Genomic DNA, 69649 nt, shown 5'->3' on the forward strand with positions numbered 1-69649 from the left:
ATATTTTGATTTGTTTAACACTTTTTTGGTTACTAGATGATTCCATATGTGTTATTTCATAGTTTTGATGTCTTCACTATTATTCTACAATGTAGAAAATAGTAAAAATAAAGAAAAACCCTTGAATGAGTAGGTGTGTCCAAACTTTTGACTGGTCAAAAGTTTGGACCAACATATAAACTACTAGTCAAAAGTTTGGACGCATCTACTCATTCCAGGGTTTTTCTTTATTCTTACTATATAGAATAATAGAGATTCATCAAAGTAGCCACTCTTTGCCTTGATGACAGCTTTGCACACTCTTTTCAAGGTAGGCTATAAAGTACCACAGTATGTGACATAATACCCATAAAAACAGGGAAATAGTTATAATTGTTTTTCCACCATTCATTTTTCCTATAGGGGATTTTAGAAAATAAGGGCTGTGTTTGATGTAGGCTTACCCTTGCGTGATGTTTTGATAACCGTGTAAATCTCTCTTGGACAAGGTGACTTTTATCAACACTCATTTTTTACTGTAGAGCCAGCCTGTCAAACTAACAATTACTTTACCATCTATGTAGAGCTCTCTTTCTAGACTGTAAGAGAGACCTTATCCATTACAAGTTCAAGTTAAACAATAGCTGCAGGAACCAGAGTCATCAGGTTTGTCATTCCAGTTAATATTGTCTGCAGGTGTGTTATCTTGCATCTCCCAATATCAGGTTACACACCGTAACCCCAGAGCACAATGATAACAAAGTAGAAGAAATGGCAAGATAACACACCTGCAACTCAATAGCAGCTATAGGTAATAAGACATCTACTGTCATTATGAGCATTGCAAGAGATATACACTGAACAAAAATATAAACGCAACATTTAAAGTGTTGATCCCATGTTTCATGAGCTGAAGTAAAAGATCCCAGAGTGTTCTATATGCACAAAGCTTCTTTCTCTCAAATTTTGTGCACAAATTTGTTTACATACCTGTTAGTGAGCATTTCTCCTTTGCCAAGATAATCCATCCACCTGACAAGTGTGGCATGTCAAGAAGCTGATTAAACAGCATGATCATTACAGAGGTGCACCGTGTACTGGGGACAATAAAAGGCCACTCTAAAATGTGCAGTTTTGTCACACAACACAATGCCACAGATGTCTCAAGTTTTGAGAGCGCGTGCAATTGGCATGCTGACTCCAGGAATGTCCACCAGAGCTGTTGCCAGAAAATTGAATGTTAATTTCTCTCCCATAAGCTGCCTCTAACGTCGTTTTAGAGAATTTGGCAGTACGTCCAACCGGCCTCACAACCGCAGACCACGTGTAACCATGCCAGCCCAGGACCTCCACATCCAGCTTCTTCACCTGCGGGATCATCTGAGACAAGCCACCCGGACAGCTGATGAAACTGGGGAGTATTTCTGTCTGTAATAAAGCCCCTTTGTGGGGAAAAACCCAGTCTGATTGGCTGGGCCTGGCTCCCCAGTCCAAACGGCCTCACAACCGCAGACCACATGTATGGCGTCGTGTTGGCGAGCGGTTTGCTGATGTCAACGTTGTGAACAGAGTGCCCCATGGTGGCATTGGGCTTATGGTATAAGCTACGGACAATGAACACAATTGCATTTTATCAATGGCAATTTGAATGCACAGAGATACCATGACGAGATCCTGAGGCCCATTGTCGCGCCATTCATCTGCCGCCATAACCTCATGTTTCAGCATGATAATGCACAGCCCCATGTCGCAAGGATCTGTACACAATTCCTGGAAGCTGAAAATGTCCCAGTTCTTCCATGGCCTTCATACTCTCCAGACATGTCACCCATTGAGCATGTTTGGGATGCTCTGGATCGACATGTATGACAACGTGTTCCAGTTTCCACCAATATCCAGGAACTTCGCACAGCCATTGAAGTGTGACAACATTCCACAGGCCACAATCAACAGCCTGATCAACTTTATGCAAAGGAGATGTGATTTGCTGCATGAGGCGAATGGTGGTCACAGCAGATACTGACTGGTTTTCTGATACACGCCTGATCCCTTACCTTGTTTTTAAGGTATCTGTGACCAACAGATGCATATTTGTATTCCCAGTCATGTGAAACCCATAGATTAGAACCTAATGAATGTATTTCAGTTGACTGATTTCCTTATATGAACTGTAACTCAGTAAAATCTTTGAAATAGTTGCATGTTGTGTTTATATTTTTGTTCAGTGTAATAATGAGTAGGATACCTTGATATTCCAAGGGACAACTCTGCTGGTACCTCTGAGAGGCTCGCGTTACAATAATAGCACTCTATCACTGTGTGTGTGTGTGTGTGTGTGTTTTGAGTGTTTGAGAGAGGGAGTGGGTGTGACAGACAGAGAGAGAGAGAGAGAGAGAGAGAGAGAGAGAGAGAGAGAGAGAGAGAGAGAGAGAGAGAGAGAGCGAGCGAGCACGCACACAACACACCATATGCACCTGCTGTGACGCTCTGACTCTCACATTATTATTGTTGAGAGATTGTACTAGTAAAGAGTGCGTCTTTAACGAGAGGCGTAGCTATTCTCTTGTGCTCCCTGGAGGGCAAGTTCCGCTTCCTGCTATTAAAAACATCGCACTTGAGAGCGTATCACATCAACTGTGGGCTGCAGAACAGAAAAGCATAAATACAAGCAAGAAGGCATGGAATTCTGTGGATATGAAAGCGCAATTTGAAGCTTCAGGGTGTGATGAAAATATCCGCATGCACAAGTCAGGAAGCTGAATGACAGAAGGTATTTTTCTTCCACACCCAAAACACCTACAGTATGTCGGAGAGAGGGGGTCTCCCGCGGACTGGGGGCACACCATCTCCACAAATGCAGCCGTCCAAGACCGTCACCATCGTCCCGAACCGTCCGGTTCAAATGAACCTGTATGCGACCTGGGAAATTGATCGCTCATCTCCAAGCTGTGTGCCCAGGTATGGCCGCCTAAACACCATGGCTAGTTCTGACAGTCGAGGTTTCCAGTCGGGATCAGATCACATTATTATTACGTTTCTACATATAGGCTATCGGCTTCTGCGGTCAGATGTAGGCTTAGGTATGCTATTGAATCAGGGTGAAGAAGTCACCTGTTTTCCCCTCAAGATAAGTTATGTAGGAAGTTAGAATAAAAGGTACAATAAAAGTTCTAAAAATGTATGCGTTAATGAAAAGAACATTCAATAATATGATTAAAGTTGAAATAAATAGCATACTTCTGTATTTGCCTTTGAATAATGCACATTTTGCACTGCTGCAATTTACTGTAAATATGACAGCTATTTTTGTTTTAAAACATCAGGTCAGGTGATTGCAACTGTAAATTACGGTGTGCTAGTCACATAGATAGACTTAGACTGTAGTGATAGATTAGTGCTGATGGTAGTGAATATTAGGGAGTGTCTTTAAAGGGGCAATCTGTAGTTCAAACAATAAGATTTCCCTTTTAAAAGGAAGAGATCATTCAACTCTACAATTAAAAACAATATTTGGAGGACCATGGTTATGAAGAAGGAGCATCATGAAGTGCAAGATCATGACTGACCAGGATGTAAAGGTTCCAAATCAACATATCCCTGAGCAGTTGGGGAAACAGGCAGGGTGCCATAGACAGCTGCTCCTAAACCCCACAGGAAAACAACATGCTGTCAGAATAAATAATGATACAGCGCAGTATATACTTAGAAGCAAGAGATTTGCTAATACTTATATGCCGGTATACATACGCCTACGGACTGTTGCTAATCAGGGCCTACTCCTCCATTATGACTTTTAACAGATTATAGCAATGTTACATTTTTTAATATTGTTCAAATGTAGCTGATACTGCTTTTTGTCTTCCTCTGAATTGTTAGGTGTTCGATGTAGGCTAGCAATAGAAAAGAGGGGGCAGGAGTGGGGGTGGGGGTGGATTCTAGAAGGACCCCTGTAAAGGCTGCCTGCGGGGGTGCTCTCTCTGGCAGGGAAAAGGGAGAGAGGACGTGGGTGGATTTGAAGAAGAGCTGGTTGAAAATGATTTGATCCTCTTAAAGTGGTCCACACACTGTGGTGAGCTCTGAAAATAGTATGTTGACAACTTTTTCTTTCTTTCATGTATGGAAACCATGAAGCTGGGCTTTTGGCCTTGACGGTGGGGGATCTCTTGTTTCCTCCCTCTGATTATAATAATGATTTGGTGGGTGCTTAAATTTTTTCTATTTCACACGTTTTTCACCTTGTCAGCGCAGGGATTCAAACTAGCAACCTTTCAATTACTGGCCCAACGATCTAACCGCTAGGCTACCTGCCACCCATTTTTAATTCTCAGAAAAGTCCTTATTTAAAGGAGAATGCACCTCATCATATGTTATCTATTTGTACAAATGCAATTAAAAAGGAGCCTGGTTGGCTTATAATCCCTTTAGATACACTCTATACAGTGCATTCGGAAAGTATTCAGACCCCTTGACTTTGTCCACATTTTGTTACATTACAGCCTTATTCTAAAATTGATTAAATAAAAAATTGTCCTCATCAATCTACACACAATACCCCATAATTACAAAGTGAAAACAGGTTTTTATTATTAGCACATAAATAAAAAATACATTATTTACATAAGTATTCAGACCCTTTGCTATTAGTCGCAAAATTGAGCTCAGGTGCATCCTGTTTCCATTGATCATCCTTGAGATGTTTCTACAACTTGATTGGAGTCCACCTGTGGTAAATCCAAATCATGTCCAATCAATTGAAAAGGCACACACCTGTCTATATAAGGTCCCACAGTTGACGGTGCATGTCAGAGCAAAAACCAAACCATGAGGTCGAAGGAATTGTCCGTAGAGCTCCGAGACAAGATTGTGTCGAGGCACAGATCTGGGGAAGGGTACCAAAAAATGTCTGCAGCATTGAAGGTCCCCAAGAACAGAGTGACCTCCATCATTCTTAAATGGAAGAAGTTTGGAACCACCAAGACTCTTCCTAGAGCTGGCCGCCCGGCCAAACTGAGTAATCGGGGGAGAAGGGCCTTGGTCAGGGAGGTGACCAAGAACCCGATGGTCTCTGACAGAAATCTAGAGTTCCTCTGTGGAGATGGGAGAACCTTCCAGAAGGACAACCATCTCTGCAGCACTCCACCAATCAGGGCTTTATGGTAGAGTGGCCAGACGGAAGCCACTCCTCAGTAAAAGGCACATGACAGCCCGCTTGGAGTTTGCCAAAAGGCACTTAAAGACTCTCAGACCATGATAAATAAGATTCTCTGGTCTGATGAAACCAAGATTGAACTCTTTGGCCTGAATGCCAAGTGTCACGTCTGGAGGAAACCTGGCACCATCCCTACGGGGAAGCATGGTGGTGGCAGCATCATGCTGTGGGGATGTTTTTCAGTGGCAGGGACTGGGAGACTAGTCAGGATCAAGGGAAAGATGAACGGAGCAAAGTACAGAGAGATCCTTGATGAAAACCTGCTCCAGAGCGCTCAGGACCTCAGACTGGGTCGAAGGTTCACCTTCCAACAGGACAACGACCCTAAGCACACAGCCAAGACAACACAGGAGTGGCTTCGGGACAAGTCTCTGAATGTCCTTGAATGGCCCAGCCAGAGCCCGGATTTGAACCCGATCTAACATCTCTGGAGAGACCTGAAAATATCTGTGCAACCTGACAGAGGTTGAGAGGATCTGCAGAGAAGAATGGGAGAAACTCTTGTACTTACAGGTGTGCCAAGCTTGTAGCGTCATACTCAAGAAGACTCGAGGCTGTAATCGCTGCCAAAGGTGCTTCAACAAAGTACTCAGTAAAGGGTCTGAATACCTATGTAAATGTGTAAAAACCTGTTTTTGCTTTGTCATTATTGTGTGTAGATTGATGAGGAGAAAGAAAAAAGTTTTGTCCATTTCAGAATAACAACATGTGGAAAAGGTTAAGGGGTCTGAATACTTTCTGAATGCACTGTTTATATACAAAAGTATGTGGACATATCTTCAAATTAGTGAATTTGGCTATTTCAGCCAAACCTGTTGCTGACAGATGTATAAAATCAAGCACACAGCCATGCAATCTCCATAGACAAACATTGGCAGTAGAATGGCCTTACTGAATAGCTCAGTGACTTTCAACGTGGCACTGTTATAAGATGCCACCTTTCCAACAAGTCAGTTCGTCAAATTTCTGCCCTACTAGAGCTGCCCAGGTCAACTGTAAGTGCTGTTATTGTGAAGTGGAAACGTCTAGGAGCAACAACGGCTCAGCCACGAAGTGGTAGGTCACACAAGCTCACAGAACGGGACCGCCGAGTGCTGAAGCGCGTAGCTCATAATAATTGTCTGTCCTCACTACCGAGTTCCAAACTGCCTCTTGAAGCAATGTCAGCACAATAACTGTTAGTCGGGAGCTTCATGAAATGGGTTTCCATGGCCGAGCAGCCGCACGCAAGCCTAAGATCACCAGGTGCAATGCCAAGCATCGGCTGGAGTGGTGTAAAGCTCACCGCCATTGAACTCTGGAGCAACTGTAAAGTTTGGTGGAGGAGGAATAATGGTTCCAGTGAAGGGAAATCTTAACACTGCAGCATACAATTTACATTCTAGACGATTCTGTGCTTCCAACTTTGTGGCAACAGTTTGGGGAAGGCCCTTTCCTGTTTCAGCCTGACAATGCCCCCGTGCACAAAGCGAGGTCCATACAGAAATGGTTTGTCGAGATCGGTGTGGAAGAACTTGACTGGCATGCACAGAGCCCTGACCTCAACCCCATCGAACACCTTTGGGATGAATTGTGACGCCGACTGCGAGCCAGGCCTAATTGCCTAACATCAGTGCCCGACCACACTAATGCTCTTGTGGCTGAATGGAAGCAAGTCCCCGCAGCAATGTTCCAACATCTAGTGGAAAGCCTTCCCAGAAGACTGGAGGCTGTTATAGCAGCAAAGGGGGGACCAACTCCATATTAACGCCCATGATTTTGGATGAGCAGGTGTCTACATACTTTTGGTAAATGTAGTGTATTTCTATTTAGCCTATAGTGCCATATCTGTTTGGCATTTGGCTTTTAGTGAGTATATACATTATTACCCAGAAATCTCCTAACCCAATCAGCTGTTCTCTGGTAGCCCTCTCCAGTCCCTCTCTCTCACTAATGGTGTAGTGAGTAGAGAGGCCAAGGTTTGTAGGGAACTTTATATTTAATTAGGGAGGAACAGCAGATAAGGCTTTTGATGAAGGGTCAAAGCGTAGTATATTTTTAACACAAGTCACCCTCTCCTATTACCCAATATTTGTGACTTGAGGCTAAGAATCAACAATGAGGCTGTAGACCTAGTTGTGTGTTTGGAGGCCATAGTGGCTTCTACCTTGAGAGGACGACAATCTTTAGTTTCTCCTTGAATGTTCTGTCTGACTGGCTCTCATCTACACAGATGAATCCCAGCCAGCCAATCTGTCTCTGCTCTGTCCAAAAAGAAGTACTTCGAACCACTAACGGCCCGTAGGAATACATTGATCTGTGATTTATGTCCAGAGCCTAATATTCCTAAAGTGCTTTTGTTGGCCACAAACCTCACCGAACGATTCCCGCTTACAATTTGCAATACAAATCTAGGGTGATACCCTACCAGTCTCAGCCAACATTTGTAAAAGATTTGTCATTGTCAAGGACTAGACTGATACTTTCTCCGCTCATGTTGTTGGTTCCTATTCACTGAATTCACAGACTAAACAGAGAAATATGAATATCCCCTTTTCTCCCCTTAAACCCAGGCTCTTCACAGTTACTCTGAAGAAGCTGGTGATGCTTCAGGAGCTGGACAGAGACCTAACCTCTGTTGTCATCGCAGTCAAACTCCAGGTGACGCTCTTCACACACACCCTTCCCTCTTCACAAAGTATACATAGATATAGCTAGCTACAGTAGTAGGACGTTTTGCAGAAGTACATTCTTTAGTTTTTATCACTCATTATAAACTGGGTGGTTTGAGCCCTGAATGCTGATTGGCTGAAATGGGTATGACAAAACATTTATTTTTACTGCTCTAATTACGTTGATAACCAGTTTATAATAGCAATAAGGCACCTTGGGGGTTTATGGAATATGGCCAATATACCACGGCTAAGGGCTGTGTCCAGGCACTTCGCGTTGCGTCGTGCATAAGAACAGCCCTTAGCCGTGGTATATTGGCCATATACCACACCCCCTCAGGCCTTATTGCTTAAATACACTAGTGACTAATCAGAACCTTTTTATCTGTAATCCATGGATAATATATGCAGGATATAGATGTATAACGTGTGTGGAATATCCTCTTAGGGATCAAAGCGCATTTTACGGTCCAATGAAATCCTGTTGTCATCGCCTGGACTTACTGAGACTGATCTTCAGCTAACGTTCTCCTTGCAAGTGAGTTACCATGGGGAGTTTGCACAGACAGTTATGTGTATGCAAATGGCCAGTGGATGAGAGGCAGACGCTTTTTAAAAATGTTCTAGAGATTCTATTTTTAGTGCATGATTTAAGTGCCTTTCTGATTCTGTCAACCTCGCCATCTCTCATCTTTACTTCCTCCAGTATCCACATTTTTTGAAGCGAGATGCCAACAGACTGCAGATCATGCTGCAGAGGAGGAAGAGGTACAAGAACCGTACCATCCTGGGCTATAAGACCCTGGCACTGGGCCTCATCAACATGGCAGAGGTAAGGCCGTCATTGTAGGCTGTCATTGTAAATAAGAATTTGTTCTTAACTGACTTGCCTAGTTAAATAAAAAATCAAAGTAAGTGGGCGACACCTCACCGCAGCTGTTAACTGCAATGATTACGATCATTCAGGCTTTTGTTTGTATAACACGCCATCCAGCATCTGTACTCCTGTCTCTCTTTCGTCTCCTGTCCTTTCCCTCTCTCTCTCTCTCTCTCGCTTGCAATTGTCGCCCCCAATCTCTCTCGCTCCCTTTCTCTCTCTGACCCCCCTGCCTCGCTCTCCTCCCCAGGTGATGCAGCACCCCAGTGAGGGAGCCCGTGTGTTGGGTCTCCACACCACTGTGAAGGACACGGCTGTGCCTGTGGCTGAGATGAGGGTCTACTCGCTCTCCAGCCAGCCCATCGACCACGAGGTGTCCAAGGCCAAGATGTCTGGTAAGTGAGACACAGAGTGAGAGACAAGGGGACAGGCTCGAGGAAGATAAGGCCTTGAACAGGGAATCAGAACAGTTTTTTAAATATTGGGGAATGTGCTTATATGGAATTGTCTGTAAATATCCAGAATATCAGTGTATTGAACAGTTCAACATGTACATGCCACACCATGGTCGGTCAGTGGAATCATCCATGTTTTGAGGGAGTCATCCACTGCCTTGCCCATATGACACAAGGTTTAAATAGTCTTCTCATCATACTGTATCTTCCCCCATTCCACACCAATACATAACACATCTCCTCTCTGGCTCCCTGGAACTCACAGACCGCTCCCCTGACATTGACAACTACTCGGAGGAAGACGAGGAGAGCTATTCATCAGAGCAGGACGGGAGTGATGACCCTGCTCACAGCCAGGTATGGAGGAGGAGGAGAGGGGGAGCGACGCTCAGAAAGATACCACACTGCTTCAATACAAGCATTTGAGCCGGTTTACAGTAGAGTGGATGGAGAGTTTGTCCGGTTTGAGCACGAAGTTGATCCACTCTCTGTTTTCAGTATCTGTTCGACGAAGAGGATGACATGAGGAAGAAGAAGCACAGACACAAACTCACCTCTGCAGCCTCCATCACCAGAGCTCATGTAAGCATTCAGTCTACTGATCTGTCTGTCTCTGTGCCGTTGGGACTACCTGCCTCTCTCCTAGTCAACCGGTTTTATATGTGTGTGTTCCTTTAACTCAGCAGCCCAACATCAAGCAGAAGTTTGTGGCCTTGTTGAAGAGGTTTAAGGTGTCTGATGAGGTGGACTTTGGCCTGGAGCACGTGTCCCAGGAGCACATCCGGGATGTGGAGGAGGATCTGGATGAGCTCTATGACAGTCTGGAGCTGTACAACCCCAATGACAGCGGACCAGAGATGGAGGAGACGGACAGCATCCTCAGCACACCCAAACCCAAACTCAGGTCATGAGAAGTCGGACTTATCTGTAGGTAACAGAAATGTATGTTCTGACAAACATCCACTTAACAGAACTCTGGGCAATCTCTCCTCTCTCTGAATGTTCAGGCCCTTCTTTGAGGGCATGTCCCAGTCCAGCTCGCAGACCGAGTTTGGCAGTCTGAACAGCAGGTGCAGTCTGCCCAGAGACACCCTGAGCCCAGTGAGTAGAGTACAGTACAGGAGGATGGCTGGGCTTCTAAGTCCAGATGTCCCCCTGCACTCCCTCTGACCACTGTTTTCCTGCTGTCTGACTTGTAGCAAGGAGAGCAGCCCCCATCAGGCAAGATGAAACGCACTCGCTCTCGCAACGTGGACGACTCTGAGACAGACACCCTGGTGAGACCCTCTAACTCCCCCCACACACACACACACGTGTATTTCAGTGTTTTGAGGCCTGTACAGTGTTAGGATGTGTTTCTGTCTGGCTGTCTGTTGGTGTGTTTAGGAGCTGACTGATCCGGAGATGTTTCTGGACACGACCCCCTGCATCACAGTCTCTGTCCCAGAGCAGCTACCCAGGACCCCAATGAGAGAACTAAGGAGTAGTAAGAGTGAGAGCCACACCAGCATGCCCCACACCACCATGCCCTCCCCCAGGTCAGTCGAACACACACACACACACCTTAAAACACACACACACAAAACCGTGACAAGGCAAAAATCTGTTGTTCTGCCCCTGAGCAAGGCAGTTAACCCACTGTTCTCCGGGTACCGATGACGTGGATGTGGAGTAAGGCAGCCCCCTGCACCTCTCTGATTCAGAGGGGTTGGGTTAAATGCGGAAGACACATTTCAGTTGAATGTATTCAGTTGTATCCCCCTTTCCCGTCCCCTTTCAGTGCTACACATGCACTCCCCCACTTTCTGCCATAGTCATATTTTCTGTGTGGGCACTGACTCAGTCAGTGAGTAGGTGTGTGTGTTTTTTCCAGGTTGGATGGTGGGCACACACCCAGGCAGAGACGTGGGACACCAATGAAGGAGAGGCGAGCGCTGTCCAAACCACTAAGCGAACGCACCAACAGCTCTGACAGTGAAAGGTCACCAGAGCTCAGCCACACCCCACAGGTGACCCCTCACCCTAACCAGAGCTAGTCCGTACCCATACTAACCATGTAGCTGAGACTGGTCTTTAAATGTGGATGCTTTGTTTGCTGAGTGGTGGTGATCCTGTTGCAGGTGCCCCCCCCCCATCCCCTCCAGCTTGCGGGCAAAACATTTAGTCGACCCCCTCTTGGCAGTGGAGAAATGAATGTGCAGCTTTAAAGCTAACACACATTTTGCCATGGGGCGAAGAGAAAATGTTGCGGTTTTAAAATACATTTTCTGCAATTTACACATTTTGCCATACGACAGAGAGAAGATTTAGCAGTTTTAAAGCTAATTCCCTGCAATTCTACACATTCAGTCATGGGGGTGGAGATTTCTTTTGCAGTTTTAAAGCTAATTTCCAGCAATTCTACACATTCTGCCATTACATGACAGGTTTATATGATCTCTGAGTGAGACTGACTAACAAAATCAATGGGGGACCTCAGGAGGTCAGGGCCACTGGCCTCGTGCCTTGCGTGCCCGGTCAGTAATTCAGCCATGACATACTACATACTAACGTTTATATAGCTGGCTAGACTAACTTACCTAGCAATCTTTAAAATGTGAGCTGACATGGGCTAATGGTGTGACTCAGTGACTGACATTACAAGAGGAAAACTATTCTTACTCTCAACAGGAAGTTAAGACCCCCAATTGACTCCTCGCTACAGCTGCGTACAGGCACAGCACTCTCCTGTTGTGTTGATCTATTTCATTGAAGCATGTGTGTGTCCAGTTTGTGACTATGTATGCCAATATTTGACTTGTGTTCGACGCGTGTGTCTGTGTGTGTGCGGGCGTGTTGGTAGGTGCCCAGGAAGGCTGTATATGACCAGCTGAATCAGATCTTCTCCTCAGACACTACCCTCCCAGACAGCCTGGTCCTGGTCAACACCAGCGACTGGCAGGGACAGGTAATCTTCACACCTCCTTCCTTTCTATCTTCACCACCATTATCTCACTCCTCCACTCCCTGTGTACATATTTACTTGCGTATGTGTGTTAATCTGTGTCTATATGTTTGTGGTAAACATGTGCGTAGTATGTGTCCGAGGTGCTGCTGTCCCAGAAGCAGCCAGTAGTGTGTACCTGCTGTGGGGTGGAGATTCAGGCTGTCCTCACCACCCTCCTCACGCGCATCCAAAAGTTGTGAGTAGCCAAAGACTCAATACTCGCTGGTTGAAGTTATTGTGTAGTAATGAAGGTGACCTATGATGAGCCTGTTCTATTGTGCTCCACTAACCTGCCCTCCCCTCCCCTCAGCTGTAACTGTAACTCGTCCACTCCGCGGCCGGTCAAGGTGGTGGTGGCAGGGGGACAGAGCTACCTGGGTGCCATCCTGCACTTCTTTGTCACTCAGCTGGCCAACAAAACATCTGATTGGCTCAGCCTAATCCGCTTCCTGGTGGTCCCCCTGGGTGAGAGAGAGACAGGTTCAGGTTCCTAGAGCAGTAATATATGCCATTTTACTAGAAGATAAGTATTATACAATGTGACTGCTGTAAGATGCATCCCACTGGGCACACCACGTCATTTCAACGTGGATAATTGGGTAATATTTGGTTGAGATGTTGATCAATGAGATTACAACCTACAGTATATTCACCCACTCAAAATTACAGCCAAAAAGTTAGTTCAATTTCCAATGTGTTATCACTATGATTTCAACCATCTAAAAGCACAACCACATTCCAATGGATAAACAATGTCAGATTTTTGGTTTAGTTGTCACCCAAAGGTCTATCACTTCGCTTTCAACCATTTAAAAGCACAGCAAAGTTCAAATGGGAATACAATGTCAGATATTTTGTTTATTTATACAACAGATTAATGTGTTATCACTGTGCTTCATACAATAGCCGAACCAAATGACCAGGATTGCAGTTGAGATTACATTAAAAGTACATGATGCAAGTGATCAATGCCGTTTGAGATTCTGCACAGATTATTACAGCAATTGTGAAGATCTCCACCGACTGTGATGACCTATATGCATGCTATCTTGGAACATGCACACTATAGGATTACATAAGAAGACATTTATTTTTACAGTCATCTCAGGCCATGGATGTGTTACTCATTTTAAGGTTGAACATTACATTAGTTTGTAAAATAGCCTTAACTTTAGGCTATTTACTGGATTACAAAAGTAATATTGAATTGTGTTTGGTTGTCAACGCAACCAAATATCAACATTTTAAACTGATGTATCTTCTGCTTGGATAGTTCAATCTGTGCCACTGACTTAGTCTGGCATTAATTCCATTTTGTCTACAAATTAATAATTGATATGTTGTATTCACGTCTCCATCTCAACCAAAAATCACGTAGATTCCACATTCCAATATGTTGACAAATTACGTTGAAACAACCTTGATTCAACCAGTTTGTGCCCAGTGGGATATTATGGGACATATCTAGCATGGTTATGTAATGCTTATATATAAGCCTCTTCAGCTGAAGCATAAACAAAGATTTACAAAAACACCCACTCTCATGTTCTGTTACCTCCTCCTGACAATGAGTTGCTCCAGTCATTACGTCACATGCAGCTGAAGTGAAGTACAGTAGAGCTGCTCTGCTCAGAGCTGCTGTACTGAGTGGGTTGGGTGTGTGTGATCCGTGACTCACTGTGGCTTCCTCTACTCTGCCTCCAGGCTGTCACCCCGTAGCTAAGCACCTGGCCTCCCTGGACCCTCGCTACAGCGCCGTGTTCCTGGACAATGCCTGGAGAGACCTGTTCAGCCGCCTGGAGCCCCCTCACTCAAGTAAACACCACACTGCTCTCTCTCTCTTTTTCTCTCTCGCTCTCTCTCTCTCTCTCTCTCTCTCTGTGACCATGCGAGCTCTCTACTGCTCTCTCGTCACATCAACCTACCCTTCTCCATTTCCCATGAGCACCAAGTACAAACATTTCCATTTAAACTTATGAGTGCGCAATTCGTTTGTGCTATTAGCGGCAACACAGACTGAAGGACTATTTCATTTCAGTTATTAAAAACAATATTTATTTATTATTTTATTTCACCTTTATTTAACCAGGTAGGCCAGTCGAGAACAAGTTCTCATTTACAACTGCGACCTGGCCAAGATAAAGCAAAGCAGTGCGATAAAAACAACAACACAGAGTTACATATGGGGTAAAACAAAACATAAAGTCAAAAATACAACAGAAAATATATATACAGTGTGTGCAAATGTAGCAAGTTATGGAGGTAAGGCAATAAATAGGCCATAGTGCAAAATAATTACAATTAGTATTAACACTGGAATGATAGATGTGCAAGAGATGATGTGCAAATAGAGATACTGGGGTGCAAATGAGCAAAATAAATAACAATATAGGGATGAGGTAGTTGGGTGGGCTAATTTCAGATGGGCTGTGTACAGTTGCAGTGATCGGTAAGCTGCTCTGACAACTGATGCTTAAAGTTAGTGAGGGAGATAAGAGTCTCCAACTTCAGAGATTTTTGCAGTTCGTTCCAGTCATTGGCAGCAGAGAACTGGAAGGAATGGCGGCCAAAGGAGGTGTTGGCTTTGGGGATGACCAGTGAGATATACCTGCTGGAGCGCATACTACGAGTGGGTGTTGCTATGGTGACCAATGAGCTAAGATAAGGCAGGGATTTGCCTAGCAGTGATCTATAGATGGCCTGGAGCCAGTGGGTTTGGCGACGAATATGTAGTGAGGACCAGCCAACAAGAGCGTACAGGTTACAGTGGTGGGTAGTATATGGGGCTTTGGAGACAAAACGGATGGCACTGTGATAGACTACATCCAATTTGCTGAGTAGAGTGTTGGAGGCTATTTTGTAAATGACATCGCCAAAGTCAAGGATCGGTAGGATAGTCAGTTTTACGAGGGCATGTTTGGCAGCATGAGTGAAAGAGGCTTTGTTGCGAAATAGGAAACCGATTCTAGATTTAACTTTGGATTGGAGATTCTTAATGTGAGTCTGGAAGGAGAGTTTACAGTCTAACCAGACAAAATATGCTTTATTTTACAAATGTAATTAATTATACATTTCTCTCTCCCTCTCTCTACACACATTTAAAACTACACAACACTTCTACTGAGCTGGTAGCATTCGAGCATGTGTCTTTGGGAACTTGATCTGCCTTGATCAGCATATGAATGGTATTTGACTAGAACACTCTCTCTCTGCAAGCTACCCCATATCTTCTTTAGTTAGGGGGTTAGCCAGTTCAGCTCCAGTCAGCCTTGCTCTCCCTACAGATTGACTCAGGCTTAATGTCTGTTCCCCTCCCCTCCCAGCGGCTCCAGCTGTAGACGGTGTGGACGTGGCAGGGAGGATCAGCCAGTACATCAGCAGTGTCTCTGTCACACACCAGCTGCCTATCGCTGAGGCCATGCTCACCTGCAAGTACAAGACGTGAGTGGAGTGGCCTGCATGGCTAATTTACACTGAGTGTACAAAACATTATGAACATGACAGACTGACCAGGTGAATCCAGGTGAAAGATATGATCCCCTTGTTGATGTCACTTGTTAAATCCACTTCAATGGGTGTATGGGGTGCAACTCAAAATTAGGAAGGTGTTCTTAATGTTTTCTACACTCAGTTTATATGACGTTAATGTTAATCAGGTATGTTTTAGGAAGACAAACATTTTATTGGCCACCCATTATTTCCACCCTTCCAGATACGACGAAGACTCTTACCAGAAATTTGTTCCCTTTGTTGGGGTAAGTAAGTCAGTACTGATGGTTTTCATCAATACTGATGTTGAGGCAGTCAATTTGGCAAACGCCTCTATCATAATTATTGCTTCAATGTAAACCGACAGACGAGGGCTATCCAAACTATTCCCAAGTACAACCCTGGAGTGTAAGGCTGATACTGACTAACTGATCCCTGTGTGTGAAACAGGTGGTGAAAGTAGGGTTGATTGAACCGAATCTGGCGTATTCAGGTGGGTTCATATTTCTGGACTACCTATTGTCTGTTAACGTTCACCTTTCTCTCTCCAGGCTGTCCCTGGGCAGTGTTAAGGACTGTGTTGATTTGGGCCTACAGGTGGAGACACTGAGGAGCCTGTTAGTGTTAGCTTGGCTGTTCCCTCCACCTCCCCACCTGCCCATGGATCTCCCACAGGGATGACCAGAGAGGCTGTCACCCCACCCCCGTCTCCCTCCCTGAGCAGCGGTCTGGGGTAAGACAACCACAGTGTACAACAGTCTTTCATGACAAGTTCATTCCCATCCCCGCAGTTACACACATTTCTGAGTACATTGTTGAGCAATAGTTGTTTTTGGTACACTGTCTGCCACACTCTCTCTCTCTCTCTCTCTCTCTCTCTCTCTCTCTCTCTCTCTCTCTCTCTCTCTCTCTCTCTCTCTCTCTCTCTCTCTCTCTCTCTCTCTCTCTCTCTCTCTCTCTCTCTCTCTCTCTCTTTCTCACAGGAGCCCTAATATGTCCCATGGGGTGGACACCATTGGGCTGACGGTGGATTACTGGGTAGCAACATGCTCAGAGCGGAAAAAGGAGGGGGAGCGGTGTGACAAGGGCTCCAAGAACACCCTGAAGAGTGCCTTCCTCTCCTTGCAGGTCAGCAGGCTGCCAGGAGGGGGCTCCACTGAGAACCAGCCCCAGGCCAACACCATGTCCATGACCGTGGTCACCAAGGAGAAGAACAAGAAAGGTGAGGAGGGCGGCTGGACTAGGAGTGGGGAAATAGTGGACTGTCCACCACATGCAGTTTGTCCAGCAACTCATTTGGGGTAATAACTAAATAAATGTACTAACTGGAATGAGAACCATGCAATGGATGCATGCTGTTAAGTGTTTTGGTTTGAACCCTCTCTGTGTGCTCATCTGCTCCGTATCCAAAGTCTCCACCATATTCCTGGGAAAGAAGCCCAGAGAGAGGGATGTAGACTGTAAAAGCCAGGTGGTTGAGGGCATCACCAGACTCATCTGTTCTACCAAGCAGCAGCAGACCAGCCTAAAAGGTACACCCCTCTGGGCACGCCACATCATTTCAACGTGGACATTTGGGTAATATTTGGTTGAGACATTGATCAATGAGATTTCAACCTTTATTCACCCACTCAAAAAGACAGACAGAAGTTTGTTGAATTGTGTTGTCACTATTCTTTCAACAATCTAAAAGCACAAATGGGAATACAATGACAGATATTTTGTTTATTTATACAACAATGTAATGTGTTATCACTGTGCTTCATCTAATAGCACAACCAAATGACCAGGATTGCAGTTGAGTTTACATTGAAAGTACATAGTGCAAGTAATCAATGCTGTTAGAGACTCTGTGCAGATTATAATAGCAATTGTGAAGATCTCTACAGACCTGCAACCTTTGCATGCTATCTTGAACATGCACGCCTTCTATGATTACAGAATACTTTTATAGTTACAGTAACCTCAATGTGGCCATGGATTTTAAGGTTGAATAAATACTGTTACATTAGTTTCTAAGATAGCCTTAACTTGTGGGCTTTTTACAGTATTGCAAAAGTTGTATTTAATTGTTTGGTTGTCTACGCCACCAAATATCAACATTTGAAGGAGATGTATTTTTTGTGCCACTGACTTAGTCTGGCTTTAATTCCAGTTTGTCTACAAATTAATAATTAATATGTTGGCTTCACGTCTCCATCTGAACCAAAAATCTAAGTTAAAGAATAGGACTAAATCAAATCAAACTTGATTTAAAGTGCATTTAAAATTTGATTTGATTTAGTCCTATTCTTTAACTTAGATTTTTGGTTGAGATGGAGACGTGAAGCCAACATATCAATTATTAATTTGTAGACAACTTGAAGATTACATTTGAAATCAACTAAAGGTTAAAACCCTAGCCCTATATGTATTATCTATTTTAAGTTGAATCCTGGGTTGAATTGAAACAATAGCTGTTGATGACTTCGCAAATACTACATACAGTGGGGAGAACAAGTATTTGATACACTGCCGATTTTGCAGGTTTTCCTTCTTACAAAGCATGTAGAGGTCTGTAATTTTTATCATAGGTACACTTCAACTGTGAGAGACGGAATCTAAAACAAAAATCCAGAAAATCACATTGTATGATTTTTAAGTAATTAATTTGCATTTTATTGCATGACATAAGTATTTGATACATCAGAAAAGCAGAACTTAATATTTGGTACAGAAACCTTTGTTTGCAATTACAGAGATCATACGTTGGGTTCAGGTCTGGAGACTGGCTAGGCCACTCCAGCACCTTGAGATGCTTCTTACGGAGCCACTCCTTAGTTGCCCTGGCTGTGTGTTTCGGGTCGTTGTCATGCTGGAAGACCCAGCCACGACCCATCTTCAATGCTCTTACTGAGGGAAGGAGGTTGTTGGCCAAGATCTCGCGATACATGGCCCCATCCATCCTCCCCTCAATACGGTGCAGTCGTCCTGTCCCCTTTGCAGAAAAGCATCCCCAAAGAATGATGTTTCCACCTCCATACTTCACGGTTGGGAGGGTGTTCTTGGGGTTGTACTCATCCTTCTTCTTCCTCCAAACACGGCGAGTGGAGTTTAGACCAAAAAGCTATATTTTTGTCTCATCAGACCACATGACCTTCTCCCATTCCTCCTCTGGATCATCCAGATGGTCATTGGCAAACTTCAGACGGGCCTGGACATGCGCTGGCTTGAGCAGGGGGAACCTTGCGTGCGCTGCAGGATTTTAATCCATGACGGCGTAGTGTGTTACTAATGGTTTTCTTTGAGACTGTGGTCCCAGCTCTCTTCAGGTCATTGACCAGGTCCTGCCGTGTAGTTCTGGGCTGATCCCTCACCTTCCTCATGATCATTGATGCCCCACGAGGTGAGATCTTGCATGGAGCCCCAGACCGAGGGTGATTGACCGTCATCTTGAACTTCTTCCATTTTCTAATAATTGCGCCAACAGTTGTTGCCTTCTCACCAAGCTGCTTGCCTATTGTCCTGTAGCCCATCCCAGCCTTGTGCAGGTCTACAATGTTATCCCTGATGTCCTTACACAGCTCTCTGGTCTTGGCCATTGTGGAGAGGTTGGAGTCTGTTTGATTGAGTGTGTGGACAGGTGTCTTTTATACAGGTAATGAGTTCAAACAGGTGCAGTTAATACAGGTAATGAGTGGAGAACAGGAGGGCTTCTTAAAGAAAAACTAACAGGTCTGTGAGACCCAGAATTCTTACTGGTTGGTAGGTGATCAAATACTTATGTCATACAATAAAATGCAAATTAATTACTTAAAAATCATACAATGTGATTTTCTGGATTTTTTTTTTTTCCACCAACGTCATGATTTCCCACAGTTGAAGTGTACCTATCATAATAATTACAGACCTCTACATGCTTTGTAAGTAGGAAAACCTGCAAAATCGGCAGTGTATCAAATACTTGTTCTCCCCACTGTATAGGCCTAAATAGTATCATTGATGATATAGGACATAAAGTATGGTTACATTTCATTTGCTCTGTTAAACCTTCCCTTTGGAATGACTTCGATAGCAACAGTGAATCTATTTAGTTATTAAGAGATCTCTCAATAATCATTCTCACGATTGCACATTGGTAGAAGTCATTGACAAATATCAAAGCTAAGCAGTGCTGGGCACCCTTGGTGAGTAGACCAAAGTGATAGCTGTAGATAGATCAACTCTCCTGTAGGAGGTGCTGCCCAGGTTTGTCTATGTTAAATTGGTTACCATTAAATTTCCCCCTCAACTTCAAATCCAGTGTATTTCCCACGTAGATTCCACGTCACAATATGTTGACAAAATACTTTGAAACAACGTTGATTCAACCAGTTTGTGCCCAGTGGGACTGAGCCCGCCTACTGTAGGTTCAGATTTAACATGATTGGTTATTTTTAGGTGCTTGTAGATGGGAGTCATGAAACTATTGGTTATTTTTCAGTGTCTGTGGACGGCGTGGAGTGGACTGATGTGAAGTTCTTCCAGCTGGCTGCCCAGTGGCCCACCCATGTGAAGTACCTGCCAGTGGGGCTGTTTGGGTACAACAAGACCTCCACCTAGAGGCCAAACCAGACATGGTCACTCACTCTGTGCTTCCTGGGCACCAAGGTTATTATAGTTTTGTGTTTTTTATATACATTTTAATTTCTGTTCGTTTTTAGATTTTTGTTTGAAATTCAGTTTAGTTTCAGTTCGTTTTCAGACCTGATATACTAGTTTTATTTATTTATTATTTAATTTTTATATTATTTATTTTAGTGTTAGTAGCAGATTTCTTCCTTGTTAGCTAGTGATAACTAGTGATAGTGATGAACAAGCTAGGCCTATTTGAAACCTCACCATCCACTGGCAGCACTTACCTGCCATGTTCAGAAGCTTGAAAACCCCATTAGAAGAAAACATTATTTTTATTTTTTTTGCCCAAAGTTTAGAAGAAAAAAACCCTCAAACTAAACATTATTTATGATGGCTTTTATTTTATTTTAGTACATTTTGGAGTCAAAGATAATAGTTTCAGTAGTTTTAGTTTTCAAACGGGTTTGTTAATTATTTTATTTCAGTTTATGAAATAGTTTTTTCATGTTTTCGTATTTTGTTTTTACTACAATAACCTTGCTGGGCACCATATCAGCTGTCTAAAATGGAGGTCACTGGACAGAAAGCCATTGATTAAAGATGATTATTACATGACTAAGGAGAGTTGTTACATGTCTAAGGAGAGTTGTTACATGACGACATGGATTGACAGCAGTAATGGATTGGGGCCATAGATTTAATACTTGCCATGTTCCTATTTTCTAAGGTGGGTTCACCTGACAAAATAACTAGTTGCCCTCGTTTGAGATGTTTTTCCTCTTTCATATCCTTTATATGTGGCTTCCTTCAGTGGCTTGGCAAGGTTAACTCCAGCTGTTCTTGTGGCTGTGTTGTACTGTTGTACTTTTTTTTTCAAGCAGAGTGTTATGTGAAGCAAACTTCAGTGGTCATTGATATTATTGATATCATTTCCCTCAGTGGTGTTATTCTAATAAGTGCACTAAAAAAATATGCTGTTTAAAAGTCAGTTTTGTGAAAGTGATATAAATTGATTATCTTATTTACAGAAATGTATTGTGATAATTGGACCTGTTTTCGCAAAAGCCTTACTTTCTTTTCGTTTAGTATTTTTCTGGGAGGTACTGTTACTTTTGTGAGTGTGTGTGTTTGTTTGTGTGCGCACGCCTGTGTGAGAACCCCAAATGCTTGTGGATTTGTGTGTATAGCATGGGTTGTCATACTAGAAGTAAATGCTTAAAACACTACAGAAATCTAGAATATTTGCAGACTCGTCTACATCAAAGCTTGTGGTTGTCAAGCAAGTACTATAATTTGTGCACCGCAGATACACTTTTGTCCCAATGATGTGCTTGAAATGAAGCTTCAGTGTCATCCATAATTTACGGTCATCTTATTTATATTTGTTTTAAAGATTGTTAGAGGAGATTAAATACTTTATTTTCTGTTTTGTCATTAAAGCGTAAAAGACAGAAACATACAAGAAGTTCAAGACAAGGAATTTTTAAAAAATCACATCAATAAATCAAATGAAAACTCAAGTGTATCTGTAACAAAATGTATCCTTATATCAACTTGTCTGATGACAAGTGGGGTGGAGGACATGGTTAGGGTGGGACGACATCTTCAGAGCCAAATGCGTCATGCTCTTGTTTAAACCTTGCGCCAGATGACTCATGACCTTTCCACACTATCTTCAGGAGACTGAGGAGTTTTTGGGGGGCCTGTAAGCTGTTGTACCAAAGATTCAAAGAGTACCACCAAATATCAATGTCAGGTCTAACTGTTAAAGAGAAATGAAGATTGCGAAAGAGGGTAGGAGGAAAGCTGTAGAGAAGGGTATACAAGCATGGGTTGGGAAAATTGAAGTTATTGTAAAAGTGGGAGATTATGGGCAACTCACAATAAGGACATCAACTCAGAAACAGGAGAACATGAGGACAGTTGAACTCAAGCACTTTATTCAGTTGAGATGAGTGTCTGAGATGTCTTTCTACTATCCCCTCCAACCTTCTCCTCATCCTCGCAAACATCCAAATCATACATTCCACATGCTACTTGGCATGCATATGACACTAACATGTGTTCATTAACCGAGGACATTCCAATGCATATGCATTATCTCATTGTCTCTCTATACCCTGTCACTTCCTAATACAGTCATGTTCTACCGCATGCTGAACCTCAACTTAAGAAGAAATTGGATGTAGTGATTTGACCCCAACCCTGACATTGACGTCGATGACCTCCAAGCTCATTAGGACAGGAGATTTGGATGGAACTAGTGACATAAAATAGCATGCATCAGCACCATTCGCAATCAGCGACATCTGACACCAAGTTCCTTCCTTAAAGTACTTTATTTATTTCCTTCTCCAAAACAAAAGTCGCCTGAGTGAGTATGAGGGAAGCTTTGCTCCTAGTGCCCTAGTCAATGAGAATAAAAAACACTTTTTAAAGGTCCTGATACAAGTGCCTTAGTTTAACTACTCACAGTCTACAGTGGCCTTGTTGGGCCAAACATTGCAAATCATAAACTGCAGACAGTGATGACTATAAGAATCCTGATATTGTGAAAGTTCATATTTGCTCTCTCAAGGGCTGAGTTCTTGCTTGACATGACCAGACACGGTTACTAATGAAGTCCAGGGCATCGGAGCAAAGCCTCCCAGTGAGTTGGGCGGGTGATCTTGGAGTTGGGTGGGTTGGGGTTTTTGGGGGGACGTGTGTGTACAGTATGTGGGTATGGATGGGACAGGGTAAGGGGAACAGAACAGTAGGGGGTCTGGGTTGTGTTTATAAGTCGCTCTCTCCGTACAGGGCACTGGAGAAGGAGATGTAGTCCAGCGCGCCTGGGGGCACGTCGCTGCCGATGTACTTGGTCATGCGGCTGATGCAGTAGTCGGCCTGCTCTGGTGGCAGCTCCCTGCGCAGTTCTTCCACTGTGATGTATGTCTGGGAGGGGAGGACACAGGTCAACTAGGGTCATCAAGGGTCACACCACGGACATCACAACACAACCAAAATCAATGGCTCCATGTGACTGAGTTCGCAGAAGAATAGGTGCAATAAGGGTGCCGCCCAACTCACCTTGTCTGAGGCCAGGATCTTGAATGAGGCCATGACCTGATCGGCGGTGTCTGTCTCGGCCGTCTCGCGGGTCATGAAGTCTATGAAGGCCTGGAAGGTGACCACACCTGTGTTGTTGGAATCCACCAACGTCATGATGCGGGCAAACTCCACCTCACCCTGAGGGACACAGAGAGAGAAAGAGAGGGGAAGGAAGAAATTATTATTCAAGTACAACAAATAATTACTCACACAGAGAAACCAAGTGACGGGGTCCTGAACAGTGTTGCCAACAATTTCTGTGAGATCCGCTATTGACTACTTGATTTGTCTCTAGATGAATTCACAGCACCAATTTGCCTTGCAAAAGCTGTGGTCACTGACATAGTGTTTTCACCCCCTCTGCCGCTGCACACCCCCTCCCCTTGTGCTTCTCATCCTGTGTGTGTGCCGTTGCTGTGACTGCTGTTGCACAAACAGCATCTCCCACTCTCATTTGCGGCAGAATTGAGTGGGAAAAGTCACTAAATGCTATCAAAACCATAGAAACCCTCAGTGTCAAAACTCCCTAAAGGCAGCCTGAAAAGTAGCTGAATTTGACGCTAGAATCTTTTACCAATAAAAGTCACTGGAGGGGTCTGAAAAGTCACTAAGCTGTTAAAACTGTTCCTGAAGCAGTCCTACTCACCAGATCGTAGCCCATGGAGATGAGACAGGCACGGAAGTCGTCTGGGTCCATCATACCATTTCTCTTCTACATAAGGAAAAACAAAGATCACTAAGCCACATGGCCAGGAAAGAGATGTAACATTAAAAGGTAACTGATACCTAGCTCAAGCTCTGTCTTACCCTGTCAAAGTGGTTGAAGGAGGCTCTGAACTCGTTGAGCTGCTCCTGGCTGATGCCCTTGGCATCTCGGGTCAGGATCTGGTTCTCCACCTCGTTAATGGTGCGGGCGATGGTGGTGAGGAGCTGCTCCCAGCCCACACGCACATGCTGAGAGGAAGAGTGAGGAGAATACAGGATTAGAATCTGAAGACTGTACAGGGGGGTAGGGGGAGAGCGAGGGCGGGTGGGGGGGTGAGAGAGCCCAGCGGCAGTACCTCCATGGTGTAGTTGGTGTGCTTGTTGTCGAAGATGAGGGACTCCTGGCTGAGCTGGTGATCTCCCTCCAGTTTGTCAATGTTACACTTGTAGTTGATGATGTTCTGCTCGTACTGCTTCAGGTTGCTCATCTGTTCCTCCAGGGAGCCGGCGATGTCCACAGACACATGGCTGATCTCCTACAGGAGGAGAGATGGGCTGTGTTAGAGTACAGCGACAGTTCATCACCATTCATTCATCTGATTTGATTTATTCAGCCAGAATAGCCACTGTTTCCATAGAATCAAAGAAAACATTCACATCACATAAAAGTTGTGTTAATACCAGGATTCGTTGACTTTGTCTTGAGAGGATACGCTTCAACACTTATAAAACAGATTTGGAATAATCTAATGAAGATGTGAGTTTGAGTGGGAGCTGTGGGGTGTTAGTTACCTCCATCTTGGTCTGGATCCAGGGTCCAATGATGTTGGCCTGGGCAGCAAACTGGCGCCTCAGCCTCTCATTGGACTGCTGCCTGGCGACCTCCTCCTGCAGCATCTGGTCCCTGAGGGGCACCAGGTGTTTCACCTACACACAGTAGATAAAGGATAGGCAAAGTTGAAGTACAAAGTTGATGACTCGACCTGGAGCTTGATGACTCCTGATGGATCAGTGTTAAAGTTTGAATGATGACCAAAGAATCGTTGCATTGAGTTTGTTTAATGCTTGTCTTTAGAACGAGAGGGGTCATCTCACTCCCTGAGTAGACAATATCAAAGAGATGGACATGTACTCACAGCATCCCATTTGTTGGTGATGTCCTGGGGGGACAGAACGGTGTAGGGGTTGACTCCTGACAGCTTGATGCCGTAGGTCTGAGCGATCTTCACGATCTCATTCTGGATGCCCATGGTTGCAATGCGCTCCTTATCAGCCTCTGGTAGGGTGGCCTTGAACTGGTCATGGGCTGTGATCAGACTCTGAGGAGGAGGTGAAGAAGAGACGAAGAATAGGATGAGCCAGGAAAAGAGGCCTAGGCAAATGAAGAGGAGGAACACAGGGAATGATGAAGAGGAGAAAGTGAAGGAAGGAGGAATTATACATAGATGTAAAGAGGATGTCCCAAACTAGCTCCCCCCTCTCCCCCCTACCTATCATGCCCCCTCCCTCTCTCTGCCTCCTACCTGGATCTCCTCAATGCTGTGAACAATGAACATGTCCTGTAAGTCCTCCATGGCTCCATCCATCCAGTTGTTGAAGGGGGCTGCTCTCTTGGCAAACTCCAGGTACAGCTGGTCAATGGTCTCCCACAGCTTCTCCACACGCTGAAAAACACACATAAGCCAGTCTGTGTTATCACCTGGGAATTGATGTCATCCCAGACTTGTATGGAGACTGAAAAAAAAAAAATCACGTGACATCTGAAGCCTATTTACTGTAAGTAGCGTAGGTTATATAGAGGGTAGGAAGGCACAGTGTTGTGGGGGTTAGAAATAGGGTCATGTATGTCTGTCTCCAGGGTACCTCCAGTGAGTCTCTCCTCTTCTGGGTCAGAGTGCCCAGGTTGTCCCACTGGTCACAAATGCCCTGGCAGCGGGCATTGATGGTGACAGCATCATGATAGTCCAGCTCACTAGGACATGAAGAATATCAGATTGGAGCTAGCATCCCCTCTGAGTCATTTCAGACCAAAAGAGGAAGGGAGATTTTCTTCCTTTTCTCACTCTCTCATTCTCCCCATCTTTATCATTCGATCAGTCTCTCTTTCAGTCTCTGTTACTCTCTCTGCCTGTCTCTCCTTTCCCCTCTCTCTCTCCTTACTTGAGCTCCTGGGCGATGGCAGCAATCTGCTCCACTCTGTCCTGGTGGGCGGCCAGGTCGCTCTCAAACGCCTCGTGCTTCCTCATCAGGGCACGGATTTCCATCAGAGAGGCAGACTCATAGTCCTTCATGGACAGCAGCTCCACCTTACCTGAAGGCCACAGAGACACACACTGACTAAAACGCAAGTAGAAATCCATTACATCTACTACACAAAGTTCAGAGCAGGGTTTTTCCAACCTTCTTAACAAACACAAACCCTCCACTTGATTTTAGATCATTGAGAGTCTCCCTTCCGCCGTTTCTATCCCCATCTCCCATACCTGAGGTCCAGGACTCGTGCAGAGAACACTTCTGCTTGAACTTCTCAGCCAGGTGGTCCAGTCTCTCCAGGCGGCGGATCTCAGTGAGCAGCCACTCCTCATAACCCTTCTCTACCTGCTCCAGACCCTTCCAGGCATTAGCAATGTCCTGAGGGGAGACGAGTCCAAGACAAACCAGGGGCTCAGTGAATGAGAACATGACAGACTAGACCAGATGACGGTAATGAGAGTAAAAGTCAGAGTCAATGGGAGGGGTGGCTGTGGGGGACGTACCGACACCATCTTGCCCTCAGAAGGCATGAAGGCGGGCCTGTTGCTCAGCCTCAGCTTGGTCTGCAGGGTGTTGAAGTTGATCTCCAGCTGACACTTCTCCTGCACCTTGGGAGGCTTGTGGACACGACGGTAGTCACGGAAGTCCTCCAGCTTCTGCTGCATGGCGCGCATGGTCTGCTCCGCCACACGGTTCTCCAGCCAGGGGATGGTGCGACGGATCCACTCCAGCAGCTAAGGGGAGAGGGTAGTATAAAGATGTATCCACTGAAGCCATCTTAACACAGAGTATTTGGAATGGACCAAGGTCAATCTAAAGGGTGCCCACCCACCTCACTGGCCAGCTTCTCATACTCCTCCATGAGCTTCTCGTTCTCCTGGTTGACAGCCAGCACCTTGCAGATCCTATTGGCAGCTGTCTCGGCCTATGACACAAGAACAGAGGTCAGGGAGGATGTCCAGGCTGGATGTCTAAGGGGAAAGGCTATGTAGAATGGTGGTCAGTAGGGAAACCTCACCTGCTCTGCTCCAGCAAAGGCATGATAGAAGCAGGACACATAGGTCATGATGGCTTTCTCATCGGGCTTTGGGGTGTTCACAATATCTGAAATGGAAAGAAAAAGTCAAAATGATTGCCATAGATATCCAGAGAAATCATTTGTTCCTCATTTTGGTTCAGACAATATGAGCGCTTATGAAAATGTGTGCTTTTTTTTCAGTAGCTAAGCACCATCTTAATAATGCTATATCTTTGATTTTTGGAGTCCTGTAAGAAAGGTTGTTCACCTTCTGCATCCAACATCTTGGGGATGTCCAGGTACTTCTCTGCCACCTCGAAGGCCGTGTTGAGGTTACCCATGGGGTCATCCTACAGACGCACACACAAGACATGACTCGGTGAGTAAGAGGCTACAGACTAGTACCAGTTGGAGCAGACAGGATGCACTCCTAGCCATGCTGAACTATGTAGGTAGCTCTCTTTACATTCACCATGAGAGAAATATTGTTTGAACCATGGTTTGTTCAAAAGAAGACGTTGTATCATTGTACTCCCAGACGAAAGCCATGCTGCCCAAACGTGTCAGAGTTTTCACATTTCTGTTCCATTGAACATAATAATTGTAATAATAAGCTGTTTAATTATATGAATAGTGTCTTGGTCCTTGTTTTTTTTATGACATTTAAAGATAATAATAGAACTAAGATATTGAATTAGTTATCATCATAGTCCACCAAATTCACATCACTTCTGAAGCCACTCCATGCATTATTGCTATTTTAGTCATTTTATCCTTAAGAAGATGATGCTGGATCATTTTAAGGTCTTTTTTTAGTGTCAATTCATATAAAACATGCACTGTTTTCAAGAATAGAAAACTGAACCAACTCGAACAGGTATTCGATTGTTACTTCAAACCAGTGCTTTAACAGAATCGGTCTGTCAGTAATGTTAGCCACAGCACAGTTCAGTTCTCTATGCCAGTTCCTCCATCCTCACCACTGATCATTTACAGAACAAAGAGCCTTTAGAAGAATCAAAAATACCAAGAAATACATTACAAAGATTCAGAGTAGACTATGGGCGTGAACAATGGTGTGGGCTGTTTGAGTGATGTTTGTGTGGGCAAATGGAGAGACTGGCTGAGTGTGGACCAGGGAGGTGCGGACCAATCATGCTGGGATGTGGGTGGGAAGAGTGACAGCACCTTGCGCAGTTTGGAGTAGTCAATGAGGTCAGGTCTGTGTCTGTGGATGAGGGCACACAGTGCCAGGCCATCCTTCCAGCTGAGACACAGACCCAGGGAGAGAGATAGATGGAAGGAATGACATACAAATCAATCAAAGATGAAAAGGAGGAAACAAGAGATGAATGCATAGTATCTGTGAAAAAGAGGTAAACACAGGGTGTGTGAAGCAGAGAAAAGGAGAAAACGTGAAAGTGTAACAGCGAAACAATGAGATGACGAATGGGAGAATCTCCTGTAACAACTTTGCAGATTGAGATCATTCAGGATTTAAACCATGGCTAAAACACATATCAGTGACTACAGAACGTATGTGATATGTTGTGATATGTTGTGAGCCAGCTATGTGACCAGAACAGGGTAGTGGCTGCTCACCTGATGTGGAAGTTCTGCACATTGACATTCCTGTAGGGGGCAGTCTTCCTCTGGCACCACAGCAACAGACCCTCCTTAGCAGAGGTCTCTGAACACACACAATGACATTAGGTAGGAATTTGGTTTTTTAAAAGCCCTTTATAGCATAGAAATAACCCTAACCGTGAGAAATGCCTATTACATATGTTGCATATATGAATGAGGAATTGTAAGGTGCTCTGAGAGGGTTTTGCTGTGTGTCTTTGAAGAGTTCTCACCCTCTACAGAGATGTCCTGGATGGCGAAACGCAGAATGATGGTCCAGATCATCCCCAGGGTCATCTTCACATTACCATCCACAATCTCTGCCGAGGTCAAGGGTCAGTTAGATCGGAGGATAGAGACATAAGATGTGGAAATACATTTGCTGGAAGTAGATGATTACTATGAGAAGATAAGGGTTTAGAAGGGTTTCTCACCCTCAGCACCGATGGACACCAGCTTGACTCCCTTGCTGCAGATGAAATCCAGGGCCTTGTTCACGTTGGCGATTCTGTGGAAACGCATTTTGCCTTTGTCTGGCTTGGGAAGCCTTTCACCTGCACATTCACAAACACACACACCAAGGACACGCTAGTTAGCATTCATGTAAGTGAATGGAAATTGTGAAATGTAGTTAGAATTTGACCATGCAGAAAAGAGTGAAACGTCAATGTTCAACAGCATTTGAGCCCTCTGCCTGTGGTGCCCAACTACCTGAGATGACCTCCAACAGCAACATGAGTTTGAGTCCATTCCTGAAGTCCTCCTCAATGTTCTCAATCTGTGTGCCCGCTTTACGCAGGTGAGAGTTGCACCAGGCGGTGAAGGTCTAAGAGAGAGAGACAGAGAGAGTGTGTTAGAATACTGCATAAAAATGTAGCCAAAATGCATTATGAAACACCTTTAACAGGATAGCGCAATTTGTCTTTTCAGGGTTTATGGGTCAATATATCTAGGTTACTACTGATCCTACTTTGGTTACTTCAAATTCTAGAAAAATAATCAACTTGAAACCTGCAGTACACAATGATCTCATACAAATGAGACATAATCTGTCATAACCAATGTAGACTGTGTATAACAGCTTGTGCAAAAAAATATTTTAGCATCATCATGAATGTTATTACATTTACATTTACATTTACGTCATTTAGCAGACGCTCTTATCCAGAGCGACTTACAAATTGGTGCATTCACCCTATAGCCAGTGGGATAACCACTTTACAATTATTATTTTTTTTATTTTTTTTTATTTTTTTGGGGGGGGTAGAAGGATTATTATTACTATTATTATTATTACACAAAGACATAGGGTAAACTATGCTGCATAAAATTCAAATGTCCCAATACCATGGCATCAGGTTTATGAACTGATATACAAACCAGCATCAATTCGTTATTTTCAATTGAAGCTATTATATAAAATTCTCGCTATAAAAAGAATGCTCAGTATATGGGGCATTGGACCGTCAGAGCGGTGCAGACTCTGCCACGCAGAAACAGAATCAATAGAGCATCTCTTTTGGTACTGTCCATCGTTAGCTTAATAATATCAGGGTGCGGTTGGACCTGCAAACTGTATTGTTGGGGGATTTGAAGGACCACAGTCTGTCAATAGGAAATATCATTGTGCTCTTGGGTAAATGTTTTATTTTTGGGGCAATTTCGGCATAAATGTTGCAGATGGGGAGGTTAAAGTCCCTAGAGAGAGACCATGGTAGAATGGAGGGATGTATTGAAAGAGGAAATGGTAGAATGACGATTTACTGGGAAAGATGTGTTGATCTGCGGCTGTCTGAAGGTTGGAATAAATACAGTGGGGAAAAAATATTTAGTCAGCCACCAATTGTGCAAGTTCTCCCACTTAAAAAGATGAGAGAGGCCTGTAATTTTCATCATAGGTACACGTCAACTATGACAGACAAATTGAGAAAAGAAAATCCAGAAAATCACATTGTAGGATTTTTATGAATTTATTTGCAAATTTATGGTGGAAAATAAGTATTTGGTCACCTACAAACAAGCAAGATTTCTGGCTCTCACAGACCTGTAATTTCTTCTTTAAGAGGCTCCTCTGTCCTCCACTTGTTACCTGTATTAATGGCACCTGTTTGAACTTGTTATCAGTATAAAAGACACCTGTCCACAACCTCAAACAGTCACACTCCAAACTCCACTATGGCCAAGACCAAAGAGCTGTCAAAGGACACCAGAAACAAAATTGTAGACCTGCACCAGGCTGGGAAGACTGAATCTGCAATAGGTAAGCAGCTTGGTTTGAAGAAATCAACTGTGGGAGCAATTATTAGGAAATATAAGACATACAAGACCACTGATAATCTCCCTCGATCTGGGGCTCCACGCAAGATCTCACCCCGTGGGGTCAAAATGATCACAAGAACGGTGAGCAAAAATCCCAGAACCACACGGGGGGACCTAGTGAATGACCTGCAGAGAGCTGGGACCAAAGTAACAAAGCCTACCATCAGTAACACACTACGCCGCCAGGGACTCAAATCCTGCAGTGCTAGATGTGTCCCCCTGCTTAAGCCAGTACATGTCCAGGCCCGTCTGAAGTTTGCTAGAGTGCATCCAGAAGAGGATTGGGAGAATGTCATATGGTCAGATGAAACCAAAATTTAACTTTTTGGTAAAAACTCAACTCGTCGTGTTTGGAGGACAAAGAATGCTGAGTTGCATCCAAAGAACACCATACCTACTGTGAAGCATGGGAGTGAAAACATCATACTTTGGGGCTGTTTTTCTGCAAAGGGACCAGGACGACTGATCCGTGTAAAGGAAAGAATGAATGGGGCCATGTATCGTGAGATTTTGAGTGAAAACCTCCTTCCATCAGCAAGGGCATTGAAGATGAAACGTGGCTGGGTCTTTCAGCATGACAATGATCCCAAACACACCGCCCGGACAACGAAGGAGTGGCTTCGTAAGAAGCATTTCAAGGTCCTGGAGTGGCCTAGCCAGTCTCCAGATCTCAACCCCATAGAAAATCTTTGGAGGGAGTTGAAAGTCCGTGTTGCCCAGCGACAGCCCCAAAACATCACTGCTCTAGAGGAGATCTGCATGGAGGAATGGGCAAAAATACCAGCAACAGTGTGTGAAAACCTTGTGAAGACTTACAGAAAACGTTTGACCTGTGTCATTGCCAACAAAGGGTATATAACAAAGTATTGAGAAACTTTTGTTATTGACCAAATACTTATTTTCCACCATAATTTGCAAATAAATTCATAAAAAATCCTACAATGTGATTTTCTGGATTTTTTTTCCTAATTTTGTCTGTCATAGTTGACGTGTACCTATGATGAAAATTACAGGCCTCTCTCATCTTTTTAAGTGGGAGAACTTGCACAATTGGTGGCTGACTAAATACTTTTTTTCCCCACTGTACATACACACATGCACAGTATGAATGTTTGAGGTCCTCCAATCAGGTGTGAGGGGGATGTGATTATTCTATGTTTTGCGTTTAGTTATTCATGTTTCGTTTTCGCGCTGGTACTGGTGGTTATGGGTACGCTCGCTACCATACAAGTCCGGGCGTCGGGCGGGGCTTGGTCCTTCTCGCTTTTGGAAAATCAATTTGGGCCGGGGGCGGGGGCTTCGCCCTGCGGTGTCTCGGGGTTGAGCCCACCCACTGACCAGAGCACCCACTGATGGGAAAGGCCATTCGTATTGTCTTGTATTGTTGTTGAAAAATAAAAATAATTAAGTCAAAAAAGCATAGGGTAAATGATACTGTATGTCCATTCATTTATGAGTATGGTATTTACCTATTTTCTAAGACTGTGAAATAGCTTTTACACATCATTTTGAAGAGTACATAGTAATGGCTACTATTTTGAACACATGACAATGTGATGCAGAAGCTGCTGTGGCAATACAAGGCAGAGAAAGCAGAGTCTGCGGGAAGGACTGAACCTAGAGTGAAGCTGTTGGAAGTTGCGAAGATCAATTTGTTTGTATTTATCGATGGGCTTAAGAAATAGATAAAAACACAGCATGTGCTGTTTTCCATAAACTGGAGCAGAGTGAGAGATCATGAGAGGGAAAGAGAGGGCGAAATGGAGAGAGACTGAAGAATGCTCAGGCCCAATGTAATTTGATTTAAGGCTGGAAGAGGAGACTCTTCCGCAGCAGGTGTCTAAACCTCAAATCACCCCCTACTGCCATAGATGCCCAATTTTAGACCGGGTTGGGGGAGGGGGGCGAAGGAGGAGCAGGGAGGCGGAGGAGTGGGTGAAGGAGGCTATATCGGGTAGCCAGGGGACAGCTGACAGCACAGCATTCCTGCAGGAGACACTCTCAGCCAACAGTGTGGGGAAAGGGAATGCTGGGAAAAAGAGAGGGGGTGATCTTTTTGAACAACTCTCCATGTTAGCTTTTCAGTAACACCTTTATCCTGCCCACTGGTGATTTGGGATGGGATAATACAATTATTAACCATTTATCCTTTTTCATCAGTGAAAGGCAGTGACCACTCTTGCAAAACCTCTTTATTACCAGTGAATTAATGAAAATGAAATACCTTAATGTGTTAAACTGATACTTAAGGATGATAGACCAATTCATAATGATCATCATAATGTTTAATTGACTTGTAAAATGAATATCAAAATGCCCAAGAACTCTGGAAAGAATGATAACATGGAATGGATCTCTTGTGTATGACACAGGTAAAGAAAACATCAGCAAGAATTGAGGAAATGAACAAGAAACAGACTTGGACAAAAGAGGCATTCATACTGATATAACAATGACCTATCCCTACCTACTAGACTAATGCATAACCAGTGTTGAACTACAACTTTACTGAGTAGTGTTCTGAGCTAGCTGGGGGTAATTCATGTCCAAATATCTATTGCACATAAAACCAGAATAACAAACAAGGCCTTACTACAACATTAATGTCTCAATGACCTGTTTCTAAAGCTGAACCAATAACATTACATTAACTCACATAACACAAATTCCCATACCGGCATACCACACCACACCATTCAGTAATTGAGCAACTCTTTCTCTAGCTGAGAATTACTGTACCAAGCCATGATTATATTACTATCACTTGTATTAATGCTAAGGTGTTAATCCAACTTCCAGGCTAAACCAGCCTTCAGAAAAATGCTAAACTGAGCATTGAAGCAAAGAAACTCCACCTGAAACGATGCTTGTTGCCGTCACTGAGGGCAATAGCTTCTCCAACGTATTACCTCAAACCAGAGTGAACTATGGGAAAAATACAGTGGCTATCATTGTGGAGCCCTGTTGGTAATATAGCAGGTCTGGGGCTATAGTCCTGCCATGTCTTCCTTCCAAGTCTCGTTCATCACTTGAATGTGAGGAAGCCTGGGAAACGAGGCTAGGTTTAAGGCCAGTGAGAGACTGTGGCCCTTAGCCTGGCACTCCCAGGGAGTTGTGAGAGACTGTGGCCCTTAGCCTGGCACTCCCAGGGAGTTGTGAGAGACTGTGGCCCTTAGCCTGGCACTCCCAGGGAGTTGTGAGAGACTGTGGCCCTTAGCCTGGCACTCCCATTCAGGGGGCTGTGAGAAACTGTGGCCCTGGGCCTGGCACTCCAAGGGGCTGGGCTGGCACTGGGATTAGCACCCTCCACAGGCATGCAGGCCTGAGTCACTGGGTCATCTGGCAGGAGCCCACCTGCTCTCTACTAACCATTGTTGTTAGTGGGGGCATTTCCATGAGCACTAACATGTGAAGTTCATAGGAGCATGTCAAATGTGGTGTCAAATGAAAGCTAGGAGTCCATATTGTTGAGATATTAAGGCATATATACATTTTCCAACAATTTTCCATCCAAAGAATTTGGAATAAGCAAAGGCTTTGATTTCTGGTCAACAGAAGGAAAAGGGGTCTTAGAAAACATCTACCAGAAAAAGTCTTAAAAAGGTATTAGAAATACATCAAAACACAATAATGTTGAAGTAAAGACCCCTGACAACTAATGTCAACGTTTATATTTATTTTTGCAGAAATCATTTGCCTTATGTAAATTTAAGAAATATAGCCTAGTGTCTTATCATTCTGTTACCAAAAACCCACATATCTTCAGGATATTTTCTAATTTCTCTCCCTCATGAGGGAGGATAGTGAAAGTTCACAGAAGTAACAAGTAAAGGTAGACCTACCAATTAGTTACAGTGTTTTTACTGATAACAATTATTATTATTATTATTATTATTATTATATATTTTAATTTTTTTAGGGGGTACTGATAACTGTTTGGTTTATGACGTATTAAGTGATTAAAACGCGTCATTCTGTTAGCAAATCGGTATTAGAATGACTAAAAAAATCTGTAACAGAATGACTGCAACTGAATTGGCTACAATGGGAATTCGTAGTAGTCTCAAACCACAGTTGGGTCACCTGCTACTGTCCTCCCTCCACTGGCATACTGTTATGTCCAGCTCATAACTGATTTATTTTACTTTCTGTCGCGTGGTGGTCAAAGCAAGAGTGTGAAAACAGTCTGGACAACCCCTCCACTTAATGTCACCTCTCACGGCACTTACTGACACCTACCCTCTTTCCATTTACTGTAACAAACCCTCTGCCCCACTGAGCACCGACTGACACCAGACATCCATGGACGTTGAAAAGTAGTTGTAAAGACTTGGTCTGCTCTGGACCAACCAAATTTGGTCTTGTTTGGGGAAGGAGCTCATTAGAATAATAGCAAGTGTGTAAAATAATACTCAAACATACGAAGAAGGATATAAAACATTTCTACCTTTGTGTACCTATTCAGGATACATCACCATGAAGAGAATGAGATTCATAATTATGCATTTCTGTATAGTACAGATCAGGGACCCATGATGTAATTCCTTTACCATAATTCCGTCACCGGATGTAAATCCACTTCACCTACTGTAGTTCAATAACCTAAATATGTTTGTTTCAAACTCAAGGTGTCATGTCATAGCTGACACCTCCATTCTTTCTGCAGACATCTTTGAATCTTCATTCGGTGTAGATATTTAACCAAGTTTTGGTCAAACGTGGTCACATAAAAACTAAGGTAGATTTCACCGTCATTCTGTTACCAAACTTTACATCTGCACTGTTCTTCGAGTAAATTTGTTTTTGTACAATTTTCAGTGGAAATTGTTAAAAGTAGTCCTTGTGCATAGAGTTGCATGGTTTGTTTAACTTTGCAATCAATCGTTTTTGTTTGGTATACTTTTAAAAGTTCAAAATCGGAGTCTCAGCGTCATTCTGTTACTGTGGAATTACCCTGGGAAAGAATATGGGACCTGCACCCTTAACACAGTGGGATGGCACAAGCAAGCCTGAGGGCTCAGACAGAGGAAACAGGCAGGCATCTGCACGTGGACACACAAACGTGTGCACACACAAAGAAAACATGAGCACACACAAACACTCATGAATATCTACAACACACAACATAGACTCAACATAGACTCATACACATGATGTTGTTTAGGTCTACTGTACACACACACACACAAACCTAACATTTATTTCCATTCAAAATCATATTTTCCCTAACCCTAACTCTTACCCTAAACCTAACCCCTAGACCTAAACCCTAACCCTAACAGCTAGCCTTTTTCCTCGTGGGGACGTGGGAAATGCCCACGAAGGAGAATTGTCCTAGTTTTACTATCCTTTTGGGGATTTCTGGTACTCACAACGATAGTAATACAAGCCCACACACGAAAAAAGTAACATATGCTTTTACCAAAACACTTTCACAATGTTTTATATCATATTAAGAGCAACAAAATATACTTTTGAGTCTGGCATTTAGCTAAATAACAGCGGTGTCACCAAATCCAAACGGTCCAAATTTCTAAACTCCCATCATGCAAGAAATAAAAGAGGACCGTTACACATCAGCATCAATATTTCCATTTTTTTTTCTTGTATGTACTGCCACCATTTCCATGATTACCTCTGAGTTGCCACCGTATAATGAACGCTTGGTTTCCAGTCCCTTACTGCTTGAATTGCTTTGCTAGTCCTACTTTAATCCACAATCCTCTATTTCTGCCACAGCCCAGATCAGTTTAAGAATTAGAATCCTTGTCTATGGAATTTTTTCAATAATAATAACACATTCTATAGTAAACAACATTGCAGTATGTTTGTGTTTACTATGTGTTTCACAACTCTTGTATCAGTGTAAATAACTATGGTAATATACAGTGCATTCGGAAAGTATTCAGACCCCTTGACTTTTTCCACATTTTGTTACTTTACAACCTTTTTCTAAAATGGATTAAGTTGTTTTTTCCCCCCTCATCAATCTACACACAACACCCCATAATGACAAAGCAAAAACAGGTTTCTATAATTTTTTGCAAATGTATTAAAAATAAACAACTGAAATATTACATTTACATAAGTATTCAAACCCTTTACTCAGTACTGTATTGAAGCACCTTTGGCAGAGATTACAGCCTTGAGTCTTCTTGGGTATGACCCTACAAGCTTGGCACACCTGAGTGGCGCAGTGGTCTAAGGCACTGCATCGCAGAGATCCTGGTTCGAATCCAGGCTCTGTCGCAGCCGGCCGTGACCGGGAGACTCATGGGCGGCGCACAATTGGCCCAGCGTCGTCCAGGGTAGGGGAGGGAATGGCCGGCAGGGATGTAGCTCAGTTGATAGAGCATGGCGTTTGCAACGCCAGGGTTGTGGGTTTGATTCCCACGGGGGGGGGGGGGGCAATAAATTAAAAAAATTATAATAATAATATGTATTCACTAACTGTAAGTCGCTCTGGATAAGAGCGTCTGCTAAATGACTAAAATGTAAAAAATGTAATGTAAATGTATTTGGGGAGTTCTCCCATTCTTCTCTGCAGATCCTCTCAAGCTCTGTCAGGTTGGATGGGGAGCGTCGCTGCACAGCTATTTTCAGGTCTCTCCAGAGATGTTTGATCGGGTTTAAGTCCGGGCTCTGGCTGGGCCACTCAAGGACATTCAGAGACTTGTCCCGAAGCCACTCCAGCGTTGTCTTGGCTGTGTACTTAGGGTCGTTGTCCTGTTGGAAGGTGAACCTTCGCCCCAGTCTGAGGTCCTGAGCGCTCTGGAGTAGGTTTTTATCAAGGATCTCTCTGTACTTTGCTCCGTTCATCTTTCCCTCGAGCCAGACTAGTCTCCCAGTCCCTGCCGCTGAAAAACATCCCCACAGCATAATGCTGCCACCACCATGCTTCACCGTAGGGATGGTGCCAGGTTTCCTCCAGACGTGACACTTGACATTCAGACCAAAGAGTTCAATCTTAGTTTAATCAGAACAGATTATCTTGTTTCTCATGGTCTGAGAGTCCTTTAGGTGCCTTTTGGCAAACTCCAAGTCGGCTGTCATGTGCCTTTTACTTAGGAGTGGCTTCCGTTTGGCCACTCTACCATTAAGGCCTGATTGGTGGAGTGCTGCAGAGATGGTTGTCCTTCTGGAAGGTTCTCCCATCTCCACAGAGGAACTCTGGTGCTCTGTCAGAGTGACCATTGGGTTCTTGGTCACGTCCCTGACCAAGGCCCTTCTCCCTCGATTGCTCAGTTTGGCCGGGAGGCCAGCTCTAAGAAGAGTCTTGGTGGTTCCAAACGTCTTCCATTTACGAATGTTGGAGGCCACTGTGTTCCTGGGGACCTTCAAATGCCGCAGAAATGTTTTGGTACCCTTCCCCAGATCTGTGCCTCGACACAATCCTGTCTCAGAACTCTACGGACAATTCCTTCAACCTCATGGCTTGGTTTTTGCTCTGACATGCACTGTCAACTGTGGGCCCTTATATAGACAGGTGTGTGCCTTTCCAAATCATGTCCAATCAATTGAATTTACCACAAGTGGACTCCAATCAAGTTGTAGAAACATCTCAAGGATGATCAATGGAAACAGGATACACCTGAGCTCAATTTCGAGTCTCATAGCAAAGGGTCTGAATACTTATGTAAATAAGGTATTTCTGTTTGTTTTTTTTATATACATTTGCAGACATTTCTAAAACCAGTTTTCTCTTTTTCATTATGGGGTATTTTGTGTAGATTGATGAGGATTTGTATTTATTTAAGCCATTTTAGAATAAGGCTGTAACGTAACAACATGTTGAAAAAGTCAAGGGGTCTGAATACTTTCCGAATGCACTGTAACCACAATAGTCACAAGAGATGATTACTCACACTCTTAGCTCCTCACCAAAGGATTTGGCAAGGTTTGTAACTAGACTGAACATAAACAATGTACATCCTTCCACTCGAGATGAAAGTGTAGGAGCCATAATCATTTACATTTTTACATTTTAGTCATTTAGCAGACGCTCTTATCTAGAGCGACTTACAGTTAGTGAGTGAATAACCTAAAGCACCAAACAATCACGTCAAAGCAAGGGTTGAATCAAAACAAAATCCACAAACGCTTTTCTAAAAATAGAATAAAAACGGTACTGTATTTCCAGCCACTTCGCTCCATACCAGTTATGTTTTGTACATGACATAAATCTTTATCTTTGTTATTTTATCTCCATCGCTAAGTTAAATGTAATACATCATTTAGGTGTACAGCAAAAAGCATGCATGGAATATTGTTTTGTTTGCAGCAGTAAAGGGCTACGAGTAGAAGTCTGTGTTATGTTGGTACCACAGTGTCATCAAAGGAAAGAATGAGGACGTCCCCAAAACATGCAAAATGGTGCCCATTGTTACTTCACTCCTGGCATGGTATACCTGTGTAAGCCTTTGAGGTGAGTTGTTGAATGGTTATAGTTGCTGTTCCACACCACTTCTTGTATAGGTTTGGTTAATGTTATAATAAACCCATTCTATAGACTGAGTACCAAGCACCAAGTGACTATCAAAATGCAACTGAAATCCTCTATCCTGTCTGCATCTACAAGGAATGATCATTTCAAAAAACTTGGGGGAGGGCAGCGCCCATTACTGCTATAATGATAATCCCATCCCTACAAAGTTATACTATAACACATTACATGTCAGACCATACACAAGAGGTTTAATTTCTCGTGGACAGACTACGCAATCGAGCAACTGACCAAATTGTGTGAGTTTTTAGTTCTGAGATAAATGGCTAACAAAAGGTAACCACCTACGAGTACCAGTCTGTTTGTGCCATCATGCCAACTCCCTGTCACTCATTGTTATGTTTGGCTTGACAATGACAGCAATGGCGTTGACAAGAGCACAAACAGATCTGGGACCAGGCTAGTTACTACCGCATAATGACTTACAACATGTCAACTAGTGATGCGCCCCGTCAGCTCATTGAGTTAATGGCCACCGCATGTATGTCTGCCAGCATTTGAGAGGGCTGCAGAAACTCCACTGACTATTAATAACTGCTAAAGGGCTAACATCATCAGCATAATTTGTAGGCCTGGTGTCGAAAGTACAGTGAGTCTTATAAGACTGTACCGACAGATATTGACGCTTACATGCAGTTATGGATGATGCAACATGGTATCTATTAAAAGACACAAGGATTTATAAATGCCGCTTACTAACAAAACAGATTAACCAAAAGCATTATGCAATAACGTAGCATTGGTACTACTACATATAGCTTATGTACATTATCATCTCATTAGACAGAAAACTCACAAATACAATACTAATACATTCTGGCATTTACGATTATGGAAGACAACATTTGTGAACGAGACATTTACATTTTAGTCATTTAGCAGACGCTCTTATCCAGAGCGACTTACAGTTAGTGAGTGCATACATTTTTTCATACTGGCCCCCCGTGGGAATCGAACCCACAACCCTGGCGTTGCAAGAGCCATGCTCTACCAACTGAGCTACACGAGACAGTGAGAATTTATGACACCTGTCCCGCACCTGCCATATTTTAAGAGTGAGGATCCAATTTCAGTCCTAACAGAGAAGGACCTCCCCTCTCCCTAAAACACCTAGGACATCAATCATGCCCCATTTCCCAAATCCCACCACTGGCCACTGCTAAAGCAGCGAACATAGCTGTAATAATTACATCATCATGGTCTATTCACAGTGACATTGTTACCCTCTCGTGTCCCACGTATGTACAAAGACCTTGTTTCCTTTACACAGGAAGTTTCATTTGATCTCATTTTGTCCAGTTTGGAGCAGCGGGTCAACAGAGATCTTTTGGTCAAAGATAATTGATTTATCATAAAGATACCTTTACCTGAATCTGATGGATTTTCACAGACTATTTAATCAATAATGATATCAGTAATGACAGTTCATTATATGGGGCATTGGAGACAGTTAGGCCTACACCTATACAATATAATTAATTTGCATGACATTAGCTAAATTGAGCACATTTACAGTGTTTTGGAATACAGGAGACACTCGTAAGAACAGGTTACAACAGAATTCTGTGTAGACCCTTGACTGGTATTTGGGGGGCGGAAGAGTACGTTGGAAATGCTAGCACCAAGCAAGCTTGGGATTTTTTTTATTGGGGCTCTTCTCTGCCATCGTGAGTTGTCACATTAAGTCACCATTCTGGACACTTGCCTAGTGTAGAGTAAGGCCTTTGCCATGTACACTTGCCTAGTGTAAAGCAAAATGTATAAATGGGGTCATCAGAATTACCTGCGTGACCGCAACTCCTGACACCGATAACGCCCCACCACCGTTGGCCTACTGGGCCACACCAGGCAGTTTATAGAAGCTGCCCTACAAGGACACCTCTTCTGGAATAGCAACTGCCATTTGATCATACTGATGGCTTTCTCAGCCTCCCTCCCTCTACAGCCTGTAAAAGGCTCCCCCATCTTGCCCTCTCTCTCTCCCGACAGATTCAGCCACCATAATTCCCTGATCTCCAAAACCAAAGAGTTGTACCTTAACTTACCTGCTAATCTTTCAGAATGTAGAAAAACGGCTCAAATGAATGTATTGAATGATTTCACAGTCACATAGTTTAAGTTACCCTTATGAGAAAATAAATAGATATGACAGGTGAACTAGGTGAGACAAGATACACCTGCTGTTATAATAATTTCTACAAGTGAATAATAGATCATGCTGACCATAGGAAGTTGTAATTGGTGTATTTGGCTGTAGTTCATTGCTAGCCAGGCTTGTAGTTCATTGCAAACCGGTGTTGAAACTGAGTCAGGACCACCCAAAAGCATTAACTGCATTCCATCATACTGTATCAGGGTGTTAAAATGTTCAATGACCATGCAGTGGAAAGCCAATCAATAACTACGCAATAAGACATTGAGATAGTATGGTTTTAGAGGCTGGTATTTTTTGCACAGCATTTAGTGGACCAGAATACACACAGCACACTGGTTCATGTGCTGGAAAAAGATACAAGTGATAGAAACTTGATAAGAACATTTCAGCAGTTGTGGTTTCATCACTCATCACTGACAAACATCCATACAACAAAATGTTTCAAGTGTCATGTATTACGTTTTAATGTCACGTGCACAAGTACAGTGAAATGACTTTCTTGCAAGCTCTAAAATGTCTGTGTATTTGTAACAATATTGTGTGAGCAAAGCAATATAATGTAACTCCTTCAGAGATGCTTAAAGGAGTAGTATTTTACAACTTGATGTTAGTTGGTTCTTCACCCTGAATGTAGTCTTTGGGACCATAGAAACTGTAATCCATGGTTCAGTTTTCTTTAAAACAGCCACTACAAACTTCAGCTAACTTTAGCCACCACAAGCTAACAATCAATGGAAGTGATGGGGGCATGTGAGCATGTTCTTTTTAAATGGCCAAATAACCTTTAAAGATGAACTATGCAGAAATCGCTCAGCCATTTCCTGCTTGCTACAATTCTAATAGTTTGCCTAATTTTAGTTTATGTGACAAAACAAGCAGTCATTGTGTAGAGAATCCTTGTAGCATCTAAACTGCTGTGAAATATATTTTCCTTAACCAAAAATATTGTATTTTCAGCTGTTTGAAGCTGGTGTACAAAACCGAAAGTAAAAGACACAAAAACGAAACTTAAGTACGGGAAGCATAGAAATAGCGCACATAGAACAGATACCGCTTCTTAGACTTGCTTTCAATGAGAATGAAAGATCTAACACACATTTCTATGTGCATTTGGTCAGGTCGCCTAACAAGTTATATACTGTAGCTTTAAGTAACATCAAACCAAATATAGAGTTGATTTGAATTGATTTCAGGTGATTTGGACATTCTTTTTTTTTTTTACATGCTCACATGCCCCCATCACTTCCATTGATTGTTAGCTTGTGGTGGCTAAGGTTAACTGAAGTTTGTAGTGGCCGTTTAAAGAACTGAACCATGGATTAGTTTCTCTTGGCCCATAGAATACTTTCAAAGTGAGAAACCATCTAACATCAAGTTGTAAAATAGTGAACTACTCCTTTAAGTGGGTATAAGTGGGTATAATACATAACAATCCAGCAATCCCTCTGTGAGGCAGAGCATGTCACCTGTGAGCCTGATGCATGTGGAGTGGTGTAAAACTGGTACCTTGCCTAGGCTGCTGCATCCAACAATCTATGTAGCAACTGATGGAGGCCAAACAGAGTGCTAACAGGTGGTAGACAGACAGACAGACCGACCGACCTATGGTAGTCAGGGCCCAGAGACCAGAGGTAGGATCAGACAGCCCTCCATAAACATTGATTAGGCCTAATCCCTAAACTACACCCTGAGCCAGGGGAACACCCAACCACATGTTACAGCATTAACCGTAAACCTAAGAAGATAGTTAAAGGTGTAGATATGAAATACATAGTATAATACAGGAATATATAATCCCAATTGTTATTTTTGCAGGTAAATCCTGGACGCAAACACCATTGCGAAAGGTGAACATACTCGATGCAATAAATTCTCAAATGCCACAAAAGAGGGTCCCTAGGCATCTACTGAGTGCAGTGCAACATAATCAGAGCTGACATGATCATAGTCTCGCGTCATAGCCTTAACATTATTAACTGATTGGGTTCTAGGTGCCATGATTAATGCATTTTTATCTGAACATCCCGACTATGCCACTGGTAGCAAGCAACAAACACAGAAATCACAAGGCCCTCTACGACAAGAATTTCCGTAGGCTTATGTGAAGTAAGTTAGTGTGTACAGTCATCACATTTGTTCTTAAGTGTTTGGCGCAAACAGTCCCTAAGGACTTGAAGAGGACCTTCTGGTCAGATGCCTGCACCCCAAAATAGTGAATTCAGCATGGAGGTTGTTCCAGTGTATTAAAGCCTATCTTGCTGTGATCCTGACAAAAGTACAACGGCACAGTGAGCACAAGTCAAAAGAATGGTGATGTTCTAGAGGTTTTTACTTAAAACATTTAGGGCCCTTAATGGATACGTCTACCATGGTGTACTCTCATAAACCCCCAGAGAATGATGAACAAGCAAAGTGCTTGCAGTAGCAGTGGGATTGATGGGTTGAAGGGACATGATAGAAGGGTTGAGGTACAGGTTAAGTATTTATAGTTCATTAGTCTATTTAGGGGTCTGAAACGCAGCAAGCTCTCTTGCCACTTCTACGTCTCCCTGTCTTGGTGTTGCCATCTGTTGCGGTCTCTCACTGTTGCGGTCTCGGCACTATAGAAACTGTAAGAGACTGATGTGAAACCAATGCAGCCTAACCCGGTCAATGACAACTATCAGACATCCCAAGTATCCATTGCTATCTGGGATACTTGGGACGTCCCTACCCCCCATTGAAGTTGACATTTTAAATGGTTAAGGTAAGGGTTAAGGTTTGGTAGGGGTTATGGTTGAAGTATAAACTGGTATAATTATGTGCAATCAATCTTCCCAAATCTAACAGGTGAATGAATGACCAGTATTGAATTAGATCAGTGAGACTGTTACCCATTCCCAAAATGTTATTGTGCATGCAATCATTTAATCAATAAGTTCACTGACAACTCATTACATATCCACAGAGATCACACTAACAATGTTACTCCCTGTAGGCTACATAGGCCCCTGTTGTGAATATTGAGAAAGAAGAGTATGTTAACGTGAGATAAAGATTGTGAAATGTAATTTTCCATAATGCATCGCAACCTTTGTGGGCCCTCCTACTTAGTATGACTCGGTAAAGAATATTACCTTGCGCTGCTGTTTCTCCCAGGCGGGGTCCAACAGAAGGTCTCTGTCCCAATCATCCTCTTGGTTCATGTAGACTTGCTCGGAAGTCATGTAGGAGCCATATTGCACCTGAGTTTCGATTGCTGTCATTTCGCTGTCTCCTTTGGGAGATGCTTATCCCCTCGACCTAATGAATTTAATTTGCACCTTTCAACTCCTAAGCCCGCAAATTTGTAGGGACACTTTCTGTGGCAGAGAAAGCTGCGCCCGATTTCAGATTCCTGCCTACAGATGCTACTCCAACCGCACGAAGTAAAGACGGCACTCCAACCCCTGGTCAGAGGCGACACACGTGACAGCAACCGGTTAAATACAAGTGACACACCAACAAGGCTATAGGCGTAACTACAGGATGTCCAGACGTGCATATCAGTTTCATTACGCCTTTTGCAGATGCACCAATCTATTCTACACTAAACCAAAATATAAACGCAACATGTAAAGTGTTGGTCCCATGTTTCATGAGCTGAAATAAAAGATCCCAGAAATGTTCCATAAACACAAAAAGGTTATTTCTCTCAAATGTTGTGCACAAATTTGTTTACATCCCTGTTAGTGAGCATTTATCCTTTGCAAACAAGTATCCATCCACCTGGCGTTGCGGGCGAGCGGGTTGCTGATGCCAACGTTGTGAACAGAGTGCCCCATGGTGGCATGGTATGGCAGGCATAAGCTACGGACAACAAACACAATTGCAATTTTAATGCACGAAAATTCCGTGACGAGATCCCGAGGCCCATTGTGAGGCCCATTTTTTAAAAAGGCATCCTGACCAACAATCTGTATTCCCAGGCATGTGAAATCCATAGATAGGGCCAAATGAATTTATTTCAATTTACTGATTTCCTCATATGAACTGTAACTCAGTAACATCTTTAAAATTGCTGCATGTTGTGTTTATATTTGTGTTCAGTAAAGAATGCATGACTTCTCTACAGATCAATATGAGTCACTTTGGATGCATTTACACAGGCAGCCCAATTCTTACCCCCCCCCACCTTTCAGTAAACATGTCCCTCCATGCCCGTAAAAAAGTATGCTATCCAAAGCAAATTAGTTGTTTCAATGTCATTTATTGAGTCTTACAAATAACATAGTACAATGTGTCTTAATTGAACTAATATGACAATAAAAAATTAAACATTTATCACTAAGCATTTCAGGTGATTATTATTTTTATATTTCAAATAAATGGTTCTGCAATCAACCTGTATTTCCTTTTCTGTAATGGACAAATAACCATAATCTACAGATTTACAGTATTTTCCCTGATTTCTAATAAAGCTTGATCTTACATATATTTTCCATCTTAATCCACATGAGCTCAAACAAGTCTCTTAGTAAAAATATGTTGTCAGGAGTTCCAATGCACAAAAGATTGAGAAGGGGGAACTGGAGAACAATTGTTTAGTAGTATGTGGTTAGTGCTGATTTAGAACCTGAATGTAACAGATGAGTAAGGGAACTTTGATTCAAACTGTGCAAGGTGTACCGTAAACCGATATACACTGAGTGTACAAAAAAAATTAGGAACACCTTAATATTGAGTTGCACCCCCTTTTACCCTCAGAACAGCCTCAATTCATCTGGGCATGGTACAAGGTGTCGGAAGCGTTCCACAGGGATGCTGGTCCATGTTGACTCCATTGTTTCCCACAGTTGTGTCAAGTTGACTGGATGTCCTTTGGGTGGTGGACCATTCTTGATACGCACGGGAAACTGTTGAGCATGAAAAACCCAGCAGCGTTGCAGTTCTTGACACACTCAAACTGATGCGCCTGGCACCTACTACTATACCTTGTTCAAAGGCACTTACATCTTTTGTCTTGCCCATTCACCCTCTGAATGGCGCACGCACACACACGCACACACACAATACATGTCTCAATTGTCTCAAGGCTTAAAAATCCGTCTTTAACTGGTCTCCTCCACTTCATCTACACTGATTGAAGTGGAATTAACAAGTTACATCAATAAGGGATCATTGCTTTCACCTGGATTCACCTGGTCAGTCTGTCATGGAAAGAGCAGGTGTTCCTAATGTTTTGTACACAGTGTAGTCCGACCTCAGTCAAAAGACCAATTAGTGTCAATAGATCAGAATTGCACTGCCTGTGTAAACGCAGCCTAAGAAATCTTAACGGGATACTTCAGGATTTTGGCAATGAAGCCCTTTATCTACTTCCCCAGAGTAAGATGAACTCGTGGATACAATTTTTATGTTTCTGCGTGCAGTTTGAAGGAAGTCGTCAACTGGTGTTTGCACAATTGCTATCTAGTATTAGCGCGATGACTGGAAGTCTATCGTAACTGCTAGCATGCTAGTAGATACCATAAACTTCAATTGTGCCAACGCTAGCTAGCATTGGCTCGAGAAACATACTGGATGCAGAGACATAAAAATGGTATCCATGAGTTCATCTGACTCTGAGGAAGTAGATAAAAGGGCTTCATTGCCAAAATCCCAAAGTATTCCTTTAAATCAACCACACGATAACATTAAGGTTCCCAATCAAGGTGTCCAAATTGTAATTAGACAATTTAACAGGGCGATTAGGAACTGTAGAATTGACTTTGCAACGTAACTAGACAGGGGAGGTACAATACTGAATGGTGTCCTCTTGGCATCCATATCTTCTAAGCTAACGCAGCTGTGGAATGTTTTCTCTAGGCGATGGTGTTGTAGGCCTGTAGATGTATTGGTTATGGGATAAGAGTGAGAGGGTTGGGCGTTGTGTTGCGGATTGAAGGGGGGTAGGTGGATTTGAGCCGGTCAGTGGTGCATTGGTTACTCACCCAACATGCGTGGGACACAGTTGTCGATAGCCCTACCTCCCTCCGTTCATCTGGCCTTTTGCGTACCACTGCGTCCTTAGCCGTTCAAAGCACAGCTGGAACACCTCAGTTTTGAGAGTGAATGCACGTCTCGTCTCACTGGAAATACCTCAGAAAAATATGCCACAACACAAACATACGCAACATCTCCGGCAAACCCCAATCTGATCATCCTCAATTACAATAGGATAGTTTCCTAAATCTGTTTGAGTACAGGTAAAAAAATAAATAAAAAAATCTGGAGGGATTACCTCAATAGTTATTGAATGACATTATATAGTGGTTAATTTCAATTTGGCTTAATACTTCCTTTAAAAATAAATAGAATTAAAGAAAAGAAGACAAATCCATGACTACTGTAGATGGGTCATCTAATTCCCTTATGGAAAACGGCATCAGAAAGAGGCATGGAAAGGCTGGATTATTTCCAGGCACATCCAACAACAAACCCAGATCAGGTGGGACTGCAAAGGCTGGATAGTGTATGTGCCATGGTGTGCCATGGTGTGGGTTCACTAACCCGTTGGACATGGCCAGACATTCAGGCCCCTATGTCTGTGAACTGGGTGTCTTGTTATAGTTTCTTGGGCTTCCAGCATCACAGATCTCAAATAAACAATAAGATGGGGTGCCTCGTTGTGCAGGAGTGTGGTCAATGAGGGAAGTGTATGGTCGAAGTGCAGGCGTGGTCGGGGGCAGAGGGCTTTACCTTTCTGGGGACTGCGTCCACGGCATTGCGCGACTAATTCTCTTCCCCGTCACACGCAACATGGCATCCAGGAGCCCAGGAGCCATTTTAGCTGTAATAATTAGCGAGAAGGGAAAACGTGGCTGGAAGTGCAGTAAGAGCAACAAGGTCATGCACTACAGTTTTAACACATCACAAAAAGCCATGTCAAGGAATATATGTGCAATAAGCAGGTGTAGTATAGAATGTGCATGTTGTCATGGGAACCAAACACAATGAGATATAACAATTCATATTTTCCTAACAGAAATCAAAAGTAAACCATAACCAACTGTAGTCTACAGCCCACTCCTACATCCAAATACTGTGAAGCAGCAAGGCTACACAAATATTAATGTTATAATGATAGAGGGACAGTTGAAGGCCTTCCCAACACCCGCAGTTGACATGAGGTTTGTTGAGTGTTCTGAGGTACACTATATATACAAAAGTATGTGGACACCCTTTCAAATTAGTGGATTCTGCTATTTCAGCCACACCCATTGCTGACAGGTGTATAAAATCGAGCACACTGCCATGAAATCTCCATAGACAAACATTGGCAGTAGAATGGCCTTACTGAAGAGCTCAGTGATTTCAACGTGGTACCGTCATAGGATGCCACCTTTCCAACAAGTCAGTTTGTCAAATTTCTGCCCTGCTAGAGCTGCCCTGGTCAACTGTAAGTACTGTTATTGTGAAGTGGAAACGTCTAGGAGCAACAATGCCGTGAAGTGGTAGGCCACACAAGCTCACAGAACAGGACCACCGAGTGCTGAAGCGCGTAGCGATTAAAAATAGCCTGTCCTCGGTTGCAACACTCACTACCGAGTTCCATACTGCCTCTGGAAGCAACATCAGCACAATAATTGTTTGTCGGGGGCTTCATAAAATGGGTTTCCATGGCCGAGCAGCCGCACACAACCCTAAGATCAACATGCGCAATGCCAAGTGTCGGCTGGAGTGTGTAAAGCTCGCCGCAGTGGAAACGCGTTCTCTGGCGTGATGAATCACACTTCACCATCTGGCAGTCAGACGGACAAATATGGGTTTGGCGGATGCCAGGAGAACGCTACCTGCCCGAATGCATAGTGCCAACTGTAAAGTTAGGTGGCAACAGTTTGGGGAAGGCCCTTTCCTGTTTCAGTATGACAATGCCCCCTTGCACAAAGCGAGGTCCATACAGAAATGGTTTGTCGAGATCGGTGTGGAAGAACTTGTCTGGCCTTCACAGAGCCCTGACCTCAACCCCATCAAACACTTTTGGGATGAATTGGAAAGCCGACTGCAAGCCAGGCCTAATCGCCCAACATCACTAATGCTCATGGCTGAATGGAAGCAAGTCCCCGCAGCAATGTCCAACATCTAGTGGAAAGCCTTCCCAGAAGAGTGGAGGCGGTTATAGCAGTAAAGAGGGGACCAACTCCATATTAATGCCCACGATTTTGGAACGAGATATTCGACAAGCAGGTGTCCACATACTTTTGGTCATGTAGTGTAGGTGTAATGAAGACTGAAGTGGTAGAGCCCAATTAAGACCGGTTGGAAATGATCATGTCACAGTTCATAGAAATTGAATAATCAAGAACGTAAGAGTAGCAACTTCTCGTCTTTGAACAAATTGTTTCTATTTAGACGTGCAAGGTTGAAACAATTAGTAAATATTTTGAAAAAACATGGAAACGATTTTATAGCAAGTTTAATCGCATGTCTAATAATTAAGCCGATGGGGCTAACATTTCCCATTTTAATTTAGAAAAATTACAGTCGCATGGTGCCGTTTTATTCTCAAACCAAATCACTCCTACTTTCATTACTTAAGCTTGAGTGGTAACGTTTCAATAATAGGAACAAATATGTTTCGCTCAAACCTGGGGAGCCTAATGGCTCCACATTCCATTTGAGACAGTTCATGAATTTGATGGTCCAATTTAAGTAAACACGCTTACAGAATATGACTACCACGATCGCACAGAAAATTCACTTCAACCAACAGAAAACAAAGAAAAATAAAACCGTCAAATGTTTGTCCTGTACACAGTCAAAACCACACAATGTACTGTGTGTGAAAAGCCTACTAGTTTTTATCCTTTGGAGAAAAGAAGGTGAGGCCCAAAATGGCAGTTGAATGCCCTCAGATCCTGAAAGGCATGCTTGAAGGAAGCCTTCTGCATGCACTTGCCACCAGCAGGGCTTTCCACATCTCCATTTTACGTTTAGACCAGTTAAAAGTCACTAGGATAGTATTCATGGTATAACAGCAGAGGAAAGCATTCACGTATCACTGTCTGCAAATAAAAAACTAGTTCCCCAAGAAAATGTGAGTTAGACTGTCAGATACTAAAATGGTCTGCTTTGTTGGTCTTTCTATCTGATAGGTTTGATCAGATCTAACAGAAGGTAATGTGAGACATGGGGAAGAACTACATTCCCAGAGGCCGACTGTGTGCAAGGAAAACGGGAGTTTTGCTTATCACTCTAGCAGACTTGTCATTTTGGTGCAGTAAAGCGCCCGAGCGTCTCTCCCAAAGCCCCACACTTTATGGAGAGAAAGTCTTGGTCTGAGGTCTATGTGTGTGTCTGTGTGTTCCTGTGATTGTTATAAAAAATGCTTACATTGTTCCCCTAGATTGTTTACACATGCCCACACGTACATATATGCACTCACTCACACCGGTCCTTATGTAAAGCTACTTTGCCCCTTGCTTTAAATCTTTTAAAAACACAATAACCACTTTATTACCCAGAAATCTACATATGCTGGAACATTTGACTTTTCATATGAAGTCTTCGATGAAGGCAATACAAATTAAAAAACGAAATCTGGAAAACGGAAAAATAAAGTTATCCTATATACATGTGAACTAATGGTTAATTTGGACGAGCCAAAGTCACCTCGAGGACAGAGGCAAGGGCCTGCTAACAAAATGCATGGATCGATTTGGGCTTTTCCTTTCTATGTCCACATATACACAAACTTATTTTACTCAATATTTCAGCTAGGCTTTTAACAAGGCACTCCTCTGGTGTGGATGAATATTTTTGCAAATTTGACCATTTCTGTTTTGCTAAACTAAATGTAGGGGTTGAATAAGGATACTTGTCGTTATAGAGCACCCAGTACGCAACACAATCATGAAGACACTTACTACCATAACGACTTCCCAATACAAATTACTGTCTTGTGGGGCAGCTTTCTTATCAAGACCAGGCCTAAAATAAAGTAAAATTAACTAGTTAGAAATGTGTTCAGAAACAAAAAGCTGCAGAACAGGAGATTTATAAAATGGGCAAACTTGCAGTGATGCACATTCGGACCAGAACTACAGCATTCAAAACCCACACACACACACGATCGCATACACACGGCAATCTAAAGGGTTATCGGTAGGGGGGCTCTGGCATGTGAAGGTGGGAGTAGTCAGGGCGGCGGAGGAGGGGCTCCTTGTGTGATGGAGGCGGCTCATACGCTCTAGCTGGGGCGTAGGTGGCAGGCGCTGGGGGTGGGGCCTCCGTCGGGGGCGGGGCCTGCATGGGCATCTGGTGGGTGGGCATCTGGGTCGGGGCTGGAGGTGGGTAGCCATACTGGTACTGCTGGTACTGTTGTTGGTATTGCTGGTACTGTTGGTACTGCTGGACCTGCTGATAGTACTCTGCATAGCATCTGAAGTTGAGAAACATTATATTGTAATTACGCTTCAAAATATCAAAACTGCCTCAAAAGGTGCAAATATCAAGACTTGTCTCAGAGGTGCACCATGTACCTGGCAATGGGGTCTCCGTCAGCAGCAGCAGGGTCCTCTGGTCGGCCGGGTGGCGTTGGGAGGAGGGCACGGCGTTTGGGGCGTGGCTGGGGGAAGGGCTGGGGCACCGGGTCAGGCAGCAGTGGGGTGGAGCGCCGCACTGGGCTACGGTCCCTGTCCCCTGACTTAGTCCCCATCTGCTGCTCAGCTAGAACCTGCTGGCCCTGCTGGAAGAAGCGGGCCCGTGCTGCCTCAAAGATGGCCTGGGCACTGGGGTCTGCGCCCCCCATGGAGCCATAGGCTGACGATGCCTCTCCAGCGGTGGTGTCGTACTGGTTATTGTAGCCTGCTGCGTCCGGTGTGGCTGAATTATGATAGCTGGAGGCCTGGTTCGCTATAGAGTCGTATACCTGATCTGCTACAGAGCCGTACACCTGGCTGGCGAGGGCACCATAGACCGCAGGGCTCACTGGGGTACCATCTGTGGCGCTGGCTGCCGTCATGCCCTTAAGCGCAGCGTAAGTGGGATCAAAGCTTGTTGTGTTGTAGACAGAGTTGTGCAAGCTCTGCTGCACCTGAAGAGGCAGACCTGCAGCTGCAGCAACCGCAGCAGCCAGTACAGCAGCCTGACTCTGGTGGTGCTCCATATGGGGCTTGATGGAGGGGCTTTCATTGGCATAGTGACTCATGATGGGGACCTTGGCTGTAGTTGTGGTGGGTTTACTGGGCTGCACATTGGAGAGCTCAACAGAGAGCGGTCTGCCTTTGAAGGTGGTACCATGGAGAGCCTCAATAGCCTGCAGCGCATCCTCCTTACGCTCCATGTGCACAAAGGCATAGCCCGCCGAGGAAGAGAGCCTCGCTGTAAACAAGCACAGGATGACAAGACAGTGAGCTAATGAATTTAACCACCAAACTATGTTTCCATTCAATTATTTTAATGAGAGTAAAGTACCTGTTGGATAAAAAAAACTCACGATAGGCCTGATGGAAACAGTTAATTGTCTGTACACTTTCTTAAATGTTGACAAAACAAAATACATTCGACAGGGTTGAATAATATTTAGGGGGACTAAAATATAATGTGTGCGACAAATGTCGGTGGATTAACTTTTTTTGAAATTGTTGGTAGAATAACTATCATATCGAAGCAAACTTCCACTCACCGATACTATGTTGTGTGGTCCTACTACGAGGTGAAAAAGCATGCAGTTTATTAGGCTACAGATTGAATAAATGATTAACTTCAGTGTGGTGAAAGTGCACAGTGATGAGCTTGAGGCTTATTTCCATTAAATATCCAGGGTCTTCATTTGAATGCTGGTGATATGATGATCGGTGCTTGGCTGCCAATTACATTTACATCAAGATACTCTTGACAAATTGACCAATAAAAATGATCCTGCTCTTCTCCATAATATCATCATGTACCCTCTGGACTTTATCTGTGAGCTGTTGGCTAGAGCACATATGCCAAGACCAGAGTTGGCAAATGTGTTGTTTATTGCAAGAGTTTTTGTCCCAAAACCATCAACAGAGTTAAAAATGGGCTGGCGACACTGTTGTTTTATTTGGCTTTTTACGTACACTATGTCATTACGCACAGCTTTTTATCCGCAACAAGCCAGTTTGATGGAAACAGCTCTGCCGGTAAAATTTGCATATCTTTTGGTGCGAATATTAGTATATTTGCTTGAAAATCTTTCGACAAGTGTATGGAAACCTTAGTCATTTAGTCGATTTACTAAACTGAAGTTGCGCTGTATGCGCACAAAGTCAATGCATGAAAAGGCGGGGGAAACGACATGGCTCACCTTTGACCTTATCACACTCCAGAACTTTCCCAAAGGTCTGAAAGAGCTCCTGTAGGTCCTCAGCAGAACACATGGCACTAAGGTTCCCAACAAACACCTTGGTGGAGTGCAGGGGCCGTCCGCGGGACTCTTCAACCACCAGGTTGCGGCCATGGAACTCCCGTCCATTCAGTTCTCTTATGGCTCGATCAGCAGCACCATCTCCTTGGAGGTGGATGAAGGCAAACTGCCTGAGTAAACTACAGGTGACCACCTGTCCGTATGGTCCAAAGAGCTGTGTCAGGTCCTCCTGAGAGGTGTCCAACGCCAGGTTCCCCACAAATAGCTTTATAGCATTGTTCTTATCTGTCGACTCCATGGCTGGGCACACCTGGGGAAAGAACAGGAGGGTGTCACTGACCTAGCTAAGTTAGTTTATCTTTCAGCTGATGACAGAACTGAAAACGGGACGTGTAATCTATAGGCAAATCATGAATATAGTAGTTTAATAAAATGTGACGTGTAACTAACAATATTGTAAAGCATGAAGCTAAACTAGTCCATGGTCAAACCTGCTGGCAATGATTCAGTTAATTAGCTTACATTTGCAAAGCTAGCTAGCTAATATTTGCAACGCTAAATTAGCTAACTACTGTTAGTTCCCCCCCCACCAGATCGGGAAACATGTGATTTTCATAGAATCACTCGAAATTGCTGTATTTTACAAACATAAATTGGCCGAGGTGTAATCAGATTTATCTTGGCTCGCTAGCTAGCTAAAATGATAAATTCGGCGCGGATTGGAGTTAGCTACAGTAGCTAGCTAAACTAGCAATCTTACGTTATGTTGAGTGTTCAGAAGCAGTTACATATATTTGCAACAATTTAGAGAATACTGTAAATTTTTAACATCCAATTGTGTATTCATAACAATTGCTGAGTTAAACAAAAATGACAATAGTTTTACTCAAACAAAAAAATAACTTAGCACACTGTGCTTCCATCTTACCTAACGCGGTGCAATATTTTCAATGACCACATCCGGTTCCGATCTTTGAGCGTGTGACATTTCCAAAAGACTTGAGCTGAACTCGTTTATTTAGGCTGGCTACAATATTTTGCTACAATGTAACTGAGCACGTTGTTTGAGTGGCGTGTACAAATAGGCTACCACTTAGTGTTTCAACCATTAGGTCCTTCTTATTGTTACATTTTACATAGTAAACTATATCTATCGAAGTCTCCATTGCAGAAGTGTATACCAAATGAAACAGACATTTATTTTGTGAAAATCTTTAAATGTATCATGATTGCTGCATAATTTGGTTACAATGGTGATGATGACCACTCAGAAGTTTAGAAATAATTTATGCAGATTAATTATGTAACCCTCTTTCACAAAGGACAGAATAAACAACAGATTTGAATTATGTTTTAGTGGCGGTTTTCCCACTGACAATACTGTCTTTAGCACATTTTCACAAGGTGGTGACGGGCGCATGCGTATATAGCCTTGGTCCAAACAGGTTTGTTTCTCTGCAAAGTGTGAATGGAAAATATAAGGAAGACAGAGCAGAGGAGTGCGAGGAACTTCTGAATCACAACTTCACAGAGAGGTCTCTGCCTGGACAGTCCAGACAGCGCCAGCATGGCATGTCCATATATCTAGGTCTATTACAGTTTTCTATACTTTAGACGTTTCAATGGCATTTGGAAATTCAGGGACCAAGTGGAATTTACAGTAGGCTATTCAGCATAACCTCTCACACGACAGGGGATCGGGAGATTAAGGTGAATTCTGTAATGTTGCCATTTATTTTAAAGTGTCAAATAAGAAACAGTTGAATCTTTGTTTGATTACTGAAGTCACGAGACCTGGCACCGATTAACTGAAGGTATGTAAAAATAGTACATATCAAGGAAGTTAGCCTCTTACAGAGTTACAGAACGTGGCAGTGATAAAACGTGTGGAGTACGTTGGAGGCCCATACCATGTCCACAAATATGATGGTGTAATTTTATTATTAGAATAAAAAATATACAAAATCTAATTTTTCTATTTACTGAAATAACCTTTGGTCTGTTGTTACAGTATAGTCCATGTTTAATTATGCCTATATTTTTCATCACTGGTTCCCCAACATAAAAACAACTTTATACCTCCAGTAATAACCCAATTCTCAGTATCACAATAGTCTCATGAGGTTCAAAAGTGGGCTCTGGTATAGGCTATTCATTCTGGACATTTTGTTGCATTGTTATGTGGTCCTCTGTAGCTCAATTGGTAGAGCATGGCGCTTGTAACGCCAGGGTAGTGGGTTCGATCCCCGGGACCACCCATACGTAAAAATGTATGCGCACATGACTGTAAGTCGCTTTGGATAAAAGCATCTGCTAAATGGCATATTATATTATTATGAATGCAAATTTAAGATACTGCCTTACATTTTAGACTTGAACCTCTCAGTTGTTTACAGGGTTAGATTTGCATTTTCACACACTGCTCAGTAGGTTCGGAGAGTGTTTTCAGTGCTTGTCTCTACCAGCTCACCAAGTCTAGACTTGCCAAACTTCAAGCGAGAAGTTGGGCAGCCAGCTCCACCACCCTTTCTCTCAGATATTGTGTTGGGCTCAGGGCTGTCTTATATAGCAGCAGCCAATCCCTGGAGGGAAGTTGGAGGAATAGACATCCTGTCATTTTCCATAATAACAGCCTGTGTATATAAACCACCTCTGTCAAAATATAGCCTCACCTTCTCATATTCAAAGGGTTTAACAAGCTAACACAAAATGTTTACTTCAGTCCTAGCAAGTTCACTGTTGAGGGTAGGATCCTTAGGATATGCACACGTTAGAACACTTTACAATTGTGGTGAGTCTTACTCTGATGACATACTCCCTCCAGATTACTCACTGAGAGGAAGGAATATGGTGTGGGAGTTTCCCAAAATTATGGAGGAGTAGTGGTCATCACAGAACACAGGGCACATCATGCCATGATGCCTGCTAGCATTACCAGAAGGGAAGAGGAAGAGTCTTGATTCCAAAATAATTAGTATGATGAATAGCAGAATGGGAAGCATCACTGTGGCAACTTAGACTTGTGTATACTCTGTTCCCCAGATGCAGGAGGACCCGGTGTATGATTTCCCTGAGCCGGTAGGGGGGGAGCCGGTAGGAGAGAGGCGGGCTTGTCCTCAGCGTGGCTCCCTGAAGAACATCAGTGTGCTTGACCGTCTGCTTCTCACACACCCCGTCTGGCTGCAGCTGTCCATTAACTCTGCCACCGCTCTGCACATCCTACAGAGGGAGCCGCCTGGAGTGAGACACGCACCAACTCACGCACACCGCACACACGCACACACAAAACACGACCTAAGTTTGTATATCTCTGCCTCTCTGTAGATCTTTCTGGTGCGCAAGTCCAACACCTCGCAGAAGAAAGTGCTGTGTGTCAGGCTTGCAGACGACAGCGTTCCCTCCTTTGTCAAACAATTTGTCATCCGCGAAGGGGACTCTAGTGAGTGATGAAAGAAAAAGACAGAGATGTTCTATCTAAAGCCTGTTGATATGAATAAAGAGGGTTTTTACTAATGATCTTATTCTTGCTTCCCCGTCTCCCTTCCATTCACAGCCTTCTCTTTGGAGAGAGCGGCTATCGGTTTCCCTGACCTCTTCCGGCTCATTGCCTTCTACTGTGTTAGCCGGTATGGGCCTTTTACTTGGCTTCACAGTTCAAAAGGCACTCGCACATCTGAGCTATCTTTGTTGCAGGTGCATGGTAACAGTTGAGAAAAAAGAAGAAACCCGCACACTGCTCTGACTAGGCCGATACATAAAGCTTAATAAAGAGCAGTGATACTTGGCTTCACTGTAAAATAGGTTTAGGACATTTAGACAACTAATGTCTACTAGTGTTATCCATCTAGATCTAAATTATCTCTCATTATTGGTCCAAATCATATCCTACTAACTTAATTAGACCTGTCTATAAAACGTATGTGCTGTCTATTTCAGGGATGTGTTGCCCTTCCCACTGGAGCTCCCTGAGGCCATAGTCAAGGCTTCATCCCACAAACAGCTGGAGTCCATCTCACACATGGGCGTGGGTAGGTACCACAGTGTGGCTCAGAGGTCTGATCTACCAAGATGTTGGCAATCGTTGTAATGCTAGCTGCCATTGTGTACCGTACACAACTCATCAAGGATAGCGTTGAGGAAGTATGCAGACACAGTTTTGCTTCTTTTTCATTCAGAGTTCTGGAGCTCCCAGCTGAACTTCAGAGGTCCACGCAATGGGCCCCCACCAGTCGAGGAGGCACCGCTGCCACCTAGCCCCACCCCTGAGGACTGTGCCACGCCACAGGAGAGCCCCACCCTGTTCCAGGAGTTCTGCCCCATCCAAACACGCAGCCCCCGGGAGCTGAACTGTGGGGCAGCAGGCCAAGGGGCTCTCTGTTTCATCAACCCACTCTTCCTGCAATCCCAGCCTGCACTGCACAAACGCCTCCAGTTCAAGCGCAGCCTCAAGGTGCGTGTCTCCACTGAGAACTCTAGCTCCTTGTCCCCACCAGTTGCCCCTCCCCCTCCCCCACCTCTGCTGGCCAAGAAAAATATTAAAAGCAAGGTCCAGCAGGCCAGTAGAGCAGTGGAGGGTGAGAGAGGGACAGCACCCGTCCAGGAGGACTCAGACTATTTGCATCCATGCTTGGTTCTTCCATTTCTTCCGCAGAAGACCAGGGTCACACCCACACTGTCTCCCACTGCAGAGGAGGACTACCATGTGCCCTTAGCTCTCCTGCAGGGACCGGCCCAGGAGAAAGGAGGTGAGGAGGTGGGTCTCCTGCTGGAGCAGAGATATGCTCCCTCCCTGAGTGAGCTGGACAGCAGTAGTTCCCTCAGCAGCCTGGAGGAGGCAGAGGAGAGCTCAGAGCGACCTCCCCTCACCAGGGGCACCAGTAACCCCTCACCCCCATGCACCTTGCCCCCACGCCAGCCCGTCTCAGTCCTGCGCAAGCTGAGTGCAGCCTTTGTGTCCTTCTTTATGCCAGAGAAGCACGTGGCGAGGCTGGTGGAGGACCTGTCCCGTGACAGGAGGACTGTGTTTGGTGTCCTGGTGCAGGACTTCCTCAGGCAGCAGCGAGAGGCGATCAAGCCTCAGTGCCAGAGATCTGGCGTAGAGCTACTGCAGGGCATCCGCCTCTTCCTCTCCCAGGCCAAGACCTTCCTGCTGGACTGTGGAGAACTAGAGCCCCCCATTGAGACCATGGTGCCTGATGATGAGAAAGGTACAGCAACATTGATCCCCAATGCAAACAGCAGGCATTAGTCAAATAAACAGTAGAAATATGTTGTATATCATTTTATATACAACCAGTACGACCATGTTTCCCTCTACTGATAATGACATGTGACCTTATGAATGTGTGTTTGTGTGCAGACCTGGTGCTGGAGAAAGCCATGTTCCGCTGTGTGCTGAAACCTCTGAAGGGACAGATAGACAGGACACTGAAAACTCTGCATGAGCGAGATGGCTCCACCCAAAGCATGGCAGAGAGCCTAGCTGTGGCCAGGGGAAAGACCCCGTTGGAGTGTTTTGGAGTGCGGGTGGGAGTGCCGGATGCTGCCGGTGTGGAGAAGGTGCGGCAGAAGTTAGCTCTCATGAGGCGGGCTTACTCTCCCATTGACAAGGTTGCTGTGCTCCTGCAGGTCTGCAAGCTCATCTATAAAGCCATGACGGACAATTCAGGTGAGGGCTTTTTTATGAGAGAACATGGTAAAGAAATAAACCTTACAGAAGCAACAGCTGCTATCCCTCCCATCCATGGTCTTTTCAAGACTTGTGTCATGTGTTAACATGGTAGAGTTGTCTTGTCTCCATGAGCAGGCCAGGAATTCGGTGCAGATGACTTCCTACCAGCCCTGTCCTATGTCATCGTACAGTGTAACATGCCAGAGCTGTCTGTGGAGGTGGAGTACATGATGGAGCTGCTGGAGTCATCATGGCTGACAGGGGAGGGTAAGGCTGACAGAAAACGATCAAACCGTTAACCCCAACTATATACAAGTATTTAGGCTTTAAATGTGAAATATTTCAAATAATTTAGTATATGATGCCAAATAGCCATCATAATCCATAGTGTTGCAATGTTTGTACCAGGTGGGTACTACCTGACCAGTGTGTATGCCAGCCTGTGCCTGATCCAGAGCCAGCCTGAAGAAATGCCCTCTAGCGGGCTGACCCAGGAGGCCAGAGACTCCCTGAAAGACTGGAGCCAGCGCCGGAGCAGCCAGGCTCAGAGCCAGAAAAACATACAACAGCAACTGGTACGACTCAATTGATTTATTAGCACCAATACTGTATAGAATAACACAAACTAAACAGAAATCAACACATACCTAAGGTATGTGGAATAATATGCGTCAGTTGGAAATCCCTGTACCCCAAAGTGACCAGTAGGAATGCTCGATATCAACTGTTCTCATGGGAAACTTTTTTTAAATTGTTTGTTGTAGAGGTGTGTCAAGGTTCTGTTTCAAGATGGAGAAAGCAGTTGGATGAAAACCCTGCAATGGAGGGCAGGAGTTAGTGGGGAGGCCCTGACCCAGCTCTGTGCTGCTAAGTTTGGTGTGGACAACCCAGGACTGTACAAGCTGTACTGGCGGAGTGAGGGGGAGATTCAAGCCCTCCCAGCCCAGGGCCAGATCCAGGACCTACAGGGCCAAGGCACCAGCGGAACACCCCTCATATACCAGCTAGCCAACCAGGATGGACTCAAGACTTGCAAACTAACAAGAGAGGAGGCTGTGGACCTTGTGGAATCACCTGGAGTATCCACACGTTAAGGAACAGTTTTCTTAAACCCCTCGACTACAATAAGGACTTGCTTTGTGATTTATTCTTAAAATAAATGTCTGCTGGAGATTGCAAAGTACTGAAGACATTCTATTAAACAACATCTAAGTGTAAATTATATTTCAATGTATATCAGTTCATGCAGCTCATTACACAAGTTCCCCGAGATACCTTTAATAATGCATAAGAAACAAACTGAACAGACATTGGTATTAAAAGAAAATCCAATTAATTTTTGTATAGGCTGTTTCTTACCAACCTAAGCAAGAGAGAATTTGCAGTACTGTGTACCCTTTCACAATGGCTTTGACCATGTCACAGTAGTGGCTTTAAGTTTCCTGGACACAAGGGACAAAGAGCTTACCCTATGATTCATATTATTCGAAGGAGTTCTTTAAAAAAGAACATTGTCAATCTTTCTAAGACAAACAGCAATTGAAATGTGTCAACATAAAAAAGGGTAATATTGTGGTTTAGATTTGATTGACAGATTAGTTGATGGTGAACTGTGTATGGTACCCTTGAGTCACTTTTTGTTTCTATACTCTGGCCTTGTTTCAAACTGACTCCAAGCTCCTACCACAGGGCACTGAGTTCTTTTAGCTGTCAAATTTGTATGACATTGCTTACACTGTTCCTATCCTTCCTAATATTAAAGGGGGAATGAATTACTGCATAATGATTGGGGCTTAACGTAGTTTCAAACTGTGCCTCTGGGGTGAATGTCTCGAGTTTCATAATCACAGCCATAACCACCTGTGCATTCCACTCACGACTGATTTGTAAAGGCATTTGACAGTGCATGGAAAGATCAGTTCCTATGACAGGTCCAGGCGTGTCTCAGTCAGGAGCAGGCGTGGGCAGTGCAGCAGCATGTCTGGGTCTTAGCACTGCTTTGGCTGTGTATCTGCACTGTTCACTCAGAACCAGCAGGGGGCATCCCTCTTGTTCAGCTCTAGCAGGTGGGCCTCCACCTCCTCGGCGTCGTCATCTGCAAACCGTTCTGTGAAGGAGCGGATCAGTCCAGCAGCACTGCCCTCGTATTCCACCAGCTCTACACTGTCACCTGCATCAGACAATACACAAGTCTTTGAATTCCAATGACACGTGGGCCAGTAAAATGGTTTAGGGTGATACTGTCTTTACATGAAGGTAGATCACTTAGTAGGACGATGATAAACATATGAAGAGCCATGCCATGTAAATGTAGATATTCATCTTGGCATTAAAGACTAACCTTTGACCCTTGTGTTGGCTTGAACAAACATCTTGCGAGCCTCTTTGCGCTGGAGAACAGTCTCCCGCAGGCACAGGAAGTTGTGAGAACCACTGTCGGACACGGCCGAGTATCCCTCATACAGAGCTCTGCCTCCCTCCACATCGGCTGTGGACTTGAGGACCTGCAGGGACAAAGATAATAATGTCAAATAGGAGATTTGATTCGACTTTTATTGTGACATTTATCCCGGTAATCCCAGCCATAATCAAGACATTTCCAAGCCTTCTACAGCTGTACCTGTAGTTTGCATAGGAACCTCTCGATGGCAGCCTTGCCCACAGTGTGGATCTTGCTGCGGTCCAGCGTTATAAGGGCATCTGGGCGCCCATCCTTTCCTGTGCTCTCCTTCAGGGTCACCAGCCCCTCGCCAGCCTCCAGGAGTACCCGCAAGATCACAAAGCGAGCTTGCATGTGGGCCTGAGCCAGAGAGAACAGGATGTTTAGTTAAAGTGGGGAAGAGATTCAATGAGCAATAGAGTTAGAAAGATAGCATGATCAACTAAATTGAGGCTTGACGTACTTTATAAATGATTGAACTTTAGTGCAGCTGACCTGTCTCCAGCTCTTGCTCTCGGGGGTGTAGAACTCCAGGCCCAGCAGGCCAGCTCGGACCATGTTGAGCCAGTTGATGTACACCACCTCCTCTGCATCCTCGCCCTCATGGCCAAAGATACTGCAAACCCACAGGGACAACATCCTCGTTAGAGCATCCTGACCCACGTAAGATCACTGTTAATACATTCTGCTTTGATATTAATGTAGGTTTAGTGATTACAGAGTGTGTGTACACACACACACACACACACACACACACACACATACGAGTATGGATAAACAGACCTGAGCACGTGCTTGTTGAGGCAGAGGTAGAGCCCCACACACTCGGCCCTGCACTCTTCATAGGAGCAAGAAATGGTGGAGAATTTGCTGTCCCATGTTTCGTTGCCTTTGTACCAGGTGGTGATCTGAAGCACAGAAACCATACTTTCCACAATACTCACTTAAACCAAAAGTATGTGGACACCTGCTCGTCGAACATCTTATTCCAAAATCATGGGCATTAATATGGAGTTGGTCCCTGCTTTGCTGCTAAAACAGCCTCCACTATTCTGGGAAGGCTTTCCACTAGATGTTGGAACATTGCTGCGGGGACTTGCTTTCATTTAGCCACAAGAGCATTGGTGAGGTCGGGCACTGATGTTTGGCATTTAGGCCTGGCTCGCACTCAGCGTTCCAATTCATCCCAAAGTTGTTCAATGGGGTTGAGGTCAGGGATCTGTGCAGGCCAGTCAAGTTCTTCCACACCGATCTAGACAAACCATTTCTGTATGGACCTCACTTTGTGCACGGGGGCATTGTCATGCTGAAACAGGAAAGGGCCTTCCCCAAACTGTTGCCACAAAGTTGGAAGCACAGCATCATCTAGAATGTAATTGTATGCTGTAGCGTTAAGATTTCCCTTCACTGGAACTAAGGGGCCTACCCCGAACCATGAAAAACAGCCCCAGACCATTATTCCTTCTCCACCAATCTTTACAGTTGGCACTATGCATTCGGGCAGGTAGCGTTCTCCTGGCATCCGCCAAACCCAAATTCGTCCGTCGGACTACCAGATGGTGAAGCGTGATTCGTCACTTCAGAGAACGCGTTTCCACTGCTCCAGAGTCCAATGGCGGCGAGCTTTACACCCCTCCAGCCAACGCTTGGCATTGCACATGATGATCTTAGGCTTGCGTGTGGCTGCTCGGCCATGGAAACCCATTTCATGAAGCTCCCGACTAACAGTTCTTGTGCTGACGTTGCTTCCAGAGGCAGCTTGGAACTCTGTAGTGAGTGTTGCAACAGAGGACAGACGATTTTTACCCGCTACACGCTTCAGCACTCGGCGGTCACGTTCTGTGAGCTTGTGTGGCCTACCACTTCACGGCTGAGCCGTTGTTGCTCCTAGACGTTTCCACTTCACAATAACAGCACTTACAGTTGACCAGGGCAGCTCTAGCAGGGCAGAAATTTGACAAACTGACTTGGAAAGGTGGCATCCTATGAAGGTGCCACATTGAAAGTCACTGAGCTCTTCAGTAAGGTCATTCTACTGCCAATGTTTGTCCATGGAGAGTGCATGGCTGTGTGATTTTATACACCTGTCAGCAACAGGTGTTGCTGAAATAGCCGAATCCACTCATTTGAAGGGGTGTCCACATACTTTTTTATATATAGTGTATATAGACTCACCTTTTCTCCAGTCTCAGGATTGCGAACATTATCTATCTCGAAGTTGAAAGTTCCCTTCTCATCCTGTACACATGACAACACATAATAAAACACTAAAATCAGTCACAAAGCACTGTGCATCCCCCATTCAGACTACATAAACAGTAAAAACAATGGATTTTACTATAAACCAGACATTTAGACATTAAAGGCGCAATCTGCAGTTCAAATAATAAAGCGGTGGTTCCCCGCCACTGTTGTGGTAAACAGCTGGGGGACTGAGCTGGAGAAATGTAAACACTCAAATCCATAGACAGGGCTATGGATGCAAGGACTGACCATGCATGACATGAACATGAACGGAGATGCCTCTCTCACCTGGACAAAGAGCTTCCCACTGCCATGGCCCAGCAGTTCATGGAGGCCAACCTGCACCTCGAAGGAGGGCCCCTTCCACTTAATGTACACATCCTGAAAGAAACAGACAGGGACCATTGAAGGAAACAAAGATCTGACAGGCATAAATATATCCCCCCCACCCTCCCCTTCAGTCTTGGTGCTTATTTGGTAAGGCACGGAGGGCATAGTTAGAAAGTTGATTACCTTGTCCTCTTCATCCAGGAATGTGAGCTTGTCCTTCTGGGTAGCGTAGGCCACAGCCAGAACATTACCCAGGGAGACGTTCTTAAAGCCCTCAGACTGTCTGATATCGTCATCTAAACAAAGACAGACACATAATCAGAGATTACAAGGCTATTCCACGATAACGGAATTACGCTGCGACTCAGATTTCTCACTTTAAAATGTCAAACAAAAAAATATTGATATCAAAGTTTAACAAACCATGAAACTATGCACTAGGACTACTTTGAACAACGTACACGGAAATGTTCTCAAAAACACATTTACTGGAAGAACTGTGCAGATGCAAAGTTTGGTAACAGAATGACGGTAAAAACTTTTTACGCGACTACGCTTTCCAAAAACTGTTTAACATACACTCCGAAATAAGATTCACAGATGTCTGCAGAAATAATGAGGTGTCAGCTATGATATGACACCTTGAGTTTGAAAAAATCTATTTAGGTTATTAAACTACAGGAAGTGAAGGGTATTTACACCTGGTAACAGAATTACATTATGGGTCCCTGATCTGTACTACACATAAATGCATAATTTTTGATATATTTAAATATTATCCTTTGCATATATTGGTATTATTCTACACACTGGCTATTATTCAAATGATCTCCGCCCCCAAACAAGACCAAACTTGGTTGGTCTGGACCAAATCTGAACCAATCATAGATGTCTATGTTTCAGAAGTCTGGACATCACGGTACAGTAAAGTTCAGTACATTATATTGTACTCTACTTTTCTTTACTGTACTCTGTTTCACTGTGCTGTCCAAAGTTGTGAAAAATAGACATCTATGACTGGTGACTGGACCAAATCTGAACCAATCATAGACGTCTATGTTTGGGCCAAATCAAGGCCGGACCAAAAATGTATATCTGTGGACTTAGTGAAATCAAGGCCAGGGCGGACTGACCTAATTTAAAATACTTTTCAACGTCCGTGGATGCTGGTTACAGCAAATGGAACGAGAGGGGGCTCATGGGTAGGTGTCAGTAAGAGCTGGGAGAGGTGACAATAACTGGAGAGAGAAGAGAGAGTGGGAGGGGTTGTCCAGACTGCCTTCACACGTGCTTTGACCACCACGCAACAGAAAGAGAAAGAAAACATTGAGCTGAACATAACAGTATGCCAGTGGAGGAGGACAGTAGAAGGTGACCCAACTGTGGTTTGGGACTATGATTTCCCATTGCAGCCAATTTAGTTGCAGTAATTCTGTTACCGATTTAATTCTGTTACCGATTTGGAAACAGAATGAGTTTTAATCACTTAATAATTCATAAACAATAATGTATATCAGTAAAAACCGTAATTGGTAGGTCTACCTTCACTTGTTACTTCTGTGAACTTTCATTGAGAAATTAGAAAATATCTTAAAGATGTGGGTTTTTGGTAATGGAATTTCTCACAGAAGGGAAATAATTTCTCAAACTAAATATAAGTGTTGATATTAGTTGTCAGGGGTCTTTACTTCAACATTGTGTTTTGATGTATTTCTAGTACCTTTTAAGACTTTCTCTGGTGGATGTTTTCTAAGACCCCTTTTCCATCTGTTTGACCAGAAATCAAAACGACTATTTATGCCAAATTTTTTAAGATGGAAAATTGTGGAAAAATGTATCTATGACTTCATTTCCCCAAAATATAGACTCAGCTTTTATTTGACACCCAATTTGATATGCGCCTATGAACTTCACATATTGGTGCTCATGGGTCCTTTTACATGGAAATGACCAACATTAACATGAACCAGTCGTGTCAATATTAACTGAATTAAGAGTCAGTCGGACGTGGCACTCACAGTTGGGAATATTAATGCCAGCTGGAATGCCACTGCCAGCGAACGTCAGCACGTCCAGGGAGGTGAAGTCTGGCAGGAGGAAGCGGTCCTTCTCAAAGTCTTTTGGCCATGGCAGCTCTGGCAGAAGCACCTCGGCTGAGCTCACCAGCTTAGCAAAGCGTTCACTCATCGCCTTGTTCACCACGGCAACAAAGCCTGAGGAGAGAAGAGACAAACCCCAATATGATAACAAAGGAGTCTTCAAAAACACGGAACGATAATAGGGGTGCTTTGCCTCTTAATTTGTACCTTCAAACTCTCCCCTGGAACCAAAGGGATCCCTGTAGCTCTCGATAAAGCCAATATAACTAGAGAGAAGGGAAAAGAAGACTAACATCAAGTTGCTACTTCTTTCATCCACAGACTGGAAGGCCAAATCTGGAAGGCAGTACACTCTCACCTCTCCACAATGGGTCCCTTGTCTTTGATCCAGAAACGAGAGCCTTCCTTGTGCGCCTCCACGGACCCAAAGGTGAAACTCCGTGAATATTCCTCCAGCATTCGTTTCTGGTTCTCATTGGCTGCATGGTCCTGTCATTAAAGAGAAGACGTTCATGAGACCAAACTTGAATTTTAAGACGCATTAGTAGTTTTGAATCACATACTTTAATTGATAAGGGATAAACATACATTTGAATTAGGATACTGTTTGAACTAACCTTAGCTTTCTCCAGATTTTCACTCACTTTCTTCATGAGGTGAGCGTAGTCTCCCCTCGAAACAGTGAAGACACAGTCCTCAAAGTCATATCTGCCACACCCGGTCTCCCCCTCCCCATCCACTGCACAGTCTTGAGCAATGACAGAGAAAATGATTTAATAAAAAGAGAATTCATTACTGACATCAACTCTTTACACTTGTGGGAATTGACCTATATGGATAGGGCTAAATTGAAATGTTTCTTACAGAAGAAATATGAACGGCATAACCATGGTAGCAATTGAAAGGGAACAGTTGAGATTATCCTTAGACCAAAGTTGAGGACACAACAGTTCACCTGACAAGACTGAATCCAAACACTACACTTGATTTTATGTGCATTTTATATTTACTGTACTTTTTGCCACATTTGTTGTAAACTAAATCTGAATATACTCTGGATACATTCAGTAACACAAGAATATTCCTGGAAAATGTGTGCAACATAAGACAAAAAAAATGACAAGCGTTTGAGTGTGAGGACGAACTGGTGTCTCCGAGGGCCACACACCTCTCCAAAGTGTGCACAGTTCCTAAGTAACTTCAATGCACTTATGACTCAAATAAGAGTCTTCAAATATAAGGTGCTTTTTCAGATCTCCTAGCCATGCCGTTGAGGAACTAGAGCAAGCACACTTGTAGTCGTTTTGTTTGCAACAACCCTGCATCCCCGCCATCACACAATTACTGCCGTTTACACAATCCAAAAACGTCCCATTACAAAATCGCAATCTGGGTCAGGTGGGCATAATATCAATGTTTGTTCTGTTGCCAACATGACCAGCTAAGTTATAAAATAGGATCATACAGTGTTAGGCTTTCACAGGGCAATTCAGAGAAACAGATCGTCATTTTGGTGGGCATAGAAAAGAATAAAGGGCGCAGTCAGGTGCGTGTTCCGTGGTAAATGTTCTTCCCAATAGACAAACATAGGCTCATTCTGTTCAGAACAACCCAGGGTATGACGCCATGTCATCTTGTAACTGTACATCAAACATAGATGAGTTTTACGATATGGAAATGTGAAGTGCACAGTTGGGTGTTTGGTTTGCATGTAAGACACCAAATAGGTATTTATTATAATCCTCAACGTCTCATCTTTCAAAATACATTGAGTCCTCTTAATTCACAACATTTCCCTCACGCTGACCAAATAAGGTGCTAAAGTTGCCCAATTACCGGGAGAGATGGGGGCATCTTCTTGTCGCGTGCAGTGCTCAAGTTCAGAATGGCTGTCAGTCAAAAACCATACAGAGCTGTGAAGCTCAGAGCCTGAGCTCTGACGTCATTTATAGCACGTCTTTATTAGCATAGCTTTCAAAAGGACAAGGCACTCTCACCCTTCTGCACAGCAGACGCAAGGCGCACCTCATAGCTGGTCTTCCCTTCTGATTTATTTTTGAACAGTCGCGTGTTGTAGGCACTCAGGTTCTGTAAGGGAGACAGCTCTTTAAGTCCTGCAATACTAACAATATGGACATAAGACAAACTTTAATACATGAATAAACACCTTTGAATCCAAGAATTTCTGAGCCAACTCTGCATCCTCCAAACAACAGTTCCCTGAGAAGTATGTGGTGATTCCCTGAGGACAAGAAATAAAGCAACATCATTATCAACACCTACAGTACACAGTATTTATTTAAGGGGACCCAACATCACATAAGGCATAAGTGGATGAGCGCTTGGCATCAGGAAGTCTCACCTTGTCCCCCAAGCCCAGCTGTTTCTGTTTGTCCTCAAGGGAGAAGAGGAGGGTGGAGCAGCTGTCCCACAGGGCCTCCATATCACTGGGACTGTCCTGGAAGGCCTGGCTCTGCCACACAAGGGCCTTCAGCTTCTCCTAAACCACAATGTGTGGTCATTAGAGGACATAACCATTCTGTCAAGGCTTTTATTATTTAGATATAAAAGTGAGGATGATCTACCTTGGGGAGGTTGGGAATGAACTTGGTGTCTCCAA

At 43.8% G+C, this 69649-nt stretch overlaps 5 protein-coding genes across 8 annotated transcripts in view; 2 read left to right on the plus strand and 3 right to left on the minus strand.

The window, feature by feature from the left end:
* The first annotated feature begins 2465 nt into the window (after positions 1-2465).
* On the plus strand, positions 2466-21762 carry LOC121579610 (phosphofurin acidic cluster sorting protein 1). 2 transcript variants are annotated; one of them, XM_041894348.2, is made up of 23 exons: positions 2466-2937; positions 7741-7828; positions 8288-8377; positions 8546-8671; positions 8967-9111; positions 9437-9528; positions 9670-9753; positions 9855-10075; positions 10179-10272; positions 10371-10448; positions 10558-10709; positions 11045-11180; positions 12014-12118; positions 12247-12353; positions 12468-12622; positions 13862-13972; positions 15481-15598; positions 15870-15912; positions 16097-16139; positions 16244-16379; positions 16630-16868; positions 17059-17178; positions 20109-21762. In XM_041894348.2, exons 1-23 carry the CDS (start codon positions 2783-2785, stop codon positions 20225-20227), a joined length of 2757 nt encoding a protein of 918 aa, XP_041750282.1. In that variant the 5' UTR covers positions 2466-2782; the 3' UTR covers positions 20228-21762. The 2 variants fall into 2 exon arrangements, with proteins under 2 accessions (XP_041750282.1, XP_041750283.1); XM_041894349.2 differs by having other exon boundaries at positions 9858-10075.
* Positions 21763-22160: 398 nt separating this feature from the next.
* On the minus strand, positions 22161-45361 carry LOC121579611 (alpha-actinin-3). Its single transcript, XM_041894351.2, has 21 exons — positions 45028-45361; positions 29646-29760; positions 29369-29488; positions 29168-29254; positions 28911-28998; positions 28497-28575; positions 27577-27658; positions 27309-27394; positions 27123-27215; positions 26794-27024; positions 26521-26668; positions 26198-26348; positions 25901-26009; positions 25561-25701; positions 25174-25356; positions 24830-24964; positions 24394-24573; positions 24140-24286; positions 23979-24044; positions 23312-23470; positions 22161-23176 (listed from the first exon to the last, which is right to left on the minus strand). Exons 1-21 carry the CDS (start codon positions 45154-45156, stop codon positions 23018-23020), a joined length of 2688 nt encoding a protein of 895 aa, XP_041750285.1. The 5' UTR covers positions 45157-45361; the 3' UTR covers positions 22161-23017.
* Positions 45362-50309: 4948 nt separating this feature from the next.
* LOC121579612 (RNA-binding protein 4) lies at positions 50310-55244 on the minus strand. Its single transcript, XM_041894352.1, has 4 exons — positions 55174-55244; positions 54186-54555; positions 52393-53233; positions 50310-52292 (listed from the first exon to the last, which is right to left on the minus strand). The coding sequence occupies exons 2-4, from the start codon at positions 54541-54543 to the stop codon at positions 52010-52012; spliced, it is 1482 nt and encodes a 493-aa protein (XP_041750286.1). The 5' UTR covers positions 54544-54555; positions 55174-55244; the 3' UTR covers positions 50310-52009.
* Positions 55245-55721: 477 nt separating this feature from the next.
* On the plus strand, positions 55722-61252 carry LOC121579613 (ras and Rab interactor 2-like). Of its 3 annotated transcripts, none has more exons than XM_041894353.1 (10): positions 55722-56059; positions 57288-57485; positions 57570-57684; positions 57799-57871; positions 58182-58273; positions 58421-59452; positions 59605-59913; positions 60052-60183; positions 60325-60491; positions 60681-61252. In XM_041894353.1, exons 2-10 carry the CDS (start codon positions 57288-57290, stop codon positions 61008-61010), a joined length of 2448 nt encoding a protein of 815 aa, XP_041750287.1. In that variant the 5' UTR covers positions 55722-56059; the 3' UTR covers positions 61011-61252. The 3 variants fall into 3 exon arrangements, with proteins under 3 accessions (XP_041750287.1, XP_041750288.1, XP_041750289.1); XM_041894354.1 differs by having other exon boundaries at positions 55722-55955; XM_041894355.2 differs by having other exon boundaries at positions 55722-55833.
* Positions 61253-61919: 667 nt separating this feature from the next.
* The window catches only part of LOC121579614 (dipeptidyl peptidase 3-like), a 9056-nt gene continuing 1326 nt past the window's right edge, over positions 61920-69649 (minus strand). Inside the window, exons 3-18 of the mRNA XM_041894356.2 lie at positions 69615-69649; positions 69392-69529; positions 69197-69271; positions 69027-69117; positions 67647-67777; positions 67388-67518; positions 67237-67295; positions 66949-67143; positions 65114-65226; positions 64889-64981; positions 64532-64594; positions 63140-63264; positions 62852-62972; positions 62537-62716; positions 62258-62420; positions 61920-62086 (exon numbers count right to left, since the gene is read on the minus strand). The exon at positions 69615-69649 is cut by the window's right edge and continues 55 nt beyond it. Of these exons, the coding sequence (XP_041750290.2) occupies positions 61941-62086; positions 62258-62420; positions 62537-62716; positions 62852-62972; positions 63140-63264; positions 64532-64594; positions 64889-64981; positions 65114-65226; positions 66949-67143; positions 67237-67295; positions 67388-67518; positions 67647-67777; positions 69027-69117; positions 69197-69271; positions 69392-69529; positions 69615-69649 (1859 nt within the window). The 3' untranslated portion in view covers positions 61920-61940. The remainder of the gene's footprint in view (positions 62087-62257; positions 62421-62536; positions 62717-62851; positions 62973-63139; positions 63265-64531; positions 64595-64888; positions 64982-65113; positions 65227-66948; positions 67144-67236; positions 67296-67387; positions 67519-67646; positions 67778-69026; positions 69118-69196; positions 69272-69391; positions 69530-69614) is intronic.

This window comes from Coregonus clupeaformis, chromosome 13 (genome assembly GCF_020615455.1).
Source record: "Coregonus clupeaformis isolate EN_2021a chromosome 13, ASM2061545v1, whole genome shotgun sequence".
Classification (NCBI taxonomy): Eukaryota; Metazoa; Chordata; class Actinopteri; order Salmoniformes; family Salmonidae; genus Coregonus; species Coregonus clupeaformis.

What these genes read in the sequence shown, in the direction of transcription:
- LOC121579610 (XM_041894348.2), top strand. Translation starts at nt 2,783, where the DNA reads ATGTCGGAGAGAGGGGGTCTCCCGCGGACTGGGGGCACACCATCTCCA. An exon ending in CCAGAGACACCCTGAGCCCA is followed by an intron (nt 10,273 to 10,370) that starts GTGAGTAGAGTA and finishes TCTGACTTGTAG; the next exon opens with CAAGGAGAGCAGCCCCCATC. An exon ending in GCAGCAGACCAGCCTAAAAG is followed by an intron (nt 17,179 to 20,108) that starts GTACACCCCTCT and finishes GTTATTTTTCAG; the next exon opens with TGTCTGTGGACGGCGTGGAG.
- LOC121579612 (XM_041894352.1), bottom strand. Translation starts at nt 54,543, where the DNA reads ATGGAGTCGACAGATAAGAACAATGCTATAAAGCTATTTGTGGGGAAC. An exon ending in GGAGTGTGATAAGGTCAAAG is followed by an intron (nt 53,234 to 54,185) that starts GTGAGCCATGTC and finishes GCTTGTTTACAG; the next exon opens with CGAGGCTCTCTTCCTCGGCG. An exon ending in GACGGAGACCCCATTGCCAG is followed by an intron (nt 52,293 to 52,392) that starts GTACATGGTGCA and finishes TCTCAACTTCAG; the next exon opens with ATGCTATGCAGAGTACTATC.
- LOC121579611 (XM_041894351.2), bottom strand. Translation starts at nt 45,156, where the DNA reads ATGACAGCAATCGAAACTCAGGTGCAATATGGCTCCTACATGACTTCC. An exon ending in GCTGTTGGAGGTCATCTCAG is followed by an intron (nt 29,489 to 29,645) that starts GTAGTTGGGCAC and finishes GTGAATGTGCAG; the next exon opens with GTGAAAGGCTTCCCAAGCCA. An exon ending in CCAGGACATCTCTGTAGAGG is followed by an intron (nt 28,999 to 29,167) that starts GTGAGAACTCTT and finishes GTGTGTGTTCAG; the next exon opens with AGACCTCTGCTAAGGAGGGT.
- LOC121579613 (XM_041894353.1), top strand. Translation starts at nt 57,288, where the DNA reads ATGCAGGAGGACCCGGTGTATGATTTCCCTGAGCCGGTAGGGGGGGAG. An exon ending in TACAGAGGGAGCCGCCTGGA is followed by an intron (nt 57,486 to 57,569) that starts GTGAGACACGCA and finishes GCCTCTCTGTAG; the next exon opens with ATCTTTCTGGTGCGCAAGTC. An exon ending in CATCCGCGAAGGGGACTCTA is followed by an intron (nt 57,685 to 57,798) that starts GTGAGTGATGAA and finishes TTCCATTCACAG; the next exon opens with CCTTCTCTTTGGAGAGAGCG.